This window comes from Gossypium arboreum, chromosome 5 (assembly GCF_025698485.1).
Source record: "Gossypium arboreum isolate Shixiya-1 chromosome 5, ASM2569848v2, whole genome shotgun sequence".
Lineage (NCBI taxonomy): Eukaryota > Viridiplantae > Streptophyta > Magnoliopsida > Malvales > Malvaceae > Gossypium > Gossypium arboreum.
The window spans coordinates 84,970,009-85,042,097 of NC_069074.1; the positions used below are offsets into that span (position 1 = coordinate 84,970,009).

The 72,089-nt window shown below is 32.9% G+C and overlaps 6 protein-coding genes and 1 pseudogene across 12 annotated transcripts; 2 read left to right on the plus strand and 5 right to left on the minus strand.

Moving 5' to 3' along the window:
- Positions 1-3,938: 3,938 nt before the first annotated feature.
- On the minus strand, positions 3,939-7,841 carry LOC108453361 (uncharacterized). The gene is made up of 7 exons (XM_017751425.2): positions 7,553-7,841; positions 7,356-7,439; positions 7,077-7,217; positions 6,323-6,388; positions 5,803-5,970; positions 5,148-5,471; positions 3,939-4,373 (listed from the first exon to the last, which is right to left on the minus strand). Exons 1-7 carry the CDS (start codon positions 7,805-7,807, stop codon positions 4,266-4,268), a joined length of 1,146 nt encoding a protein of 381 aa, XP_017606914.1. The 5' UTR covers positions 7,808-7,841; the 3' UTR covers positions 3,939-4,265.
- Positions 7,842-8,974: 1,133 nt separating this feature from the next.
- Positions 8,975-11,096, plus strand: LOC108451924 (PRA1 family protein H). 2 transcript variants are annotated; one of them, XR_008283390.1, is made up of 4 exons: positions 8,975-9,469; positions 9,679-10,042; positions 10,118-10,189; positions 10,270-10,313. XR_008283390.1 is itself a non-coding variant. In XM_017749631.2 (4 exons), the coding sequence occupies exons 1-4, from the start codon at positions 9,033-9,035 to the stop codon at positions 10,338-10,340; spliced, it is 717 nt and encodes a 238-aa protein (XP_017605120.1). In that variant the 5' UTR covers positions 8,975-9,032; the 3' UTR covers positions 10,341-11,096. The 2 variants fall into 2 exon arrangements, 1 of the variants encoding a protein (XP_017605120.1); XM_017749631.2 differs by having other exon boundaries at positions 9,679-9,815; positions 10,270-11,096.
- Positions 11,097-12,550: 1,454 nt separating this feature from the next.
- On the minus strand, positions 12,551-24,020 carry LOC108453821 (uncharacterized). Of its 6 annotated transcripts, none has more exons than XM_053028983.1 (21): positions 23,813-24,018; positions 23,132-23,352; positions 21,801-21,857; positions 21,321-21,348; positions 21,111-21,233; positions 19,925-20,036; positions 19,674-19,711; positions 19,510-19,563; positions 18,588-18,656; positions 18,302-18,418; positions 18,111-18,179; positions 17,558-17,637; positions 17,232-17,351; positions 16,911-17,157; positions 15,928-16,020; positions 15,650-15,817; positions 15,143-15,273; positions 14,717-14,849; positions 13,454-13,578; positions 13,169-13,351; positions 12,551-12,703 (listed from the first exon to the last, which is right to left on the minus strand). In XM_053028983.1, the coding sequence occupies exons 2-21, from the start codon at positions 23,224-23,226 to the stop codon at positions 12,685-12,687; spliced, it is 2,061 nt and encodes a 686-aa protein (XP_052884943.1). In that variant the 5' UTR covers positions 23,227-23,352; positions 23,813-24,018; the 3' UTR covers positions 12,551-12,684. The 6 variants fall into 6 exon arrangements, with proteins under 6 accessions (XP_052884943.1, XP_052884942.1, XP_052884944.1 ...); XM_053028982.1 differs by having other exon boundaries at positions 16,911-17,160; XM_053028984.1 differs by lacking the exon at positions 23,813-24,018 and adding an exon at positions 23,500-23,763.
- Positions 24,021-44,932: 20,912 nt separating this feature from the next.
- LOC108450814 (putative pentatricopeptide repeat-containing protein At1g12700, mitochondrial) lies at positions 44,933-47,021 on the minus strand. The gene is made up of 2 exons (XM_053028986.1): positions 45,713-47,021; positions 44,933-45,592 (listed from the first exon to the last, which is right to left on the minus strand). Exons 1-2 carry the CDS (start codon positions 46,914-46,916, stop codon positions 45,153-45,155), a joined length of 1,644 nt encoding a protein of 547 aa, XP_052884946.1. The 5' UTR covers positions 46,917-47,021; the 3' UTR covers positions 44,933-45,152.
- A 15,685-nt stretch (positions 47,022-62,706) lies between these two features.
- On the minus strand, positions 62,707-63,966 carry LOC108451533 (putative pentatricopeptide repeat-containing protein At1g12700, mitochondrial). The gene has a single exon (XM_053028988.1). The coding sequence runs from the start codon at positions 63,575-63,577 to the stop codon at positions 62,984-62,986; it is 594 nt and encodes a 197-aa protein (XP_052884948.1). The 5' UTR covers positions 63,578-63,966; the 3' UTR covers positions 62,707-62,983.
- Positions 63,906-69,242, plus strand: LOC108451534 (serine/threonine-protein kinase Aurora-1-like; annotated as a pseudogene).
- Positions 69,243-70,209: 967 nt separating this feature from the next.
- Positions 70,210-71,892, minus strand: LOC128279343 (pentatricopeptide repeat-containing protein At1g62930, chloroplastic-like). The gene is made up of 2 exons (XM_053027618.1): positions 71,620-71,892; positions 70,210-71,508 (listed from the first exon to the last, which is right to left on the minus strand). Exons 1-2 carry the CDS (start codon positions 71,890-71,892, stop codon positions 70,210-70,212), a joined length of 1,572 nt encoding a protein of 523 aa, XP_052883578.1.
- Between the last annotated feature and the right edge of the window lie 197 nt (positions 71,893-72,089).

Consider the following 72,089-nt stretch of genomic DNA (forward strand, 5'->3'; position numbering starts at 1 on the left):
AATTTACTCTCAATTAGCAAGCTTACCAAGGATGAAAAAGTACTTGTTGAATTTTCTGCTTTAGGTTGTGTGGTTCAGGAACAGGAATTGGGGAAGATGATTGGCACTGCTAAAGTTGATGATGGCTTATATGTTTGGAACAAAAACAGTTCACAAGAAGGGATGGCCTTATCTACATCAAAAGAAGATTCTATCATGCTATGGCACCGTAGACTAGGACACCCAAATTTCATGTACTTGAAGAAATTGTTTCCTCTACTATTTCTAAATAAGAAAATAAGTTCATTGAACTGTGAAGTTTGCCAACTGTCTAAACACACTTGTGTCCCTTATCCTTTGGAACCTTATGTTCAATCTCAACCTTTCTCTTTAATCCACAGTGATCTATGGGGAGCCAATCGAGTAAAAAACATCACAGGGGCTAGGTGGTTCATAACTTTCATTGATGACCACACTAGAGTTTGTTGGATCTACTCCTTAAAGAAAAATCCGAAGTCTCTAGAGTCTTCAAAAATTTTCATTCAATGATTCGAACCCAGTTCAATTCAAATATTCACACCCTTAGAACTGATAATGGGAGAGAGTACTTTAATTCTATCCTAAGTCCTTATCTTTCTGAGCAAGGAATCATACATCAAAGTTCTTGTCCTGACACCCCTCAACAAAATGGGGTTTCTGAGAGGAAAAATAGACACCTTGTAGCTGTGGCTCGTGCTCTTATGTTTACTATGGGTGTACCAAAGTATTTATGGGGAGAAGCTGTCCTCACTGCTTGTTATCTTATAAACCGACTCCCATCTAAGGTATTAAACTTTCAAACACCTTTACATACTCTTCAAAAAATTTTTCTCTTTTTTTGTGTTCCTAATCTCCCAACCAAAACATTTGGTTGCAAAGCATTTGTCCACAACCATCAACCTAACCTATCTAAACTTGATCCTAGAGCCCACACTTGTGTCTTTATTGGTTACTCACCTACACAAAAGGGTACAAGTGCTACTCTCAACCTTACACGGATGTTTGTGTCCCTTGATGTTACTTTCTTCGAAAACGAGCCATATTTTTCAGCCTCTCATCTTCAGGGGGAGATACTTAGTGAAGATGAGACCTTGAGCAATCTTCTCATTATACCTCAAGACTCTATCAGCCCTACCACCACTACAAAACCTGCTGAAAATCCTACAGCCACTGTTTTTCCTGTTTTGGAACTTGTTTTTCCTATCTCCACTGTTCAGCAACAAGAAACAAGGGTGATTAACCATACTAATGAAGAAAAACAGCCCACTCATTCTGAAAAACAAGAAGAAAAAACTCAGGGGCTTCGTGTATACTCTCGGAGACATCAGCTGCCTGAAACAGAAACAGCAGTGCCAATGCCAGCTTTACCCGAGGACTGTCTTGAGGAAGAAGTTTCACCTCCTTCATCTTCCATCTATCTTCCAATTGCAGTAAGAAAGGGCACTAGGAGCTGCACTCAACATCCCATTTCTCGGTTTGTATCCTATGGAAACTTGTCTAAATCCTACAATGCCTTTGTTTCTAATGTTGACTCTATCGAAACTCCAAAAAACATAGAAGAGGCTCTTAAGTCAACCAAATGGAGGCAAGCTGTGTTGGAAGAAATAAAGGCTCTTGAAGACAATGGAGCTTGGGAAATATCTAAACTACCTACTGGGAAGAAGACCGTGGGTTGTAAGTGGATTTTCACCACAAAATTTAAACCAGATGGGAGCATTGATCGATACAAGGCTAGACTTGTGGCCAGGGGTTTCACTCAAACATATGGGTTGGACTATGAGGAAACATTTGCACCGGTAGCCAAATTGAATACTATTCGAGTGCTTCTCTCAATTGCTGTCAACTTAGAATGGCCTTTGATCCAATTGGATGTAAAGAACGCTTTTCTCAATGGAGAATTAAACGAAGAAGTCTACATGGATTTTCCGCCTGGATTCGAAGGAAGCAAGGGCCAAGTATGCAAGTTGAAGAAGTCCTTGTATGGACTAAAGCAATCCCCTAGGGCTTGGTTTAATCGTTTTGCCAAAGCCATGACTAGTAGACATTATACTCAAGGTCAAGCTGATCACACCTTATTCTACAAACACTCGGATAATGGGAAGTGCTGTATTCTCATTGTCTATGTAGATGACATAATATTGACAGGGGATGATTCTATTGAAATTGAAAGACTAAAAGAGTTCTTAAGTCTTGAGTTTCAACTTAAAGACTTGGGGAATCTTCGATATTTTCTAGGAATGGAGATAGCAAGGTCAAAGGCAGGTATTTCAATCTCTCAAAGAAAGTATGTTCTTGATCTACTTTCTAAAGTTGGACTATTGGGTTGCAAACCAGCCGAGACTCCGATGGAACCCAACCTTAAATTAGGAACTGATAAGGATGGAGAAGAGGTAAACAGGGGGAGATATCAACGGTTAGTGGGAAAACTTATCTATCTTTCTCACACTCGTCCGGACATAGCTTTTGGAGTAAGTGTTATAAGTCAATTTATGCATGCTCCTAGGGAGAAACATTTGGAAGCTGCCTACAGGATATTGAGATACTTAAAAGGGACTCCTGGTAAGGGGTTGCATTTCAAGAAAGATGTAAATCGAAGCATAGAAGTCTACACTGATGCAGACTGGGCAGGGGCAGTTAATGACAGGCGCTCCACAAGCGGTTACTGCAGCTATGTTTGGGGTAATCTCGTGACATGGAGGAGTAAAAAGCAATCTGTTGTGGCACGCAGCAGTGCTGAATCTGAATATCGAGCTTTGTCCCACGGTATATGTGAAGGAATGTGGTTACAACGGCTAATGGGAGAACTAAAACTATCCTATACAAAACCTATAACATTATACTGTGACAACCAGGCAGCAGTTAGCATAGCTCATAACCCTGTACACCATGACCGTACCAAGCATGTGGAAATTGATCTCCACTTTATTACGGAGAAAATTAACAAAGGGGAAGTTTGTGTTTCATATCTACCTACAAGACAACAAGTAGCAGACGTGTTAACCAAAAGCTTGAGCAGAAAAATGTTCGAAGAAATTATGGGCAAGCTGGGTTTGATTAACATCTACACTCCAGCTTGACGGGGAGTGTTGGAATTCCTTAAATTAAGCAGATTTTCTACCTTAGTTCTAGGAATTTCCTTGTACAATTAGCCATAATCAAATTACTAATTTTTAGCGATAGGCTAATTTCTAGAGATTATTTCCTTTTTATTTTTCCTGCTATTCTTTAAAAGGCTATAGTCAGATTAGAAAAAATAAGAACAATTCTTCTTCCTAAACTTGTTCAATTTCTTCAATGATTGATTGAATGAAGAGAATCATTCTTGTTTCTTAAAAAATATTTTACTGGTTTTATTTGAACGACTAAAGCTGCCGGCTGATTCTTCTAGCTGTTATAATTTGTGATACTGAAATTTTCGTATTATATCATCATGATCTTTACAAAAGCAATGAATCGCCATGAACCTTCAAAATTTTGTGACATGTTCCTCAAAAAATTCATAATCGGGCTGATGGATGCTTCGAGTTGCTTATTGTATGAGAGTTAATGCTTCAGGGTGAACATAACAGTTGGAGACCTAGAAGAGAGGATGATGATTTCTGGGATGCATACCGTGGCTGATATATTTTGCTGCTGTTGCGGACAAATTGTCGGCTGGAAATATGTAATTTCTGTCCCTCTTGCATGCTTGCGCGCGCACACACACACACTCACCTTTATTCAGCAAAATCGAGTTCCGAAGATTGTGAACCTTTGCTAAATTTTCCATCTTTGTCTGGCAGGAGGCAGCATGCGAGAAGAGTCAAAAGTACAAAGAAGGAAAGTTTGTTCTTGAGAGGTAAAACTTTTACCTTTGCCTTTTTCAAATTTAGTTCTCGACAATGGAAAACATCATATATGTTCATTTGCTCTTTACACGGGACAGGGGAAGGATTGTTGATGAAATCGACTTTTCATCAGAAGTATACATTGATACCCGTCCTAGTATGAGTGACAGCGAAGATGCTTAGAGTGTTGCAACTTGTGATCACTGTATCTGAAGCAAAGATCCAATAAGAGCAGCAGTAAATTTTGTAGATTACATAAGAAATAATGTAATAAATTGCCATGGAAGATTAGGTACTGTAACTTGATTCCGATGAAAAAAAATGTACTGCATTTATGATATAAGTTACATATTTTCTCAAAAAATCGAATACCAATTTAAACCATCTCTAGTTCTATGTGACTGAATGGTAAAATGTTCTTCAGTTGCCAGTCAGTTTCTTTGTACCACTTAAACAAGCCCAATCATCAATCTCTGATACAGATATGTTGTCTAGCAATGGAGAATATCGATCTATAATGCAAGGAACCTGCATAAAACATATAAAATGAGGTTCAAGAAACTATGGATGAAATAAGATTCTGGTCTTAAGAGCTTGCAGAAACAAATGAAAAGGAAAATTATGGTGATCTCATGATGTGGACTAATTTTGACTAGATTTAATCCAATTAGTTCATATACTCATCTTTAAGAAATAGTCTCAAAAATTTTTGATAAACCTAACATCAAATCCAATTGGTTTAAATAGGGTAAAAGTATTATGAAAATCTTTGTATTAAAAGTCAAATTATATTTTACTCTTTTTACTAAAAAAATGAACAAATTAGTCCCTCTTGTGCATTAAATAAAAAATAAATTGGTCATTATATTAAAAAGTTTCTATTTCTATTGTTAAAAACTAGTTCTTATATGTTAGAACAAGTTACACATGCTCGTGCAATTGTCTGGTTATTCTGTCAACCACACCGATTTTTAACAATAAAAATGGATAAAATTTTCGAAAGACTAATTTGCTCTTTGATCTAATGTATATAGTCCAATTTGCTCATTTTTTGAATAAGAGGGTAAAATGCAATCTAATTCCTAGTACAAGGACCTTCATAATATTTTTACTGTTCATATAGCCATCTTTTAAGAGTCTCTAATAAGAATTGGTTCATATGTACGAATGTGTGTAAATATATATATATATATATATAGGCAACAATTCAGATCAAATATCTAGTTTCCTAACACACTAAAACAATCACTTAAGCTGGTAGAACTGTTATGGGGCTAGAACGGACGGCCCGTGCAGAAGTACCTGCTCAGATAGAATACCCGAAAGGCCAATCCCTGCACCAGGCCTAGCATGAGAGACAATATCATCGGCCAGTTCTAACAAAGGATTTAGAAGTATATTTGCAACGATCACGTCGTATGTTTCATGTTCGGATTCAGCCACTGCTTCAAATGAAGTCTGTTTTTGAATATCTTTATGTTCATCGGTGGAGGGTGAGGAAGTGTTGCTGGAAACCAGGCGTAATTGAAAATTTTCAAGACCTATGTCATTCAGAGCAGCGTTGTGATGTGCAGATGTTATTGCTAGGGGATCTATATCAATTCCAACAGAGAAAGAAGCACCAAACTGCAGGTCGTTATTGAGAAATTAGTATGTATGTGTTAGCTGGCACCTATGTTATTCAGACTCGGGTTAGTGTTGGATACAGACATATATCCAACATGGGTATCTTCAATCTTTTTAAGTTTTTCCCTGTCTTTGGAGGACCCTTGGAGGGTCATATTCCATACCATATCAGGATATGTCTCAAAAACGAGTTCGACATGAATATGGCAATACAACTCTCCAATACATGAAAACACTTGAAAAAAATTGGACATACTTGGATCTAGTATTCACACCCGAGTCTGAGTAACATAGATTAACAATCCAATCATATAATTAAGAATTAAATTACCTTAAGTGCTGCAATTGCCAAAATGCCAGAACCTGTGCCATAATCCAAGAAACGTTCTCCTCCTTTGATCAATCTCTGTAGCAGCAATAAACACAATCTAGTGGTTGGATGCTCCCCAGTTCCAAATGCCAATCCAGGATTCAGAATAATATTTGTTGCTTTAACATCCTAATGCAGTGAAAGCAAACACCTTTTACATGTTCAAATCACCAATAATACTAAAAAATATATAAAAAATAAAATAGAATTCTTCTATGTACATACTACAGCACAATGCCCACTAGTTTATAGAAGATGGCAAAGAAGAGAGTCGCATATTATGTTATCAGGACTCGAGGATGAGTGTCGGAGTATGTTCTTAACACGGACATGCTTAAAATTTTTTCTCTGAATCTGTGTCATAGTGTTGGACAGAGTACTTTAGCAAAAAATGAGGAGTCTGGATAACATAGATTTGGTATATATAATAAACAAAGATTGCAACAAAACCTTAAGAGAAGTTAATTGGAGATAACCATACTGGGGGAGTCTTCCACTCAGGAACAATCCAAAGTCCTTCAGTCACTTCAACTGGATCAAATGATTCCTATCTCAAACAGAAAACAAGGGTTCAAATTATATTATCAATGAAATTATATATTAATTGTAGAGCTATAAACCAATTATAAAATAAGATCCAACAATGAATCCTCCCAAAAGTAGTTATAGAATACATTACAATTTCCAAACAAAGGTATGTCACTTGTAAATAAATCAATTGCCTGTTTCCTGCCTTTTTTTCTCCATATTAGTATTAATCATAAGTCATTATTTATAAAACTTAATTAAAACTTTTCTCCATAATTAAAACTTAATTAATAATAAAACTTTTCTCAATTACATAGGTGCTTTGAAGCTAAATTATACCATAACAAAACCCAAGGTTTAGCTGAGATTTGAATATCAATGGTAAAAGTATCATGGAGGCCCCTATACTGGAAGTCAGATTGCATTTTAACCCCTTGATTCAAAAAATGGGCAAATTAGTCCATATACTTTAGATTAAAGCACAAACCGGTCCTTTTCATTAAAAGTTTCATACATTTCTTCTACTAAAACTGGTGTAGTTGACAGACAATTTCACATAACGTGTCACATATACCTCCTGCAGACAGTTTCACATAATGTGTCTCATATAACTAAAGGACCAGTTTGCTCTTTGAAATGCAATTTGGCTCCTAGTTCATAAGAGAAATTGCAGCACAACATATAGAGAATGAGAAAAGTGAACTAACCTGAGTTTTCTTTATCCAATCATAGTGTTCACCCGTTTTAACTTCATAACTAGGTATCATTTTTAAGCCTACAGAATCAGCAGCCTGTGAGATGCATACATCCACATCTTCAGATTCTGGAAATATAGACTCAATGCATATCTGCATAAGAAATACAAATATCATTCAAAAACTATACTTAAGAAGCCATTTCACAAGCTCTGCTCACCCATTTCTTCTCGCACAATAACCTTAAAAACAATCCCAAAACATCAACAACAACAAAAAGAAAGGGTTAACCTCATTAGAAGTGTCACAATTATCATCTTCATCCACAGTAGTCGAAGTTGCACCAAAGCACATAAGAGCTTCAGAAAACACATCCTAAACAACGCCAACAAAAAAAAAAAAAAAGGGAGGGGGCGGGGGTTAAATTTACATTTCCTTTCAATCCATAAGACAAAACCCAAAATTTGAATCATTGAATTAAAGCTTACAGCAATGTCTTTTGGACATCGAATACGAACAGAGAGATAAGGAGATAATAAGGTAGAAGTGGAAGGGTGAGAGACTGAGGTGTAACAATGAGACAAAGGAAGAGAAAACTTTGTGGGAATCAATGGTTGGGTTTTGGGATTGATGTTATTGAATAGGGTAGTGAGAGATGGGTGAATGAAACGGCTTGAGAGAGTGCAGAAACCATAGCTGGAAGTTAAGATGGTAAGGTGTTTGAAGAAATGTCTCAATGCCATATTTTTCCCAATGGTGCAGATATGAACGTTTGGTTGGAATTCATGGCGGTAAATGGCCCTATAAAAAGGGGGAAAATAGAATAAAAATTTGGTCAAATTATGGTTTAGTACCTCTATTGTATTGTAATTTAAGATTTAATCTTTTTATTTTAATTTAGTTTAATTTAATCCTCTATGTTTTTAAAAAGTTCAAATTAATATGAATTTCTTATTGTTATTCAATCGGGATCACATGATAATCTAGTCAATAAATTCACCTATTAGTCGAATGCTTAAAATTATTTTTTCTTTAAAAAATTCCCATCACACCTTAATAATAAGAATAAAATCGAGATGCTATCTATTCGGATTTATTGATAACATTATACAAAACATCAAATTATTGATTCGATTTTAAATCAGTTAGTAGCTTTATTATTGTAACATTTAGGAGGATATGAGTTCGAACGCAGAATTTAGGGCTAAAGTGTAAATTTACTACTATATTATAAATGACTATTGAAATTTGACCTTATATTTTATTTTAATTGGTTTTTGCCATTATATCTTGTGAATATGTGTAAATTTACCATTCAACTATTATGTGATTGAATTTTGTCATTAAACTTTCCATTTTACATAATTTTGCCACTAATTTTGATTTATTTAATTAAATTTTATCACTCAATATTGATTTTGGTGATGAAACAAATTCATGAGGAAATATTATTTTAAATATTTTATTTTAATTTTAAATAATAAATTCATTTATAAAATATTAAAAATTAGCTTAGAATTTTAGTGGAAAAAACATTTGAATTTTAAAAATAAAAATAAAAAATTAATTTTTTATAAAATAATTTTAATTTTTATATTATATTATATTACTTAATTTAGTATTTTAGCTATTAAAATAAAATATTTAAAATATTTTTAAATTTAATTTTGTCTTCAAATCATTTTAAATTGAAATTGAAAAGCAATTTTAAAAAAATACAAAATTTAATATATAGTAAAAGTGTTGTGCTAAATTTAGATGTCAATTAATGCAAAATATAGTGTTAAATTTTAATTTTCATTTGCACATTAACCCAATATTCTATAAAAATAGAGAATATAGATATTAAATTTTAAATTTTAAATTAATAAAGGGACTAAATCAAAATTAAACCTAAAATTCCTGAACTTAAGAATCAAGGAGGAAAAGAAAAAAAAATGGAAAATCTCAAAAAAGAATTAAAGAAAAATGGTGTTTTCCTCTAATCCATTATCTCTCAGCGTCCCAGACCCTACCTTCGAATCGTGGCTCCGAGACTCCGGCTACCTAGACGTCATCGACAACCAACAGACCGCCGCTGCTGCTGCCGCCACCACCGGTACTTCCACGATTAGCGACCCAACAATAACCATCCCAATCAGCAGCTTCCTTTTCCGATATTTGGTCTCTTTTTTCTCTCATTTATGGACGCTACTCTCTCTACTCACGTTCAATCCATTCGCCAAGCTCACCACCAACGATTTCTCCGGCGAAACTCCGTCGTGGACTAAAGGGTTCTTCGCGGATTTCGGGTCCTATTCGTTTCCAGCTTCGGCTTCTCAAGCAAGGCTCAGGGTTCAAGAGAATGTTAAGCGTTATGCTCGGAATTATGCTTCACTTTTTATCCTCTTCTTCGCTTGTTCTCTGTAAGCAAAAAAACACTCTTCTTTCTTTGCATTAATCTTTGGTATTTTGTTGTTAGTTTTGAGGATTGTTCTGGTTCTTTCCAAGGATGAGGTAAATTGGGTTTCTTGTTTGTTTCCTGAGGAACTTGTGGGAAAAGAGAAAAAGAAACTTAACATAGGTTATAAACTCAGCTTGGTTAATCACTAGGTTTTCTGTTATTGTTTCATAGGTATCAGCTGCCACTTGCACTTGTTGGGTTGATATCAAGTTTGGCACTTTGGGATTCATTCAGGTTCTTCAGTGATAAATGGGGTTTGGATCGATTCCCTGTCACTGAAATGATCTTGGTTCGCTTTGTGCAATGCGGTGAGTTCTTGAATTTCAGCACTATATAATCTTCATTAGAGGAATATTGAAGTGAAGTCTTAAGAAGAATAGTCAAATATTGCTAGTAGAAATTACATGTGAAGCTGACTTGATGACACTTGATCCCTCGATGCCTCTTTTATTTTGTATCTGCGAAAGATGACCCTTGCTTCAAGCAAACTTCAAAATATTAAAATTTCCTGGGATTCTTAGGCAAAAGATTTATGGTTTGTATGAACATATACAGATAGAAGCTATTTTCTTTTGGTTTTATAATACCAACTTTATTTCTTCTTTTGCAGTTACTGCAATTATTTTGTTGTGGTTGAATGTTCAAATGGCCTTGTGTTGTACCCTTGTTGTCAGTTATATAGGTAAATATTGCATTTTCTTTTGAAACTTCTGTTGATGTTTGCGTAATTTGTTTGAACATACAATTATATTTTTCATATAGTTATGCTTTTGCATGCCGCATTCCGGAAGCTGACACCAGTAAAGCAACCTTCTCATGGTAGACGGAAATAGGAGATCACCCCGAACCAAACACAAATATGGCCAGCTTCGGTTTGCAGTTTTGTTTTGCAGCAAGAGATCAGCAAGTTCTCTTCAGTGAGCTACGAAAACCACCTCTTTATAGTATAACGGCTTATTATCCGGTGGATGATTTTTTTGTAGTTGATCTTGCTCGGTACATGTCAAATGACAAAAAGAAATTGCATTATTGCAATGAACATTTGATAGATCTTGTTTTGCTTTCTATCAATCATAGGCAGTTGAGTTTTCTAACCTGTAATGGAGTTTTGCTGGTATTAACTTTGTATATTCCCTCATGCACCCTCTTCCTGCTTAAAAGTTGACTAATTCATTCACAGCTCGCAGTTAAATGGTGCTTGGCATTCATTTCTGTAAACCTTGCTACACGAAGAACTGAAATAGAATTCGAAGAGGTGAATACCAATTCCTAATTTTTGTTTTGTCTGCAATCTTAGGGTAGCAAATCTATTGGTCACAAATTTATAACCAAATCTTTATGGATGGTCGTTATCCAGAGTGGTAATTTAGAAAGTGTTGTGTAGTGATTTGTTATATTTGTTGATTAAAAGCACTCTCCATTTAAGCTTGAGAAGTTAGGTTCAACCCAGTTTGTGCTGCCATGCTGCTATGTGTAAAACTTGCCATAATTGAATGTTGGTCATGGCTGAAAATCACTGATATTATGTTACTCCGGTTTAACACTGAATAACATAGCTATGATATTCTTAAATTGATGTTACCTGGAAATGAATGGAGATTGCATTGGTGTGTTTTTTTTTGATTGATTTAAATAACATATCTGTGTTTGGCATAATGTTTACTAGATTATGTGAAGCAGGTGAAAGAAAAAAAAAATATATTAATCTTTAAAATTGAAATTGTCAATGCCTCTTTGGAGTATTTGTTGACACTTTTTTAAGGTTCGAGGTTCAAGCTTGGTATTGTGTTTAGTTTCTTTTAAGGATTTGATATAGAAGATATAAATATCCTTGTAATCATATTTGTTTGTAAAAGACAAGGTCTTTTAGATTTTGTTTTTCGACCAAGTTTCTGGTTAGCTCGTAACACCAGTTTAATTAAAGTCTGGTATAGATACATGCAAGAACTCATTTAAAATTCATAGCAGCTGTGGCTCTAATTCTTGTGTTTTATCGATCTCTGGGAGTCTACAGTGCTGAAACTGGAAGTATTGCAACAATGACACATTTTTTACCTAACATATGGAAAGCTTGGAATTTGGATCATTTAAAGTAGTTGAATTTCAGCTGGTAAATACATAACATTTTTCCGATGGTCTTGAGACCTCCAATTCATGAAAATGATCAGATATCAAGAAGAAAAAAAACAGAGAAATAATAAAAACATCAATATCTGCATTCATTCTGATTTTATTGTTCTTGAACATTTTTCTTAAAGTAGTTGAATTTGAGATTCAAATTTTCAGACATAAATAAGAAAAAAACTATCTTTAACCTACAAACATATTGGCAATTAAACTATACTAATTTTTCTAAACTTTTTCTGGCTCTTAAGCTACTCTTTTATTACTCAATCTTATCTCCATTAAAATATTTCAGCTAACTTATTCCTTTTTTTACGTTGTTTCATTTATTCTATTTTCCCACTTTTCTCTCTCTTCTTCCCATCAATTCCAGAAGAAAATCGTGTTACATGGTATTGTTATGATGAAATTCAGGGATGCAATTATTTAACTATCAACTTGAAACATCAATAATCACTTAATTATGGTTTTTTTTTCCTTTTTAGTTATTCAATTATAAAATATTATAAAATATCATCTAATTATTAATAAATTTTTGTATTACCCAATTGTATAAAATTACAAAATGATCACCCAACTAAATTTTACATTAACCATATGATGAAAGACAATTAATTAAATTATCATTTTGTAATTTTTCATAATTGAGTAACTAAAACCATAATTGAGTGGTCATTTTATAATAAAAATTTTTATTGTAATTTACCCTAAAAAAGTAATTTAAGTACGTTAAGCCATGAAAAGATGACATCCAAAAACACTAAAATGGATTAATTTTTTAAAAAAATTGAATATAATCAAATCGAGCAAAAAATAAATTTTAATAAATGATTAAATATTGTTGAGATTACATGTTGTAAAGCAAAATAAAGTATACATGAAAATTGGCACCTCAAGAAACAAAAATGTAGAAAGAGAATTTAATCAAAAGGGATAACAAATACACAATTTGTTAAAAAGGTTATGTACAATCAAAATCATAACAAATGCATGAAAGAAAATAACACGCTACAAAACAGAGATATAATCAAATCTTGGGTTGATATCTCCACCTCATGTTTGGCTTTGCCATCTGCATTATCACATCACAAAAACAGTTTACTTAGACATGGCTGCGGATTAGATCTGTAACTTTCAAAACATATGAAAACGAACCATTCTGGTATTCAACATTATCCTAAGTCCAAACCATATTCAAAGCCGATTCAGATATTGGAGATCTGAAGGTTTCTGTCTGAATCGTTTTGAATCCACTATGGATACCAAATCTAATCAGTAGAAATAGGATCGGGTAGTGCTAGATATCGAATTGTTTACCATCAATTATTCCTACAGTTTAGTGCCAATGTTGCTCCAACTTTTTGTTTTTCTTCAAAGACCCATGTTCAACATTGCTGCCGAACACATTTTTTTGACAAGGATTGAGGATATGATCCTCCAAAAACTCTCAAAGAAAAAATTGAACATACCCATATCCAACACTTAAGACTATCATAGAAAATCATTTGTCTAGTCAAGGAGTAATATTTCAACAAACCTAGAAAGTAGAAATCTAGCAAGTGGGCTCAAGTTGGAATTTGAAGGAAGCTCTTTATGCTGCTGCCTTTTTCGACTCTCAGTTTCTGGGTTTGCATTTTGCGCATCTTCAGGAGTTGTTTTTCCCTTATTGAACTTGCGAGCAGCCAGCTCCTGCATATCTTTCATGGAAGATTCCTTTGAGCTGCAAAATTTTACCTCTGCTTGAGTTCCATCGTGTTAAAAGACAGTGCAATACATATAAAGGGAACAATACCATGGGAATAGAAAATAAAAAGTTTATAACCTTGCCAATCGCTCGAGCAACTTGCGAACAAGAGCTTCACAAGATCCAGGCTTTGCTCGCTCCATGTTTATGAGGGAATTCGTAACTGCACGCACAACTGACCCTTCTGAATCATCAGCAATGACCTACATTATGTGCATTGACAAAACTATTAAGATATAACAAATCTAATTCAGACTTAACAAATGTTGATAGCTGATACAGTAATAGAGGAAATTGAAGTATACTGTTATGTGTCTTGGTGTAGGATCTAGTCACAGGTCGAGAAAATAAGTAAAACTAAAACTCTTAATAAAACCTGATATAATAAATAAATAAAACTAAATCTCCTATTGCAATAAAAGCATCCATATCATATACATCATAGAATCATGTTCCCAAAGAAGTTCTTAATATGAATTAATGGCTTTGAACACACACATATACTCACAGGTTGCTCTTTGAATCACCTGTTTTAGACTTCCTCACGAGTTTACTCATATTAAGTTGCTCACCTTAGATTAATATTCCACGAGTCAAAACTATTTCAAACATCCTATCTCACAGTCTGAAATTTTACTCGCACCTTAAGACAATTTTCATGATTACCCACTGACAGAAGCAGGTCTGGAGTCTTGTTTCACTTCAGTTACTATTATAAGGCTACTTTGATCCAGATGAATTAGAGTTATTACCAAGACTTAAAGGTGTGCTTGGTTGGGAGGAAAAGTTGAGGGATGGATAGAGGGAGTGGAAAAGTGGGAAAAAAATAAATTTCAAGTGTGCTTGGTACGGAAAAGAAGTAAAGAGGAAAGAAGATAGGACAGAGAATCATTTTCCATCCTAATGCATAGAACCCAACCCTTCCTAATTGGAAGAATGAGAGGGGAGAAAATGAGAGAGGTCCATGTTATTCAAAATTATGCATTTTTCAAATGTTCTATTTCATTTCCTTCCATTTTTCAATTCTATCAAGCAATGGATGGAAAGAAAATTACATTATCTTTCAAATTTTCCATCTTTCCTACCAAGCACAACCATGGAACGAACAATTTATATTTCCATCTTTCTATTTTTCCACCTCTTTAATTTTTCATCTTTCTAATTTTATTTCCTCTCTACCAAGCACAGCCTAAGTTATACATATTGCATACTTGATAATTGATAAGCATCTTAATGCACCCTCTGGGTTAAAGATTACTTAAATTGGAAGAATATTTGGATGTTACCTCTATCACACTAATTGGTAAGGAAAAACTAAAAAAACATGTATATCGTACGCACCTCTTTTAGAGAAGGAATAAGTAACATTGATAGTGGTACAGATGCTGATGCTATCTTAGCATTTTCTTCATCATTACTAGCTTGGCTTGATCTCGAAAGTAATTTGGGTGCATCAAAATATTCACGAGAACCGCTGGAATTGAAATGCAATACTTCAGAGAAAATGACACAACCAAATACCAAAGATATATAAAATTCTGCATTTGTGTAAAAAGTTAATTTCTTTATTAGGTTGCTCAAACTCATCATCTTTCTTGAAGTACCCATGTTAAACATATTTTTGGACATGCATACGGAGATATGATCATTCAGGGACCCTCCACATACATGAAAAAAGAAATGAAAAATTAAACATATATATGTCGGGCACATACCCATATCTCACAATCACAATCGAGTCCAAGTAACATAGTTTATCAGGCTTACCTAGACGAATCAGAACAGTTACTTGTTAGGTCTTTTCTTCTGTTTTCATGGCCAGGACTATTAAGCTTGCTCCTTGAAGACCTGTCCCTAGCATTTGCTTTCCTCAACCCTGCTTGAATTGCAGCCTTTGCCTGAATTGACATTACAAGATGAGTTTCGATAGAAAGCATGATGATACACTCTCAATCTGGAAGCTAATAATAAATTCAAGTTCAATGCTAAACTCAGATTCTACAAGAGGAATTTGCATATCAAATAATAAGAACATTATACAGTGAAAGGCTTCAGGAGAAATCCAGCTAAAGAATGATTTTGAGTATTTCTTGTAAGACAGAATTAAGAACAATAAGTAAAGTATCAAACAAGTGCATGTTAGAGATATACAATAGCAAAACTGCAACATCATAAAACATATCAGTATCAATTATTAATTAATGATGCAGATTCTATAACATTATAATTCACAACCAAACAAGGAATATCAAAACGTTTACGGTTAAAAACCACCTCTGCAAGATTTGATGCGCTATCTTCAACTGATGCACTCGAAGTTCTATCTTGAATTCCTTGCCTGGATCTTGGGGTTCGTGGAGAATCAGGATCATCAGTTTGGCCACGTAACACAATAGTTCCACTGGTAGAAGCATCTTCAAAAGATTCATATGTGCTGCTAGACTACACAACACATTAAAATTAATAAAATCAATGGTCAAGACAAGAAAGCAATACAAACTTTATCTCCTTAATACTTTTGTGAAGACAACTTTGAAGTGAAGGAAGCTTACAAGGGAGCTTGAGTCACGAAACAATGCAGATGATTGAGATCCTCTAGGAGATTTTATGACAATGGTTCCCGACCCACTGACAGACATTTCATCCTGGGAATAGAGCAACAAAAACAATGTAACAAGATCTGAGGTAAAAGTTTCTTATAGTCTGTGTAAAGGCAGATGGCTAGACGCTAAAGTGAAACACTATAAAACTTGCCTCAGACTCTTTCAGGCAAGGCACATGCTTGGTGCACCTAATTGCATTTTTCTACAAGGTGATAGGCGCAAAAGAAAAGCCAGCCTGACTGAAGATCTTGCATTTCTTTAAATTTTATGTCTTATCATTAACTGTACCTATAATAGTAAAAGATAAAAGGTACACTATTGCACTCTCTATTTCTAAGTATTTGAGCATTCAATAAGTACACTATCGAACTCTCTATTTCTAAGTATTTGAGCATTCAATAACAAACTTGGGATTATAAACAAATCATGCATATTGGCCAAAAGAATAAGGCAAATGTCTCATGTTTTGTAGGATAAAAGTGGACCACTCTTCTGAGTTTATGAATATAGTTATAAATCTTAAAGCTTATTTTGTATATATAAAAACATATAAATATTACACCCTGCTTCCCTCAGGAAGCAATATCAGCTTCTCTCACCTAGGTTTGCCTTGTGCCTTTGACAACAATGCATATAGTGAACTTAATTTCTAGCCACATTAATGTCAAACAAGAAAAGAATTCTCAAAAAAAAAATAAAAAATAAAAAAGTCAATCATACATTAAAACATAATCAAGCCTAAGTCCATCTAGTCAATGTTAGAAGAATGGGCTTTGAAGCCGCTAGATCATCCCATAAAACACATCTTTTTATTAAGGGCATAGAACAAAAAGGAAAAACTTATGATGTCAAAAGCAATGACGCAATGCAAAGTTGGAATTACTTCACGTTGTGTGTGTGTGTGTGGGACAGAAAGAGAAAGAGAACCTTACATCATGGTCATTATCCTGATGTTCATTGTGATATGATTCCCTAGCACCTTTTCCAAAGGAAGCTTCCCTAGATTCACTAAGAGCATTACCACTTTCTGGAGTCCTCGGTCTTGCTTGATTATATGAAGCTTCTAGTTTCCTCTCTCTAATCTGAGGAGGTTTTGCAGCAGTTCGGACAGTACCTGTACTATTTGATCCACCAATGCTGAAGTCCCACCCAGCACTTTTAAATGTTTTCCCCAGATTACTGCTGATCAAACAAGTCAGTAAGAATCCCACCGAGATACAAAGAAGCGCTGTTAATCAACAAAATAAACTCACCTAGCTCGAACAGTTCCGTCACCTCCTATATCTCTCGTCACCTTCAAAGTGTCGGTTGATTCTCCTACAGCCATGGGGCCATTTTCTCCATCTTCCTTTAATTGGTACTTTGGGCGCTCTCTATTGAGAACACGAAACACAAGCATCTTTACTACAATAAACAATGCAAGATTGATACACTGGACTTAACATCCTCTTGTCATGGCATGTCAGAAACATTACTAATGCCATAAGCATAGTGTTCCAAGGTGCTTTGACATCTCAAAACTGTCAGATACAGATTCCATTCATATGTAGGTTATGAAACCCTAAGTTCAAGAGGGTACCTAATTCTCTCCAGAAGCTTCTGACTCTTCCTAGCATTCCTGATAAAACGATGCTTGAGAAGTTCCTTGGCACTAGGCCTCTGATATTAAACATATTAAAGAAAAGCATAAGACAATTTAGAGCATTCAGAAATAATTAAGCCGATAAAACCATGATCGCCTATAGACATCAGAATAGTTTTAGACACCAAAACACCAACAGTAATGTTGCATTTTAATTGGTGGCTGATAGAGTTTGGGGGGAAACTAGATACCAAAACAGTCCATTTTCTAACCTTATCTATACTCAATTACTTACACCTTACCCTACTAATTGGGGTCAAACACAAAATATGTTTCCTCTTACGACATGTCGAAAAAGAAAAGTTCTCCAAACACAAAGGGAATTTGTTGAGTGCCCCAGAAGAAAAGAATACCATTTAAAAACATAATTTACCATGAATAGACAATCACATCTCTAACATTGTAAAATGGAAAGGACTCTGTTCCCATTACAAAAGAGTGATAAGCGAAAGGAAACAGGGATAAGCAACATGAAAGCATAATTACTTACCTCAGCAGGTACTTTCTTCAAACATAAGGAAACAAATTCCTTCATAGGGCGGGAAAAATGCTCTTCCAACTGTGGGATAGAAATTTTGATTACATTGAAACCATAAATGTGATCATTCCATAATGAGAATGGGAACATAAGAATAAATCATTTGATATAAACTTCATGACAACAAAAGCTATTGAAATTACCTGAGGTGGATTTTCTCGCGGAATAATAAAAAGAACTCTCATAGGGTGAAGGTCTGCAAGTGGAGGTTCTCCTTTGGCCATCTCAATCACAGTTATGCCCAAAGACCATATATCAGCCTGTATCAGAAAAGAGCCCCAGTGATGGAATGCTCATTATTTAACAAGGCTTAGCATACAATATATTGAAGGCCATGCATATGTACCTAAGAGGGAGAGGATAAGCAAATGGATGGCAGGTAATAGGAGCAACTTGAGAAAAATTCCAAAGCACAGTTTTTAGAAGTACCTTTTCGTTGTATCCATCTGAATTCTGAATCACTTCTGGTGCCATCCAGAAAGGTGTTCCTACAAAAGTCTGAACATTGTTAACCATATTAGTTCATTGATGATGATATGACAATCAGAGACCACCTGTAACACTGCACTAAGAAATTATCACTAGTGGGGTAAATAGAACTCAGGCTGATTTTAATCCTTCAATAAATATCATTTCAAATTTCTTTCTAAGACAACCAGCCCTAGCAACACTGAATAAACTGTAGGTAAAAATCAAATGGATGGCAAATGGCAATAGTACAATTACCATGCTAAAACAGCCATTAGATAAAATAGTTTGCATAGAGAATACAATTCCAGATTTAATGATAGAAAGATGCAGATAATAGTTAGAAATGGAGTGTACAAAAAAAAAAAAAAAGAACTAAAAACAAAGAGGTTGTTATCCAGAATCACTTGCATTCACTACAAAATTGAACCCTGCCATTTCCAATTCCATGTCAAGCTTTAAGTTCCAGAAAATATTCTTTTTCCATTCTTGACCACCAAAACCTTACCTTTCATTTTATTAGAAGCTATTTATTTTCAATTTTCTAGTTCATGGAGTAAAAACCATGGAATAGCTATTAAGAAACTAAATTCTAGTTTAAAACCTTAAGGTGAAAGCTTTTTTCAGAAACTAGATGAGTCAGATCAAATGTGAACCTTCAATTCAAAATGGAAAGATACAAACAAAAAATTCTAGTAAATTAAAACCTATCAAAAAGGGTTTTATATTAGCATCATAAGATCATGTATAGAGAGATGTGGAGAGAGAGAAATCACAAAGTTACTAAAGCCATAGAAATATTTAAAAAAAAGCAGCAGTAAAGCCTAAAAAAGGGCATTCTGGCTAATTGGAGAAATGATGCATCTTAAACAAAATACTGCACCTTTCTCCGTGATATCGTCCTTGTTAATTGTGCTGAAACACCAAAATCTGCAACCTGTTACAAGGCCATAAAATTAACTTGCAACCTTCATCCACTTAAACATACACTCATATCCACTCAATGCAAAGTAGTCATACTAACATGAGTCCATTTAAGACAAGTACCTTAACATCACCATTCTCGGACAATAAAATGTTTGCCGCTGCCAATAGGGATAACAAAAATTTTGTCAGTTAACAAAGGGTAAAGCAATAAATCCATACAACATTTAAAGAAATTAAAAGAAGGCTGAAAATAAATGAGAAATAATTTAACACAGGACACATGCCTATAGTCTAAAACCAAATGTTCTAAAATTTTCTTCTTATCTTTGTGAAAACTATATTTATTGTTAAGAACAAGTGAAGAAAACAACCTTTGATATCTCTATGAATCTTTCCTTCATTATGTAGATATTCAATTGCATGCAGCAAATCCCGTGAAATACACGCAATTGACATTTCATCTAGCGGAGGGCCTGACTGGAGCTGCATATAAAGAGTCACCGTAAGCATTCCATAACAAATAAACGTTATTCGGGAATCATAGCCCATGAAATCAGATAACTAGCAAGTGCACAACACAATACAAGTGAAGACAAAGATTAGTACCAAAGAAGTATGAGAAGATTGGTGGTTGTACTGTACCCCGGAAAAAAATCAAATCAGAGATTGTATGCATAGAACAGAATTAAACAAAAAGACTGCCAAGATCTGCAAAGAAAATGCCTTGAAATTGGAGCTAAAAGCACAAAAGAGAATTTTCAGCTACTAAAAGGAAAGATGGTAGTGACGCCTTCAAAGTTATCACCTACTTCAGTTGACATTTAGCACTTAAAGGTAGTTCTAAAGAATTTTTTATCATGTTATCGATAATGTTGACTGTCGACAGCCTTAATAGGCTGATTTTTAGGGATTGTATTTTGCTAATTATTAAGGATTCTATCTATTGTATAGATTATTATTTCCTTAGTTAGGTCTACATAATTTGTATATATACCTTTGTATTCTTAGTTGAAATACAAGTGAATCATTTACAAAACCCTCAAAAGCATCTTTTTCGTCACTATCTCCAAATAATTTTTAAATAGAAAGAACACTATTTTAACCACTCTTGTCCCCTGCAACAATCACCCCCCCCCCAAAAAAAAAAAAAGGAAGAAAAAGAAGAATAAAACAGGAAGAGTAAAATCAAAAGCAAAGCAAAACAATAGCAGTTCATGTTCAAGAGACTTTGATCCATATGGCAAATATAGATAGAAAAAAGAAAAGAAAAAGGCCACCAAATCAAGTCCTTAGGTTCACTAAGAAAACAGCAAGCAATAACAAATCAATCCATTATTATTTATTGCATGATCTTTATCAATGACACTTGGTAATTTATTTCTTAATGGAATATTTGCAATGATCTTTGTTATGGCCGCTTTCATCTTTATCAAAATCTTGGTCAAAAACAGAGTGAAAAAGAGGTATCATATCTATTTGGAAGCAAAACTTCCTCATTAATCTTCAATTAGATATCATGCACCAAACGTGTAGAAGCAAATGATAGAAGTAACTTACTAGGTCAGCAACTGAACCACCAGCCATGTATTCCATTATTATCCATAGTTTAGTTTGGTGAAGATAGGAACCATAATACTCTGTGATGTATGGACAACGACATTGTGACAGAACAGAAATTTCCTGGAGCCAAAAGAACACATATGAAAGACCTAGTAACCTATTTGTTAAAAACTTCGGATACTAGCTCGTAAGAAAGTAAGGCAATACCTTCTGGATGTCCTCAATTTCATCCTCACTGCAAAATGCAAAATAAAATAAAAATAAAGCATGCATAAGAAAGAGTTGAAATATGAAGAGCAAAATAAACAGTTAGCAATTGGAAGTTGTTACATTCCAAGTCTACTTGAAGTAAATAAATGCATCAGCAAACTCCCATGCAAGTCGATGATATATATAATGGGACTTCTACGGATGAATGGGAAGATAAATTTGCTTTGCTAACACACACAAACTACTGATGCTTATTTACCAAGAAAAGGTGGTTTTCTCACCAGAAAAACTCACTAGTCTACATAGAGACTGTCAGTAAGAGGGAGATGAGGGAAAGAGAGCAAGTTAATATTTAAACAAATGGAAAATGAATGGAAGATCGTAAACAAGACTTTCTTGCACACAGCAACCACCTGCCTTTAAAACTCGAATATATGAGGAATAAATTAAACAAAAATAGCAAAGCTATCAACTTACGATTCCTCTAAATCGATAACCTTAATAGCAACTTCTTTCTTCAGTTCCTTATCGAACCTGAACATCAAGCAAGGCATCAGCTATCCTTCTCATTTTCATCAATCATGATTCATGATTTAAACAGCCATAGCATATCTAACATGATTATGGGTAAGAACCTGTCATAAAGGTCTTGCAGTATAACTAGCAGTTACATTACATAGTCAAATAAGATAAGGTGCCATATATGCCTGGAACATCAAATAGAATGTCCGTTCTCTAACTCATTTAGAAAGAATCAACGTCAGTCCTATAACAATTACCAACAGACCAGGAGAGTAATAGTTACAAATATAGATTTCATAACTGATATGCAAGCCCTCAAATTATGTGTTCTCATATAATTAAGGTTACCTTAACACACCATTAAATAAATAGACAAGTAAACAAATAACTAAGAGGGAAAATGGTTGACTACAGCATCCTCTTTCTGAAGTGTCAGCCTAATCTATTTGAGCAAAACTCAAGAAAAGGAGACCAAAAAACAGTTTTCCTTGATAAGCAAAAACAGATATGAGTTATTAAATAAAGGGCTCTATTCCAACAGAGCTTCAAATGAGAACACTTTGCAATGGTTTTAAACACCACAACTAAAACTCAGTTTCTTGAGGACACTCAATATTTGCAACCTTGCAATTCATTCCAATAGTTCATAAAAAATTCACAATGTTCCTAGACAGTACACAAGTTTTTCCTTTTGCATCAGACATTTTCTAAGCCTAATCTATTATTAACATAGACTAATTAATGTGCCTACCTAGGATAATCCAAGAGTTTAAACATTACAGAACTCATTCAGTATAAAAAAGAACAAACTTAATTGAATAAACCTATTCTAGGGATCATAAAGTTAGCAGGGGTCTTCATAAACTCCTCCCTGAAGTGTATAAGATCTAATGGTCAATTTATAGCTCAGTAATTCAGCACCCAATTGCCCTTGAGGCTCCTTTCTCCCCACACTTATGGGAAGATCTTTTTCATTTATATTTAAATTAAAAGTACAAATTCAAATCTTAGGAGCACGATGTATTTTCAACTTAGTTAGACTCTAAAAGATTTAATTTCAACAGTACCATTGGTAATATTTACCATCAAACAGCTAATTTACCCCTAGCAAACACCAAGCAACTCCTAAATTAAACACCAGCAATAAAGTTAAAATGCATGCAAATACATCAATCCAGAGTAACACTATTACATTCGTCTGAAGTTCTTTTCTTATAACAAAATGTAAATAAAAATGCAAAAGTACTGGAGCAGAATGATAACAAAAGAAATTGAGATAGACTTACGCTTTATAGACATCACCAAAAGATCCTCTGCCAATCAACTCCACTTCACTAAATCTAGACCCCGCTGCTTCTCGTAAACCTGCTATGTCAGCCATTTGTACGCACAAACCCCTTTGACACCAAAGATCAAAACCAACCCAAAATTCACAGTCTACCCATTCTTCAATTACAGTTCAATACCCAGTTCCATATTGCCAAAACCAGCCTCGAGAATCCAATCCCTGAAACAGAAATTTAAAACAAAACCCATTAATATCCTCAAAACGTCTACAAAAAGCAAAAGCATACCCCAAAAGAATCCCACATTTCAAGATCTAAAAATCCAATTAAAAAGAAATTAAAATCAGAAAATATCCAGAAGCTCTTACAGTGAAAGCAAAGCATACCCAGAGAGACACCGAAAAAAACACACACAACAAATAGAAGATTTCCTTTTCTATTTAGGTGAAAAAAGAGGATGTATTAAAGTGACATACGAACAGAAAAAAAACCCAACAAGAATCCTTAGAAAACAAATTTTAACTACTACCCATTACAAAATACACTCTCTTTCGATAATGAAACCACAACATCCCCATGTCTCTTACAAAAAAACACCACAACAACTTGGTCTTTTTCTTTCCTTTCATTACATGAATGATGAATCAATTGGAGAAACGTTATTTTCTATGAAAATTTTACCTCTTCGATTTGGGGAAGATCTTTTCTCTTTCGTTACTCTTTCGATGTTTGTCTCTCCCTGTTTTTCATCAATAGAGAGAGTGAGAGAAAGAATGGATTTATTTTTATTTTTGTTTTTATTTTTATTTTTTCAAAGCTTTCAAAGAGATCGAGGAATAAAACAGAAGATGTTCGTTAATGGAGGACTTTGCTTTGTAATTTTTCCTTTTTTTACGGGTAAATTTAATTTCTTGATGAATTAAAAACGCATCGTTTTTTATCAGCTTTCATTTTCAGGCTCTAATGAGCCGAGCCAGAGCGGCCCACTTCGGTCAACGACATGGCTCAACAAAGCCGGCCGAGCCCGTTATTGACTCTTTGTTTTTTTTTTCTTTTTCCTTTTTTTCTATTATTCTTTTCGAAGAAAATTAGTAAAATAAAAATAATTATTCTAAAATATAATTACAAGAGATATTTAATATTACATCATATCTCATTATTTATTATATTTATTTATTAATTTTATAAATAAATTATAATTATGTATGTGAAAATTTATTACGAAATATTAAATAACTTTTCATATAATAAAATTTGGGTTTATATCAACGAAGTTACGACTTTTTAAGGGTTAAAATTAAATTATATATTTTATAAGGATTAAAATATAATTAAATAAAACTTTTATTAATTTTTAGAGCAAAGTATAATTTTCTGTTTACTAATTTAAAATTTTATCAAACATACTTTTTTTCTAGTTTTGGGGAGGGGGCTAAGTTCGTACTCGCCCTTTCCCTTTACCTTTGAATTATACCATGTCACAATTTGAAATTAAAAAAATTATTTCTAAACTCGAATCAAGCTTAGGTCACTATGTTAGAATTAAGTGACCCAAATTCTTATTTAAATAAAATACGATGGAAAATAAAATAAAAGTAAAATCCATATAGAACTAGACTTCTTTTATTTTATTTTAGAATAAGGTTTTAAACCTTATTAAACTCCATCTATTTTATATTGATTAGATAAGGTGTTTCAATCCTACTAGAATATGGCTTTGCAAGCCTATAAATAGACATAGTCTATTCCTCTTGTATTTGAGTAAAAATTTTCGACATAGTGAATTTTCTTCTCCTCTGCCTGGTGGTTTTTTTCTCGAAAGGGTTTCCACGTAAAATTTATGTGTTCTTTATTTTTATTTATTTTATTCTATTTTATTTTCACAAATTGGTATCGAGCTTAGGGTTATTCATCTCGATCACGGTAATGGCATCTTTGAAGTATGAAATTCATTGTTGGATCGCAACACCAGTTTGCGTTGTGGCAAATTAAGATGCAAGCGTTCTTGCAGATGGATCTAGAGGATGCCCTGCTAGGATAGATAAGATGCCTTCGACATTAACGATGAAGAGAAGAAGCGTAAGGATCGAAAGGCATTAACACAATTACATCTGCATTTGTCCAACGAAATTTTGCAGGATGTGATGAAAGAAAAGCTGCATTGCATTATGGAAGAGGCTAGAACAAATATGTATGTCGAAAACTCTAACAAGCAAGTTGCATATGAAGCGGCGTCTTTATGCTCATCGTTTGGAGGAAGGTGCGTCGTACACGAACACTTAACGGTGTTTAAAGAAATTCTCTCAAACTTGGAGGCCATGGAGGTTCAAGATGATAAGAAAGATCTAGGGTTGATTCTACTTTGTTCGTTGCCCCGTCTTATTCAACCTTTAGAGACACGATTTTATATAGCGCGAGTCTCTCACAGTTGATGAGGTTTATGATTCTTTAACCTCGTATGATAAGATGAAGCATCTTGTGGTTAAACCCAACTCTCGGGAGAGGGTCTCATTGTTCGTGGGAGACAAGACCGGAATGTTGATGATGATCGTGGTAGAACACGAGAACGGAATCCTCGTGGTAAATCTAAGGGTAGATCGAAATCTTCAAGCAGAGGTAAAACTTGTAACTTCTACAAGAAGAAAGGGCACATTAAATCTGAGTGCTATAAGCTACAAAATAAGATTAAAAGGGAGGTCTGCGAATCAAAAGGAAAACAACTAGAAAATTTGGTGAAGGCGATGTTGTAGAAGACTACAATGATGGTGAACTTCTAGTTGCTTCATCAATGATTCTAAAGTAAGCGAGGAATGGATACTTGATTCAGTGCACCTTCCACATGAGTCCCAATCGGGATTGGTTTACAACTTATGAAACGATGATCTCAAGGTGTTGTTTTGATGGGAAATAATGCTTCATGTAAAATCGCGGTGTTGGAACAATTAAAGTTAAGATGTTTGATGGAGTTGTCGAACACTTAGTGACGTCGGCATGTTCGAATTGAAAAGAAATTTAATTTCGTTGAGTACTCTTGATTCAAAAGGGCATGATACACACAATGAAAGTGGGGTTTTAAAGATTTCAAAAAGTCCTTGTTGTGATGAAAGGGCAAAGAAAGATTGCCAAGTTATATGTTTCTGAGGTTCTCTCATATCGGTGATGCATTTGTCGCTTCCTCTTCCTTGTCGGATGATGATATTACTAAACTTTGGCATATGCGCCTAGGGCATATGAGTGAGAATGGCATGGCGAATTAAGCAAAGAGGACTTCTTAATGGGCAAGGAATTTGCAAACCTGAATTTCGTGAGTCTTGTGTTTTTGGGAAGCAAAGAGAGTTCGATTCACTAGAGGAATCCATAACACGAAGGAAACGTTGGAGTATATCCATTCGATCTGTGGGGCCCCGAGTGCCTTCGAGAGGTGGAGCTAATTATATGCTAACCTTTATTGATGATTTTTCCGAGAAAAGTTTGGGCGTTCTTCCGAAGCGAAAAGCGATGTGTTTTCCACATTTAAGTCTTGAAAAATTATGATTGAAAAATAGACGGAAAACAGATAAAATACCTCCGCATGCACAATGGCTTAGAGTTACGCTCGATGAGTTTAATAGATTGTGCAAGTCGAAGGATCATGAGACACTTGACGATTCGTCATACTCCACAACAAAAGCGGCGTTGCGAGCGAATGAACGAACGATCATGGAGAAGGTTCGATGTATGTTGTCAAATGCCAACTTACCAAAGTCATTTTGGGCGAAGCGACCTCTCTGCATGTTTTTTATCAACCGATCTCCATCCGCTGCCATTGAGAAAAAGACTCCACAAGAGGTATGGTCCGTAATCCTGCTAATTATTCGATTTAAAGATTTTTGGGTGTCCTGCGTATGCTCATGTTGATAATGGAAAATTGGAACCGAGATCCATTAAATGCGTTTTCTTGGTTATAAAGTGGTGTAAAAGGCTATAAGTTATGGTGTCTGAAAATAGAAAAGTTGTGATTAGCGGAGATGTTGTTTTGATGAAACGCTATGCTACCTAACTTATCTCTTAAAGACTCTTCCAATAAAGAAAACCAAAAGCGGTGGAGCATCGATTAATACGAAATCAACTCCTCAAGCCAAGACAAAATTGAGAATAGAGTTGCTTCTTCACCGCAATACTCTATCGCCAAAAACAGGACAAGAAGAGAAATTAAACCTCCAAAGAAGTATGCCGAGGTTGATCTAGTTGCTTATGCTTTAAATGTGGTGAAGATATAGATGCGAATCAAGAGCCATTTAATTATTACGAGGCGATTAGTGTGAAGACTCGAAAAGTGGATGTTTGCTATGCAAGAGGAGATGGAATCACTCCACAAAAAGCGAACATGGGATCTTGTAAAACTTCCTAAAGGTAAAAAGGCATTCGTTGTAAATGGGTGTTTAAAAGAAAGAAGGGACTCAAGAGTTGAAGAACCGGATATAAAGCAAGGCTTGTTGCAAAGGGTTACAGATCAAATTCGAGTGGACTTCACGATGTGTTCTCTCCGGTTGTTAAGCATAGTTCGATTCGAGCTTTGCTTGGTATTGTTGCCATGCATGATTTGGAGCTTGAGCGGTTAGATGTAAAACCGCATTTTTGCATGGAGAACTTGAGGAAGATATTTACATGCAACAACCGGAGGGTTTTATAGTCTCGAAAAAGAGGACTATGTTTGCTTGTTGAAAAAGTCCCTTTACGGTTTGAAACAAATCACCAAGACAAAGGGTACAAGAGGTTTGATTCCTTTATGACTTCTTATGATTTCAAAAGAAGTAGTTTTGACAGTTGTGTCTACTTTAAGAAAAAGCAGTGATGGTTCTTTTGTGTATCTACTTCTTTATGTTGATGACATGTTGATAGCGACAAAAGATAAAGAGAGATAAGAAAGGTTAAAGCCCAACTAAGTGAAGAATTTGAGATGAAAGATTTAGGACCAGCAAAGAAGATACTTGGTATGGAGATTCTCGGAGATAGAAAAGCAAGTAAATTGTACCTAAGTCGGAAGGGTACATTGAGAAAGTTCTTTGCAGTTTCAATATGCAGAGTGCTAAGCTTCATTAGTACTCCTTTAGCGACCATTTCAGACTTTCATCGGCCTTATCTCCTCAATCGATAATGAGATTGAGTACATGTCACATGTTCCATACTCTAGTGCAGAGGGATCTCTCATGTATGCTATGGTTTGTTCACGTCCGATTTATCATATGCGATCGGTCAGATTAGCGATACATGGCGAATCTGGTAAAGAACACCGAAAGCGATTCGATGGATTTTAAGATACTTACGAGGCACTACTAATGTTTGCTTACAGTTTGGAAGAACTAAAGATGGAGTTATAGGGTATGTTGATGCTGATTTTGCTGGAGACCTTGATAGAAGAAGATCTCTCACGAGTTACGTCTTTACAAGCGGAGGTTGTGCAATTAGTTGGAAAGCCACTTTGCAAACTACGATCGCTTTGTCTACCAATCGAAGCTGAGTACATGGCGATTCTTGAGGCTTGTAAAGAAGCTATTTGGTTGAAGGGACTATTTAGTGAACTCAATGAAGACCTTCAAATCAGCACGATATTTTGTGACAATCAGTGCCATCTTTCTTACAAAAGATCAAATGTTTCATGAGAGAACAAAACACATTGATATTCGGTATCATTTTGTTCGTGATATTATTGCTCGTGGTGATATTGTTGTGAGCAAAATTAGCACTCATGAAAATCCTGCAGATATGATGACTAAGTCACTTCCTATAACCAAGTTTGAGCATTGCTTAGACTTGGTTGGTGTTCATTGTTGAAGTTAAACCCTTAAGGGGTTTTTGGAAGAGGTGAAGAACTTGTTTATTGAAAGTTCGCGATGAAGAACTTGTTCATTGAGAATTTGTGTCAAGGTGGAGATTGTTAGAATTAAGTGACCCAAATTCTTATTTAAATAAAATACGATGGAAAATAAAATAAAAGTAAAATCCATATAGAACTAGACTTCTTTTATTTTATTTTAGAATAAGGTTTTAAACCTTATTAAACTCCATCTATTTTATATTGATTAGGATAAGGTGTTTCAATCCTACTAGAATATGGCTTTGCAAGCCTATAAATAGACATAGTCTATTCCTCTTGTATTTGAGTAAAATTTTTCGACATAGTGAATTTTCTTCTCCTCTTGCCGTGGTTTTTTTTCCGAAAGGGTTTCCACGTAAAATTTATGTGTTCTTTATTTTTATTTATTTTATTCTATTTTATTTTTCACACACTATCTCGTTTTACTATTTAAATAATAATAATAATAATATTTAAAATAATGTTGTAATAATATTTAAAACTCGACCTGTAAATAGATTTAATGTGGAGTATACCATTAACACAATTCATCAACTAATGCCCTAATAAATAGCATATAAATGGTGAAGTTGAGTGAAGAAGTTGGCATTAAAGGGATTTTTGGGGTCATAAAATCAACACCTTTCACTTTCTCATGTTAAAAACATGGTGCAAAGGAGCAATTCAAGACATAAACTTTAATTAGGGGTTAAATGTTATAATCAATTATTTGGGGTACAATATGGTTTTTCTCATAAATTAGGGTAAAGAAAGACAAAGGAGGTACTTTAGGATTGAAAACACTTTGCAACCTAAATTTGGTGAGGTCATTAAAGTGTTGCAGCAAAAGTTTGATATTGAAACTCATTAGTTAGCATTAGAGGTGTGTATGGGTCGGGCTACTCAGGTGATCTGAAGGTCTGCCTGAAAATTGAGAGGGTTCGGGTAAAAAATATAGGTCCGAAATATGGGTTTGGGCAAAAAAATTGGGCCTGTTTAGAAAACGGGTCGGGCCTCGGGTAAAATTTTTTTGGCCTGGGCTCGACCCGACCTGAATTATATATTAAATATATATATATATATATTATTTTTAATCATATTTACATTTTACTTTCAATTTTAATATAACCACTTTTTATTGTATTTTCAATTTGTGTATTATTTTAAGAATTGTTTTAGTCTCATTTTTATTTGTTTCTTGTTTTAATATTTGTTTTAATATTTTTAAATGTATTTGATTTATTATATTTTAAAATTTTTATTTAATGAAATAGGCTAAAAAATTTAATATGGGTAGGGCAGGGTTAGGCTCGGGCTTAATAATTTTATTTTGGGCCCGGCTTGGATAAATTTTTAGGCCTATATTTCGGTCCAGGCCGGGTCCATACCTAGAAAACGGGCCTAAAATTTTGTATGGGCCCAGCCCGAATCCCGCCCGGCCCGGCCCAAGCACACCTCTAGTTAGCATTTTGAGATTAAAATATAATTTTACCGTTATAAAAATACTATAATTTTATGGTATAATGGGAAGTTTAGTCCTTAATGTTTTAATTTTTTTTGTTAATTTGGCTCTCTTTTTTTTGAGCTAAATTTGACCCTCAATTTTTGAAAAAGAGTCATTTGACCATCAATATTTCAAAAAGAGTTGAATTATTATTTTTAATAGAAATATTTGCTAAAACATTAAATTTTTAAACATAGCAACTTGCATGAGAATTTGCATTTTTAAAAATTTTTAAAATATTTTAGAAAATTTAAATAATTTGTTGATATGACATATAAGATAAATAATTCTATGTCAACTTGTAGTACGAGTGAATTTCCATGCGAGTTGCTCCGAATATTGCTAAAAATTAATGTTTTAGTCAACATTTACATTAAAAAGTATTGTCTCTTTTGAAAAGTTAAATACTAAATTTAACTCAAAAAGAATAAAGGTCAAATTGACAAAAATGTAAACGTTGAGGGTTAAATTTATCATTATTCGTAATTTTTTATCATTAATTTTTAATTTAGATTCATAACTTTTTTTGTTATATGGGTACCAAGTGAATATTTTTTTAATTTCAAAATATCACACCAATGAATTTAACAAAAGAATTTTAATAATATTAACAATTGAACCTAATTTTGAAGAAATTTAAAAGTAAGAAACTAAAATTCTGAAATTTAGAGTGGACTAAATTCCAAATGCATGAAAAATATAGAAGTTTAAAGCATATTTTAAGAATTTGGATGTGGCATAAATAAAATATGAAAAAAATAAACATATAATACAAAATCGCTTATAATATAAAAAATAATACGAAATTATAAATATATTAAATATATAATATAATATATTCAGTGGCAAATCTAGAGGGGGGCTGGCATTGGCCCGACTCCCTTATAATATAAAACTACTATTTAAGCCCTTAAATTTTAAAAAAAAATTTAAATTAGTAAAGATAAAATTGTACTTTGGCCCCCTTAAAATTATAAAAATTTGATTTAATTATTTAAAAATTATAAAGATATAGACTATAAAAAATTAAAATTTCATTCGGCCCCTTAAAAAGATTAAATTAAAATTTCATTCGGCCCCTCAAAAAGATTGTTCTGACTTAGCCCCTGAATATATTAATATATAAAAAAATAATATCATATATCATATATATATATATATATATATATATTATATTAGGAGATATACTTGCATATATGGTAAGTTTCTAATCTGGGTATTTTTATAATGTGACATTTGTCACAATATTTGCGTGACATGTGTCATTTATAAATATTAAATTTATTTAGCTATTTATTTTACCAAAATCAATTAAAATCTTGGCTACAAATAAATTATTCAAGGTATTTACCTTTAATTATGATTTATTAACAAACTCAATTAGTTAAGGTTGATTTTTTCGTTCCCCTTTCTTGAGAGCCATTCTTCTGTATTTGTAAGGCAGGGTTCTTTAATGTGACGCATTAGGGAATAACTAGGTGACATGCATATGACATGTTCCACCTTTTAGGCTCGGAGCGTACCCTTAGATGTGTCTCTTTGGTAGAAAGGTATAATCGTAGGGAGTGAGCAATGCTTGCACATCCCTTGCGAGGCGGCGAAGCATGATGGGATCAATTCGAGTATAGACCACTTCGCAAGATATCAAAGGAGTAGAGAGTGCTCACACGTGATATCCTTTGTATTTACTTGGAGAGGTGGTGAGATGATCACACCTCGCATGGTGCTAGTGATAGACGATTTGTGACCTAAAGAGGTGGTGAGAGTAGCATCCCAATCATTTGGCTGATCAACCAACCAAACCAGAATTGCTACGATCATACTAATTTCTAGTTTGGGACACTAACATGCGAATCAATGATGATTAACAATAATAACTTCTTTAAATTGTAACAATCAACCTATGTTGGAATAACTACAATGTTGTTCAAACTCAGTTACAAGAATTTTTTATCCTAAGGCTCAACCTACAGGTCGCCCCTATTATATGCATATTCCAGTTGAGGGGATCAAGCTTACACAGGCTCGATGGATTCTATCTTAGTCCCTCTCCAGGGTCTCGTATAGCCCATTTTACCTAAAAAGCATAACAAGAAGCTACATAAGTTCGAATGGACTTAGTGAATTTTTAATATAACAATCCCGATCATGATATTATCATATGACATGACTTTAAAGGCTTGGTCTCATGTTTGACATCACTTGTATGAGGGCAGATCGTGGTGAACTCTTATCATTCGCATTGGCACAACTTACAAATTAGCCCATTTTACATATTGACACGATTTTTCACTTTCATCATTCGTGCACTACTATATCTTGTAGGATGATTCCACTTGTGCATATGCATTGATTTCATACATGCAGATTCATAGATACAAATTCATACATGTGGAATCATAGATACGAATTCATACATGTGGATTTATATATGCGAATTCGTGCATGTGAACTCATTCTTGGCAGACTTATGTTTGTAGAAATATACCTTGGAGACCTTAGACTTGAGAATTCATAATCAATAGTCAGTTCCTACAGACTTTTGCTTGAAAGATAGTCCATGCAGACTCTTGCTTGAAAGATAGTCCAAGCGAACTCCTACTTGAAAGATAGTTCATATGGACTCCTACTTGAAAGATAGTTCATGTGGACTCCTACTTGAAAGATAGTCGATGTGGACATTTGCTTCATACTTTTGCCCATAGCTATAAGACTTGCATACAAACGTGAGGCTTAGAGCCTTGGACTCCACAGAGTCACATTCTTGAGAAGAACCCTTATAGGTTTATCACATACTTGTGCACATAAATCTCCATATAGTCTAATAGAATCTACACAAAGCCAAATAGCATGTGGCACAATGTGCCAAACATGACATTTCCTTATTCATTCATCCATCATTACATCCCTCCATACTCCCATACTTCGTATATAATTTATTTTCATCAAAATATCACATATCAAGCATTCAAAAATATATCGTAATCAATAGTGATTTTCTTAGAAACTATTCATCAATACAACAAACTTATGCTTACATCTAGGCACACTTTTGTACACCAACTTAACATACATCAATATTACAATAGAAATCTCACCCAAAACATTAGATATTCAGAGTAACTGACGGACAAATTAGAAATCTTCATACACATAACATTGTACCCATCAAACAAATCATTAATTCCATGAATTGAGTTCACAACCAATATGTACCTTATCTTGTAACATACATCTGCAATTGTGGCAACTTTTCCAAGACAAGGTAACACTTTTTTATAAGCATAATACACAACCTAAACATCACAGTATAAAGACATATAAGACAAACGGTGAAGATTTGTGTTTAGGAGCTCACCGACAAAACACCTCAAGGACGTATCACCTACTAGCTTGACTTTCCCCTTGTTGTTTGTTCCCTCTTTGTCTTCGTCGACTAAAAAGTAATGACCATATAGAACAGACTGTGAGACATTTATGAGTAAGACAATCGAATTCTAACAACATGTAGAGTATACTCTCTACTTAACATGCTTATTTTCCTTACAATCCACAACCAACATTTAGTCAGATATCCGTAGTTCACTACTTTCTTTCAAAATCAAAAGACACAGAAAAGTATAATAATGTTACCGGTTTTCAAATTTGACCTTTGATTAAGCTACTTTGTTACATATATATTTTTTTCCAACATGGAGCTTGACTCCCTCACTTCTCATGCAGAAGCCGATTGTCGAAGCTCAAAAATAGTTTTTCAATTTTTCTCTTCTGTGTTTCGGTTGAAGAAAGAAAGATGATGACCCCCTTTTTTTTTCTTTCCTTCCTTATATAGTCATTCTCTTATTGACTGTTCAACCATTTCCATACAAGCACTAACCCAAATTAAAACAAAATATTAGAAACAAGCCATTATTTCTCAACAGACCCCTTAGAAAAATTTGAAATCATCATTAATGCCCAATTCATCCCCAAAAATGTTTTCAATTCGATACACATAGGATATCATAGGATCTAATTAAAACATATAAAATAATTTAGGGTTCGTCGTTCCATATTGCCAAGTTTTTGCTCAAAAATTTGGGTGTGACAACTCTTCCACCCTGAAGAGAAATTTTGTCCACGAAATTTTCTTACCAATTAAACAAATGAGGGATTTGATCCATCAAAGAACTTTCACTACCATTGTTAACTTATTCTACCCTGTGACATATACATTTTGAAGATCGTGAAATAATAGATTTGTCATAGTGGAGGATCTAGAATTAATCCACACTATCTCATCTGTAATCTAGCTAACTTGTTTACCTACCTTCTAGCGGTGAATGTGAGTGCTAGGCACCGTTCTCAATAGGCAATCTTGCTTAATCATGTAGCACACATGGATACAGCGTACACATTGGCGTAAACCGCACTTTGTGTAATACATGCATTAGCCTCATCCGCCCAATAGCGTACCTCTTACATTAGAACAACTCGCAAGGAATTTTACTTGTACTCAGGGTCAGCTCACTGGCATATGATTTGCATAAACAGTTTGTAACACCCTTTACCGGACCCGAATCACCAAGTCCGGATATTGGATGTTACAACACATAAACACTTAACAAAATTTTTAAAACAGTTGACGTATAACCCTTTTTCAACATACTTCTTATTATTTTATTAAATGTCTTCAGAACAAAAGAAATAAAGAAAATATCTAAGAATACATCAGACTTTTAAAAGTAATATATGACATTACAACTTAAAAGTTTGATAAAGACAAGACTCTACATGGTGTAGAGTACTAAACGCCATGCCCCTATAGTGCCCTCCATATGCATAAAATTGCAACTCAAACAGATAACTTGGCACAATCCTGGTTTGGTCCCTCCCGATCAAATCAAAACCTACAGCAAGATAAACACTTGTAAGTTCAAATAAACTTAGTGAGTTTTGATTAGAATACCTTAAAACATTTGTTGTTGATTTCCTTATTCTAAATATTCTGGATTTCCTTTCTGTCTTTGGCGGATGCCTTTCCAATGTCGACACATACTTATACGCCAACTTCATACTTGATCATCTTACACACAATACACTTTATAGGTAGGTTACAGAATTCACTACTCATTACGGATTTTATAAAACATACTTTTTTCTAGTTTTGGGGAGGGGGACTAAGGTCGTACTCGCCTACTCCCTTCACCTTTGAATTATACCATGTCACAATTTGAAATTAAAAAAAAATTATTTCTAAACTCGAATAAAGCTTAGGTCACTATCTCGTTTTACCATTTAAATAATAAAATATTTTTATAATAATATTTAAAATAGTGTTATAATAATATTTAAAACTTGACCTGTAAATAGATTTAATGTGGAGTATACCATTAACACAATTCATCAACTATTGCCCTAATAAATAGCATATAAATGGTGAAGTTATGTGAAGAAGTTGGCATTAAAGGGATTTTTGAGGTCATAAAATCAACACCTTTCACTTTCTCATGTTAAAAACATGGTGCAAAGGAGCAATTCAAGACATAGACTTTATTAGGGGTTAAATGTTACAATCAATTAGTTGGGGTACAATATGGTTTTCTCATAAACTAGGGCAAAGAAAGACAAAGAAGGTAGTCTAGGATTGAAAACACTTTGCAACCTAAATTTGGTGAGGTCATTAAAGTGTTGCAGCAAAAGCTTGATATTGAAATTCATTAGTTAGCATTTTGAGATCAAAATATAATTTTACCCTTATAAAAATATTATAATTTTACGGTATAATGGGAAGTTTAGTCCTTAATGTTTAAATTTTTTTGTTAATTTGGCTCTTTTTTTTGAGTTAAATTTGACCCTCAACTTTTGAAAAAGTCATTTGACCATTAATATTTCAAAACGAGTTGAATTATTGTTTTTAAAAGAAATATTAACTAAAATATTAAATTTTAAACATAACAACTTACATGACAATCCACCTTTTTTTAATTTTTAAATATTTTATAAAATTTAAATCATTTGTTGACGTGACATATAAGATAAATAATTCTATGTCAACTTGAAGTGCAAGTGAATTACCATGCGAGTTGCCACGGAATATTGTTAAAAATTAATGTTTAGTCAACATTTATATTAAAAAGTATTGACTCTTTTGAAAAGTTAAATATTAAATTTAACTCAAAAAGAATAAATATCAAATTGACAAAAATGTAAACGTTGATGGTTAAATTTATCATTATTCGTAATTTTATTATTTATCATTACATTTTTCTTGTTAAATTTAGATTCATAACTTTTTTTTGTTATATGAGTACCAAATGAATATTTTTTTTATTTCAAAATATCACACCAATGAATTTAACAAAAGAATTTTAATAATATTAACAAATTAAACCTAATTTTGAAATTTAAAAATAAGAAAGTAAAATTCTGAAACTTATAATAGACTAAATTCCAAATGCACGAAAAGTATAAAAGTTTAGAGTATATTTTAAGAATTTGGATATGGCATAAATAAAATATGAAAAAATAATCATATAATACAAAATCGCTTATAACATAAAAAAATTTAAGAAATTATAAATATATTAAAATATATAATATAATATATTAATATATATAAAAAATCAATCATATATCATATATATATATATATATTATATTAGAAGGTGTACTTGCATGTATGGTAAGTTTCTAATCTAGATTTTTTATAATGTGACATTTGTCATAATATCTGCGTGACATGTGTTATTTATAAATATTAAATCACATATATTATAGACTACAAGATATAGTTTCATATATTGTAAGTTTCTAATGTGAACAACTTAATACATCCATGACACATGTAATTTATAAATATTAAAGTATATTCATCCTTAATCACATTATATAATAAATTCATTTATAAATATTAAATTTGTTTAACTATTTATTTTACCAAAATAAATTAAAATCTTGGCTATGATAATGCACTAAACAAATAAATTATTCAAGGTATTTACCTTTAATTATGATTTATTAACAAATTCAATTATCTTGAGGTTGATTTTTTCGGTCCTCTTTCTTGAAAGCCATTATTCCGTATTTGTAAGGCAAGATTCCTTAATGTGACGCATTAGGGGATAACTAGATGCCATACATACTACATGTTTCACCTTTTAGGCTTGAAACGTACCTTTAGATGTGTCCCTTTGGTAGAAAGTTATCACCGTAGGGAGTGAGCAATATTTGCACATCCCTCGCAATGTGGTGCGGCATGATGGGATCAACTCGCGCATGGACCACTTTGCAAGATATCGAAAGTGTGGAGAATGCTCACACGTGATCTCCCTCGTATTTACTTGAAGAGGTGGTGAGATGATCACACCATGGTCCTAGTGATAGATAATTTGTGACCTAACGAGGTAGTAAGAGTAGCATCCCAATCGTTAGACCGATCAACCAACCAAATCGGAAATGCTACAACCATACTAATTTCTAGTTTGGGATACTAACATGTGAATTAATAATGATTAACAATAATAACTTTGTTAAATTGAAACAATCAACCTATGTTGGAATAACTACAATTTTGTTCAAACTCAGTTACAAGAATTTCTGATCTTGAGGCTCAGCCCAGAGGTCGCCCCCATTATATGCATGTTCCAGTTGAGAGGACCAAGCTTACACATGCAGGCTCGACGGATTCTAGCTTAGTCCCTCTCCAGGGTCTCGTATAGCCCATTTTGCCTAAAAAACATAACGAGAAACTACGTAAGTTCGAATAGACTTAGTGAATTTTTAATATAACATACCCGATCATGATATTATCATATGATATGACTTCAAAGGCCTGGTCTCATGTTTGACATCACTTGCATGAGGCCAGATCGCACGTCTTCATGGTGAACTCTTATCATCATTCGCGTTGGTACAACTTGCAAATTGGCCCATTTTACACGTTGACATGATTCTTCACTTTCATCATTCGTGCACTAGTATATCTTGTAGGATAATTCCACTTGTACATATTCATTGATTTCTGTTAGAATTAAGTGACCTGAATCATTATTTAAATAAAATACAGTGGTAAAATAAAATAAAAGAAGAATCCGTATAGAATTATACTTCTTTTATTTTATTTTAGAATAAGGTTTTTTAAACCTTATTAAATTTCATCTATTTGATATTCATTAGAATAAGGTGTATCACTCTTACTAGAATATGGCTTTACAAGCCTATAAATAGACATAGTCGATTCCTCTTGTATTCATTCGAATTTGACATAGTGAATTTTCGTCTCCTTTACCCGTGGTTTTTTCCCGAAAGGGTTTCTACATAAAAAATCTGTGTGTTCTTTATTTTTTATTTTATTTTATTTTTTCACAATTTCATACGTGCAGATTTATAGATACAAATTCATACATGTGGAATCATAGATATGGATTCATACATGCAGATTCATAGATGCAAATTCGTGCATGCGAACTCATTCTTGGTGGACTTATGTTTGCAGAAATATACCTTGGCGACCTTAGACTTGAGAATTCATACTCATTAGCCGGTTCCTACAGACTTTTGCTTGAAAGATAGTCCATGCAAACTTTTGCTTGAAAGATAGTCCATGTGGACTCGTACTTGAAAGATAGTCCAGACGGACTCTTACTTGAAAGATAGTTCATACGAACTTCTACTTGAAAGATAGTCCATATGGATTTTTGCTTCTTACATAAGCCCATAGCCATAAGACTTGCATACATACGTGAGGCTTAGAGCCTTAGACTACATAGAGTCTCATTCTTGAGAAGAACCCTCGTAGGTTTATCACATACTTGTGCACATAAATCTTCGTACAGTCCAACCAAATCTCCATAAAGCCAAACAACATGTAGCATAATGTGCTCAATATGAAATCTCCTTATTCATTCATCCATCATTATATCCCTCCATACTCACATACTTCGCATATAATTTATTTTTATCAAAATATCACATATCAAGCATTCAACGATGTAATCAATAGTGGTTTTCCCAGAAACTATTCATCAATACAACAAGCTTATGCTTACATCTAGGCACAGTTTTGTACACCAACTTAACATGCATTAACATTATATCAAAAATCTCATCTAAAACATCATATATGCAGAGCAACTGGCAGAAAAATTAAAAATCTTCATACACATAACATTGTACCCATCAAACATATCATTAATTCCATAAATTGAGTTCACAACCAACATGCACCTTATCTTGTAACACACATCTGCGACTGTGGCAACTTTTCCAAGAAAGGTAACGCTTCCTTATAAGCATAATACACAACCTAAACATCACAGTATAAAGACATGTAAGACAAACACTGAAGATTTGACTTTTGGAGTTCACCGACAAAACACTTCAAGGACGTATCACCTACTAGCTTGACTTTCCCCTTGTTGTTTGGTCCCTCTCCATCTTTGCCGACTGAAAAGTAACAACCATATGGAACCGCCCGTAAGATATTTATGAGTGAGACAATCAAATTCTAACAACGTGTAGAGTATGCTCTCTACTTAACATGCTTATTTTCCTTACAATCCACAACTAACATTTAGTCGGATATCTGTAGTTCATTACTTTATTTCAAAATCAAAAGACACAAAAAAGTATAAAAATGTTACTAGTTCTCAAATTTTGCCTTTGATTAAGCTACTTTGCTATATATTTATTTTTTTCCAACATGCAGCTCGACTCCCTCACTTCCCATGCAAAGACCGATTGTTGAAGCTCATAAATGGTTTCTCTATTTTTCTCTTTTGTGCTTCAGTTGAAGAAAGAAAGATGATGAACCCCTTTTCTTTCTTTTCCCCCTTATATAGTCATTCTCTTATTGACCGTTCAACCCTTTCCATACAAGCACTAGGCATTATTTCTCAACAAACCCCTCAGAAAAAATTGAAATAATCATTAATGCCCAATTCATCCCCAAAAATGTTGTCAATTTGATACACACAGGATGCCGTAGGATCTAATTAAAACATATAAAATAATTCAAGGTTCGCCGTTCCATATGGCCAAGTTTTTGCTCAAAAATTCATGTGTGACAACTTTCCCACCCTAAAGAGAAATTTCATTTACTAATTAAACAAATGAGAGATTTGATCCATCAAAGAACTTTCACTACCATTAGTAACTTATTCCACCTCGTGACATGTACATTTTGAAGATCGTGAAATAATATATTTGTCATAGTGGAGGATCTAGAATTAATCCACACTATCTCATCTTTAATCTAGCTAACTTGTTTACTTACCTTCCAACGGCGAATGTAAGGGCTAGGCACCGTTCTCATATAGGCAATCTTGCGTAATCATGTAGCACACATGGATACAACGTACACATTGGTGTGAACCGTGCTTCGCTGTAATACATGCATTAGCCCCATCCGCACAATGGCGTACCTCTTACATTAGAACAACTTGCAAGGAATTTTACCTGTACTCAGGGTAAGCTCACTGGCATATGATTTGCGTAAACAGTTTGTAACACCTTCTACCCGACTCGAACCACCAAGTCTGGTTATTGGATGTTACAACAAATAAACACTTAACAAAAATTTAAAACAACTGGCGAATTACCCTTTTTCAACATACTTATTATTTTATTAAGTGTCTTTAGAACAAAAGAAATAAAGAAAATATCTAAGAATACATTATATTTTTAAAAGTAATATAATACATTACAACTTAAAAGTTTGATAAAGACGGACTCTACATGGCGTAGAGTACTAAATGCCAAGCCCCTATAGTGCCCTGTATATGTATAAAATCACAACTCAAACAAATAACTTGGTACAATCCTGGTTTGGTCCGTCCTGTTCAAGTCAGAACCTGCAGCAAGATAAACAATTGTAAGTTCAAATGAACTTAATGAGTTTGGATTAGATTACCTTAAAGCATTTGTTGTTGATTTCCTTATTCTGAATATTCTGGATTTCCTTTCTGTCTTCGGCGGATACCTTTCCAATGTTGGCGCATACTTATACGCCAACTTCATACTTGATCATCTTACATACAATACACTTTATAGGCGGATTACAAAATTCACTACTCATTACGGATTTTATGTCCTTTACAGTAAACAAATGCATTTATCATAGAATACCCATACAAAACTTACCTTCTGCTGATTTTCACTCTAACGCATTGAATATTTAATCCAAAATGATGTACTTACATATATATCTCTTGGTAGATACTCATACTAGTAGATCTTTAAGATGAACTTTATATGAATTCTACCTTTGGCGGATTCTCCTAGTGAAGTGACAACTACCAGATTATTTAGGCAGATCAAGACTTAAATTAACCCAGGAAACCTTATTACATACCATGAGAACGCTCTATCTTGACAAACAACTTATACTTTAGTTAACCTTTTCAATATAGTGTGAAACACTCAAATTTGACGGATACTATAGAATTTAAACATATTTCATACATAGCATTGATAACTCGGTCTGATGAACACTTACTACTCATAATTACGAATAAGCTAGATTTCCTGTACTAATTGACTAATATGGCAGATTCACCCTTTAGATAACACTACTGGAAACTCTTTCAGGAAACAAGGGCCGTTTTCATTTTCATTTTCTTGGAAAATGGTAAAGAAAACATGTTGGGATGAAAAAATTGAAAATAATTTTTGAAAAATGAAAAAAAAAAAATGTGAAAATTAGAGAATCAAAAAACATGTCTTTATTATTTTTGATAAAAATGGTTTAGAAAAATAGACTAGCACGACTCAAACTTAAACCACACCTGAGACGATAAACATCCTTAACCATCATGCAATCATATGGGTTGACATTTTTTCCTTACTTTCAACGTCTTTAAAAAACACAATTTGATTCCCATTAAAATCATCATTCAACTTGGTAAGGTTGAAAGAGTTATGCTAGTATTGGTCACATGGGCTTGAACTGCTTAGGCTCCACTCATTTCTCATTAGACATACATATATATTGCCACAACATTTGCTTTGATTATTTAGTTTAAGATTAACTTAAAAGTTTTTCTTTGGTTGCCAAAGACACTCATAAGAATCTAAGCACCAGAATCACTGTAGTTCTCTACACATCTAGAAACCGACCCTTTATCCATCTGCACAAGACTAGCAGTAGCATTAGGCAGATTTTCAAAGAGACTCAACACCATTTCTAAATTTCTTCCAATCCTAGCCATAGAGTTTGCAACTTTGTCATGTAGTTATATTTATTTTGTTCAACCTGTAGTTGTAATTTTGTATCTAGTAGAACAAAATAATATAAAATTCACATGGTGTTCAATGCTGGTATTGATTGGTTAGCAAAATCAGCTCTATGTAGGAAAAATTATGGTATTGTGCGGCACTTTTAGCTGATTTTGATTTTGTATATGGTATTTTATCAAGCACAGGCATCAGTCAAGAGGGAAAGAACAATTATTTAATGAGGTATTCTTTTGGTGGCGATTTCAATTATCTAATGAGGTATTCTTTTGGTGGCGATTTCATCAAGAGAAGGGATTTTATCCGTAAGGAGGCTGAGGAAACTTGGAGAGTCAGTAGATTAATCGGGATGACAACTAAAGTGGATGATGATTTAGTCATGAAAAAGTTAGTAGGCTTGAGGTGCGACTTCTCTCTTATTTCTTATTCTTGTTGAGGTGCTCTTTATCTGCGACTAAATGAAGTCGGTTTACTCAAAAGAGGTTTGGTGAAGAAATTAGTGGTTAATTCGAAACTTGATCTTATCATGTTACTTGAAACAAAACTAGCAAAGGTGGAAGATGGTCAAATGATTTGGAAGGATTCTAATCATTGGTGTGATTTGGGAGCCCTTAAAGATCGTTATCCTGGAGTTTTTGCTTTGGCTATGGATATGGTTGCCAAAGCTAAGGATTATTCACAAAATGGCAGCTTTTACCATCAGTTGTGGAAATCGTTTTCATTTGGGAGTTGAAGTCATTGAGCAATTTGCATCGTGATACAATGTTTTGTCCTTCAATTATAAAATGTTATGGAACCTGAACATTTCGCCTAAGATGCACTGTTTTGCATGGTTGGTGATTTTGGAAAGGATTCGTACGATATCTTTCCTTAAGGATAGAGGCATTTCGATCTCGGATGAGCATTTTGTTTGTCATTGGTGCAAAGTAGAATCTAAGGATGTTAGTCACATTTTGCTGAACTGTGCCCGAGTTAACAAATTCTGAGGTATTTTATCCTTCTTTCGTTATGCTTTGATAAGTTGCTGTCTAAACCTCTGTTTAATTGGTGGTTGATGTCTATTATGGTTGCCTTGTGGACCATCTAGAGTGCAAGAAATGATTCTATCTTTAGAGGAAAAGATTTTAATTTGGAGTACATTATTTTTCTGGTTAAATTAAGATCTTTGTATTGGATAAAAGTCTTGCCAGAATATATGAATTTTGTTGAGTCAATGTGGGGGGTGTGTCCGCGAGATTGTGAAAGGAGTATGCGTAACCATCATACCGAGAGTGTGACACATTGGGAACCTTCAAATGAAGGCTGGTTAAAGTTTAACGATGATGGTTCAACATTAGGTAAATTTGGCCCAAACGGGGTGTGGAGTGATTTTTAGAAATTATGGCCATTAAGTTAGCTCTTCGTTTCTTCTTAGACTCCTAGTGAATTAAAGGCTAAAAGCTTATGGTTGAATCCAACTCCATAATTACGGTTACTTGGTGTATCAAAGAGAAATCTAGGCCTTGGAAATATTGTCACATTTTTGCAGGCATCGATGAGATTAAGATGTCCATTCGTGAGGAATTATTTAGAATAATTGGAAGAGATGCTAATGGTATGGCAGATTCATTGGCAAAGTCGGGGTGCTTTCCATCCCAAATGTTATTTGCAGATTGGTGATTGATAACTGTTGTTGAAGGCTTTATATTGGAATGGCAGAACATCATTGAGTTCAATTGAGATGATGGTTTCATTATTGTTTCATGATTCACCGAATCATTTGGACCGGTTCTTAAGACTGTCAAGCAACAGTATTTTAAGCTGCTTTAAGCTGAATTGATAAGTGTTGCTGTTTTAAGCTGTGATGCAGTTGCAATGATCATAACAAATAATTCTACAAAAATAATTAAGTTAACTGAGTTTGATTAAAGATAAATATTTTATTATACAATAGTTTTCGTAATTAAATAATAAAAAATATTTCTTCTGTTATGAAAATATTTATGTTATATTTGTTTCCCTTAAAACCATCTTCGAAAAATGAGTTCAAGAAAATTTATCAAATAATGTAAAATGTTTTACATAAAATCATTCAAACACAGAAAAATATTACATTTTTCAGAAAATCATACTATTTTCCAGAAATCATTTTTCACAAAATGTTTTCAATCCAACAAACCCCAAATTTGATTGAATTCTACACTATGAGTTAAAAGTTCTGAGCAGCCGAAAGTTATACGGATGCTATTGTCATTGCAACAGATAGTGGTTTTCCCCTAATTTCTTAATATTACCACCAACAAGAATCTCACTTATTACATAAAGTCAAAACAAAATCAACAATATTGAAAATAGACACTAAAACTCATTCTAGTTTCCAGAATCTTTTATCACTTTACAATGGTTATGCGCAAACTGATTCACATTTGCAAGTGATGATCTTTACACAATTTGTGAAACATTTCAGATTACACAATTTGTGAAACATTTCAGAGCAAGATTGATTTATTAGAGTATACGATAAGTTCCATAAATAAGTTGGCAGTGAATATATCTGCAGAAAAGCCCTTACCAACCATTTCTGTAAGAAGTTGCGTTGCCTTTGAGGTATAGCTGTTGCGAAGGAACCCCCGAATCATTACATTATAACAGCAGCTATCAGGAGAACAGCCATTATCTCCCATGCTCCCAAACAACCTGTATGCTTCATCCGGCAATCCCTCTTTACACAGTCCATTAATCATTATACAATATGTGTAAACATTCGGTTTTAAACCATTGTCAGAGAGTTGATGAAATAATTCCTTTGCAACTTCGATATGCCCAACTTTGCAAAACCCATTAATTAAGATACTATATGGGACAATATCAAATTCCAACCCACTATTTTGCATTGCTTGAAAAAGTTTCAATGCCGCTTCAATATGACCTGTTTTGCATAAACCATTCAGCAAAATCAAACAGGGTGTTATATCTGGAACTTGTCCAGAAGCAAGCATCTTTTGAAAAAGTTCACAAGCAGTTGAAATTCTCCCTAACTGAAACATACTTTGCATAAGGGTGCAGTAAGTAACTATATCAGGTGCACAACCCTTCTCAATCATCAAGTTAAAAACTCTTCTAGCTTTATCCATTTCATTCTGCAAGCAATGACCATTAACTAATGCATTATAGGTAACAACATCAGGCTCAATGCCTTGCTTTATCATTGCATCAACAATATCCTCAGCTTCAGAGACCATCCCTTCCTTGCAATGTGCATCGACCAATGAATTATACGTGAAAACATTGGGCTCAATGCCTTGCTTTCTCATTATGTCAACGGTCTCTACAGCTTTAGGAATCATTCCTTCCTTGCAAAGTGCATCAATCAATATGGTATATGTGACAATATCAAGTGAAATATTGTTATCAACCATTTCATTCAAAAGCCTTATTGCCTCCTCCTGCTGGCCCAAATTACACATGCCATGAATTAAGCAATTATAAGTAATGATACATGGTCTAATGCCCTTAACCTTCAATTCGGAGAAGAGATTGAGAGCCTCCTTTAATAGCTCCTTCTTACAAAGGCAGTCAATGACTGTGTTATACGTTACAATATCGGGCTCAAAACCTCTAGCTTCCATCAGCCTTAGAAACCTAACAGCTCTGTCTGTACTGCCACTCTTACACATCCCCTTAAGTATTACATTATAAACAATCAAAATAGGTTGATACCCTCTTTCAGTCATTTCATCGAACATACAAACGGCCTCAGAAATCTTACTTTGATTACAAAGCCCATTTATCAAAGTTGAAAAAGTTACAGCACTAGGCTCAACGCCTAACTTCAGCATTTTCCCCAAAACAGAAAACCCAAAATTAATTCGACCTAATTGACAAAAGCAATTAATCAAGATGTTAAAAGAATAACCATCCTGGGAAACGCCTAATAATTCCATCTGTCTATACATAGAAACAACAATGGCATAATGTTTCATCCTAACAATGGCTGCTAATAATTTATTGAATTCCACAATGGAAGGCTTTGGGTACTTGTCAATCATCTTATTGAACAAAATCAAAGCATCGTCAACATTATCGAAGCGATCATCTATTTTCCCCTTTCCTCTAACAGACATGGGTTTCTTACTTACGGCTTCGATGTGGGTAGCAATGGTGTTAGAAGAAGAAAAAGAGTGGAAATTAGAAAGATGGCTTCCACCATTAACAAGTGAACGAAGAATGAAAGAAGAAGGAAACTTACCCATATCTTGAAACCAAGCAAAATGGAAAACCTAACAGAGCTGAGCTTGAAAATTTTGGCTTGAGAAGTGCTATTTAGGGAAAGGGTTAGCGTAATTTGGGTAACTTAAATTTTGGTTAATTTTAATTTAAACTGAGTAAAATTAATTTGTTAGTCCTTATGCATAAAATACCAATTTAGTCATTTTAGGGACTAATTTAGTAGCTAATAGAGGTGATCATGGGCCGGGCCGGGCCGGGTTCGGGCCGGGTCCAAATAAAATTTTAAGCCCGTATACTAGGCCCGGGCCCGGCCCGAAATATGGGCCTAAAATTTTACCCAAGCCCGACCCGAAATAAAATTACTAAGCCCGGCCCGACTCGGCCCATATTAATTTTTTTTCTTATTTCATTAAATAAAAAATTTAAAAATATAATAAATCAAATATATTTAAAAACATAAAAATAAATATTAAAACAAATAAAAATAATACTAAAACAATTTTTAAAACAATACACAAATTAACAATATAATAAAAATAGTTATATTAAAAATTTAAAATAATTAAAAATAAAATAAAAAATATATTAATATATAATTGGTAGGTAAGGCCCGGCCAAAAAACTCTTACCGAGGTCTGCCCATTTTTTAAACAGCCTCGTTTTTTTGCCCAAGCCCATTTTTCGGGCCTATATTTTTACCCAAACCTCCCATTTTTCTAAGGGCCTTGGTAGTCAGGCACAAAACCATGATCACTCTAGTAGCTAAGGCTCGTTTGTTTTATTGAAAATTACTTACATAAAATGATTTTCAAAAATAATTTTCTTGAAAAAGTTAATATTTTCTAGTGTTTAAATGAATCTATGTAAAATATTTTCTCTTGTTTGGTAGATTTCTTGAAAATATTTCATAAAAGTTGTTTTCAATGATACAAATATACATTTGAGATTTATGATAAGTAGCGAATTGATTACAAAGTGATATTAAGGTGAAATTATAGTAAATAATGAATCTTCATGATGTTAAGGATTAAATTGTAAACTTTGTGAAATTTATAATTGAAACAAGAGAAGTGATACGCATAATTTTTTATGTGAAATAAGATATTATAATGAATTATTTAATTAAAGTGCTTTTATGGTGAAATATAAATTACATAGCAATAGAGACTAAATTGAAAAATGTACAAAAGCTTAAGTGTGAAACAATTTAATATGTGAATAAAAAATTATGATAAAAGTTTAATGAATGTGTTATGAGATGGTGAAATTGCATAAAGTATTGTAAAAATGAAATTGTGGAAAAATATGGAACTTTATAATGAAAAGGACTAAATTGTTAAAGTTGAGAAAATATGTGGATGAAATAATATAAGTGAAAAACATTAAAATTTGATATATGAAACAAGATATTGAGATAAATTATGTGATAAAGTGTAACAAGAAAGAAAATTGATTTAATATGATTAATTAGTGAATATTAAACTTTTAAGATAAAAAAGGGGTTAAATTGAAAATTTATGAAAGTTTATAAGAAAATATTTGATAAGTGAAGAATATAGTAGAAAATGTAACATCCTGGTACTTTGACCCGATGTTTAGGTTGGGTATCGGGATGTTACTGTGAACAGAGCCTTATCAGTTTGGATAATGTATTACGAAAATTTGGTAAGATATTTTACAGGAATAAAGAGATAATTTTATGTTGACGGGAAAACTTTTTACTTTAACCGTCCTATTTTACATGAAACAAACATCGAAAAAAACTGAAAATATTTTCCTTAAAAGCTTTTAAGTTGAAACAAATGGAGCCTAAGTTTGTTAAGTTCAATTCTCTTACTTCCAAAATCATATAATACTTATAAAAAAATCGTATTTTAATTAAAGGATTTAATGACTATCACAAGACTGAATTTATAAAATATAAAGACTGAAAATAATTAAATTGTACACATAGTATGAGACTAATAATAAAATTTTGTTTGTCAAATCAAACTGTTACAATTTCCGTTAAAACTAAAAATTAAAAATTAAAAAATACATAATTAAAATTGAACAAATTTAAATACATGTACTAAATTCACAACCTAATCATAATACATAATAAAAAGACTAAAGCATGAGGTTGGACATGTTTTTTATATATATATATATATATATATATATATTTTATAATTTACAAAGCAGTGAAGATAACTATTTAAGTATTATATTTTCACCTTTTAAATGATGTTTCAAGTTTTAAAAATAACTCTACATTACTTATCAACAAGCATAAAACATGAAAAACAACAACCTTTCCATTAACCCAAAAAATCAACATAGTTATCAATAAGTGTTGGGTATAATAGTAAAACATATTGCATTTTTAAGGAGAGACGTATGTTCAAATTTTGGAGACAACATTGTCGAGAAGAACAACTATAAACTTCGAATATGAATCGTAAAACAAATATGAAAAATGCTATAAAAATTAACATAATTATAATTTTTGTCAAATCAAATCATCTTATAATATATATGAAAAGTAAATACAGGATTACCTAGATATTAACCCATGAAATTGTGACTGTTGGCTCTTTGAGGGTGTGATTAGAATGTGGGAGGAAAAAAAGAGAGAAGAGATAAAAAAAGGAGGGGAAATAAAAAATAAAAAAAATTGTGTTTTTTTAATTATAAAATTTAAGAACTTTTTTTGAGTTGATAATTTGTTTGATATAAATTTCCATATGCTATGAATATATTATTAAGTGAATGTTCATAAATTCTAACAGTCATTAGAAGTAGATCTCTACTTCATTTATATTTTTATACCTATAAATAGAGACTTTGGATAAATGTAAATATTCGATTGATCAATAAAATACGTTCACTTTTTGCTTTACCATTCTCTTTGTTCTTTATTCTCTATCTATTTATTTTATAATACGTTATCAACACGATTCTCTTTTAATTGTTTTTCTCCATAAGTTACAAATTTTTTCCTCTTTCACCAAGCTTTACCCCTTATAAGCGGCAACCAATGCAATAGTCGATCATTCCAAATTTTCTGCTCAAGTTGTTACCGATTGCCTTCTAGAGTTACTACTATTTTAGTCTTCAATTGGGGCTTGCACACTATGTGTAATCATCATGCAAAGAAATTTATATAATCCTTACGTATGCTCGTGATAATAGCCAGGGTGATAACGATGATGTTAAAGAAACTCAGGTATATTTTACTATAATTTATTTAATATATCCTGTTTATTATAATTAGAGACTAATTAATCATGACAACATGAATAGATAGATTTTGATTTAAAATCCACGCATGTTTGCGATGGTGATTATCAAATAAAGAATCTATTGGGACATTTATAAGTTCGTCTTAGTAAATCTATTACATTCCCCGAAAAAAATAAAAATAAATATTATTCCAATATTTGGTAGTACAAAATTAGCCGAAAGCTCCAGAAGAGCTAATATATTAATGTAACGCCCCAATTTTCGGGAATTCTGTGAATGTTGGCATAGGTTTAATTATGTTAGTGGGCCTCTAGAAGGCCCAAGCTTAAGATAGAACCCGGCAATTTTAGTTAATTTTTGTTCCATAAGAAAAAGCGGGTGAAATTATGAAATAGAACCTATGTGAAAATGTTTGAAAATGCTATAGGCTAAATTGAAGTGGCCAAATAAATAGGAGTGCAAAATAGGAGGATTTGCATGACAAACCTCCCATTTTACATGAAGTGGCCAGCCATCATGTTGTTGTAGATAATATGAGCACTTGATATCCATAATTCATGGTACAAATTGATAATGGGTTAGGTAAATGTTCCATGATAATGGATTAGATAAATATTCCATGATAATGGGTTAGGTAAATGTTCCATGATAATGGTTTAGGTAAATGTTCCATGATGGGCATTTCATGTCTTTTGTATTAAAGAATTAAATGGATGAAATATGAAATTTTATTAAAAGAAAAATGGGTGAAAAGAACAAAGTTTTGTCCATCTTTGTTCATCATAGCTGAAAGTTAGAGAAGAGAAAGGAGAGGAGAAAGCTCTTGAATGTTCGGTCACTTGGGGAAGAAAATTGAATGTAAGTTCATGGTAGTTTGCTTCTATCTTGATGTTCATGAGTTCTTCTTGATTCTACCTTAACTCTTGAAGCATATTTTGGTTTTTAGTTGTGTTGTGAGCATGTAGTCATTAATTAAAATGAAGGAAATGGTTGTTGTTTCATATTCTTTTGATGAAAAATGGAAGATAGGTGAAGTTGAGCCAAACAAATGAGCATGCATGTGCCTTAGATGCTAAGGGGAAAAATTGGCTAACATGTTGTGCTTTAAAATGATGAAATGGAGATTATACTTAAGTAAAATCATAGATATGTGATGATTGATTGGTGATATACATGTTTAAATAACAAGCATGCAAGTTAGGTGTGAAAGAGTGATTTGGTAATAAATCTGCTTGGGATAGCAGCAGTAACGTGACTTTGGAAAATCACCATAAATTGTGGGAGATGAGTTAGAAGCTGCATAAATTATGTAATTAAAGCTTAATGAGTCTAGTTTCAAATGGAATAAACGAGAACATATTTTGAATTCTGTACAATGAGAAATTTGATTCGTAATGAAGAGTGGTCAGATTAGTCAAACAGTGAAGCATGGGAAACTTTAAGAAAAATCTGGTATTGATTGGCCATACCAAAAATTCTGAAAATTTTATGGATAGAAGATATATGAGTCTATTTTCAGGGAAAATTAACGGCACTTGATTTGGAGTTTCGTAGCTCCAGTTATAAATAATTTAGTGACTGTTGTTCAGGAAGACAGCTTGCAGTGAAATTATGATTATGTGGTAAACATTGACAAAAATTTGTTAATGAGTTGCTTATTGTTTTCTTATAAGCTTACTATGATCTGTAGGTATGGTTGGCGAATATTGTAAGGGGTTAATCGTAGTTTGTATTTGAATAGTTAGATTAACATGTTAGTAATCCAATTGTAGGCGGTTCGTGTGTGGATCTCGTCAAGATATCGTCATAAATGTGTGTAACTAACACCCTCTTTCTTAGTCTAGATCGGCAAAAGTCGAAAAGCGAAATGCCGAAAACCGGTATTTTGTAGATTTGCGAGTGTCAAAGCGAATGCTCGTGAGGTAAATCGATTAATGTTTCTGGTAAGCTGCAAAATTTGGACTGCAAAGTGCATCATTTCTGTACCCTCGATATTTTTGGGCTTAATGGGCCAAAATTGGAATGATGGGCCAACGGGCCCAATTCGGTAAGAACCCTCGGTACGTAATTCTGTTAGTACGTGAAAGGTAGGAATATGCATGAAAAACCCTAAAATAGATAAATTACTGAAATACCTTTAAAAGTGGAAAATTTACAGTTTTACCCCTAGGAGATAAATTACCGAAATACCCCTAGGGTTAAATTGACCTAAATGCATGTTTGACTGTTGTTATTTACTGCATGCCATGTTGTTATTATCTGATGCATGGGACTGGGATATTGACGGAAGAAGTACTGAAAGTGGCTTGTCCACGTACTGGAGGCTTTGCCTCAATTCTTCGATAACTGAGCAAAGAAGGTCAAGAATCAGGAGTGTTAAATTTGGGTGGGTTGAGCTATTCCCACATGGAGTGTATGGCTGGTACGGGTGGAGTGTAGTGGTTGGTGGGTTGAGTAGTCTCCCAAATGGGCTTGCATATGTTTACCGATGTTGCATGTATTTTGAAATGGGCCTATGGGCCATCTCATTATCTGAATAAGGGCTAAGGCCCGGTTTATTATGTCTGAAAGGGCTCGCCCAAGACCACTGCACACTGAATGGGCTTAGGCCCAATAGACTTAAGTGACTTGGGCTTTGAATGGGTTTTCCTTACACACTGAGTTTCCCCAAACTCACCCTTCTTTAACCTTGCGGTGAGCCTTGATGTGGGTGACTTGGAGCCGGAGGGATTCAGAGTGGCCACGGTGAATACTTTTGGGTTTGAAAAAGAGACTGGTTTTCTTAAGTTATTTTTAATTACTATTTAATTTTGGGTTGTAAAAGGCCAATTTAACTTTATTTTCTTCTTTGATTTTCTGGGATTATATTATTTTAAACAACTTTAAATTGATGGATACCAATTCAAATGGGCTAGACTTAGGGCGTGATTTCAAAACGATACTTGTTTTTTTTTTAAATAACACGACGTCACGAATATTCGATTTACCAAAGATAATCACTCAAAGAAATTTCAACTTGTTATAACCAAGTGTGGCAATGGATGTGGGCATGTCTAGGATTGGATCCAATCGGAGAGCTTGGTACTTAAGCAGCCTTCATGGCTCACCTCCTCTGTTATGGATACCTACCTGGTGCCCAGCTTCCATTCACTTGGTTAGTTTGACAAAAGTCGGCTTTTAAAACACTGAAAAGGGAACACGGGTTTTTGACTTCAATGTGGCACGTCGGATTTGGGCTTAACGTCTGGGCCGGGTTTGCGGTGCTACAATTAATATCTTGTGATGGTTAATCCATTGGTTTTAAAATATATTCATAATGGATCTCATATTGAGATTGCGAATAAGAAAAAAAATATATTTCATATGAATCAAAAGAGGATTGAGTTATTGATTTATATTTATCACTCTTGTTATAAATTGAATTGATTGTGACTATCTTTGTGATCTTTTGTCATCGTCCTCGTTATAGGGTTGAGAGAAAAATATTAGACGGTAAAAGGTCTACTTAAATTGTGGGATAATTTAAAAGAAAAATGCGAGAAATATAATATGGTAATTCTACCTGAAGCTCATTATGGTTGGATGCACATGAAGTTGCAAGTTTTTTTTTTAAACTGTAAGTATAACTCTACAATATTTAGAATAAGTTCTCAATTAAAATTATGTGGAAAAATATTACTGATGAGAACTTGCAAGAGAGAAAACTTATGTATGAAAATTCATTGGTTATGTACCTTGTAACACCTCAAACCCGGTCTAGATATTACAACCGGATCTGGAGATGTTACTGTATATCTATTGAAAATCCGAAATTCATTTGTTTCTAAAAGTCGTCATAAGTTCCTTTTACACAGAAATCTGATTATTCGAAAACATATCTTACTTCACTGGTTTATTGAAAACGTTGTTTGTTTGCACTTTCAAAATGTATAAATTTGCAGCAGAAATATTTAGAACGTCAAATTTTGGAAAACATAGTTTGTTATTTAGAAATCCATTATTTTGGAAAAAATGAATGTTGTCAATAAAAATGTTTAAACAATTCGTGCGATAAAAAAAAAAAATCCAAAACCAACATAGCCCAAAATGTCCAAATAGTCCAAAAGTTACAACTCTTAAACCCAAATTTAAATAAATTAAATAAATGAATAGATTAATATAATCGAGCTTCCGTTCAAAAAGTGAGTTTTTGAAACTCAGTGTGTAACATATAAGTTAAACAACAGAAATTAATTAGACAAATATAGCAGAAGCTGAACATATTAGAGCAGTACAGATGCAGAAATATAATCTTACCCCAATCCGCTACACACATACTTCGACCATCCTAACACACCATATGGGGTATGAAACACTTATCCAGCCCTACACACCATGTAGTGTCGGTATGACGCTTTTCAGAATATTATTACATCTTAGCTTCCAAACCAATTGGAAAATTATCGTCGTCTATAGAAACATATGTACGACTGATAATGATACATGCATGGATGGGGTAAAATTTATTCAATTCCATTTGTCGAAGCTGTCAATTTTCAAGTTTGAGAAATTAGAAGACTTGCGACGACTTTTTGGAATTGAATAAATTTTACCCCATCCATGCATTTTTAGGTTAAGATGTCATCATGGCATTTGAATATCTGTGACACTCCAAACCCGACCGGGACGGACCAGCCCAAATTTGAAGCGTTACATTAGCCACCTAAGTGACTCTTCGCTAACGACCTCCCAAGACACATCTTGACCTTATAAGACCTCAATCTTATCCATTTATTAGTTATTTACTAATGCGAAAGTAATTTGTGAACCAATTTTAAACTTTTTATAAGTAATTTAACCTAAGGACATTTTTGTCATTTTACCACCTACGATTAAACTAACCCGAATTTAGATCTATACATTTACCAACCCTCTTTTAGTCAATTTATGTAAGCCCTAAAAATTTCAGCTTAATTCGAGTTTATTTTCTATGTCTAATTCAAGTTTTATCATTAAAGACTAAATCTTAACAATTTTTAACTATCAGTACAATACTTGAATATTAAATTGAGTGCGTTTCTAACAAATTTTATCAATTACAAGTCTAATGCTAAAATTTTATCAAGTTTCCTTATCATTTAAGGCTTTAATTAGACTTATCAAGTGACAAGACTAATTTGAAATTTAAACAGACTAGAGAACCAATTTAAAAAGACCAGAATTCAAACCCCCAACAGTCTACTGCAGTTTTTTAGTGCGAAAAATTTGATTTAAACCCGATTTTGAGTATTTTAATGGCCAATTAAACCTGATTTAGCTATAATTAAATATCATACATATTTATATACCTTCAATTGAATTTATTAACACAAATTATGCCCCAATTAGATAGAATTAAACATTCAATTTCATGCATATCATCCACCGGTTGATTCAAACAAGTGGTGTACATTAGTCACTAGTAAACCACTCTATGGAAGCTTCATTTAAAAAATGGTTAGTGTAAACATCATGCCTCACACACCATGTTATCAATCACCATGTTATCAAACAACAATACACCGTAAATTATTCAATAATCAAACTCAAACATGCATATATGATATTATAAAACCATACAAAATTAAAAATGTCCAATGTTCAAGTCCAATTACAACAAAAATTAAACTAAGTCTCAGAAGTTCCACAATGCCCGATTAATATATCTAAAACATGTAATCTAAATCTCTACCAAGCCTTAATCTCTTGGAACTCTCTTGCTCGGCTCCTCAGCTCCTCAATCCCGTTGGTTAACTGCACGAATGTGAGGGTGTGAGCTTCAAAAGCTCAATGAATGTTAATAGAAGAACGAGTAAATTAGCTCCCAAATCATGCTTAAATTGAAACCAATCAAATACAAATTTTCAGTCACAATATCAATTCATAAAAGTTCAATGTCATATGCTCAACCATGTATCAAAAATCATAATTAATCATGGCATATAATCATCAATTTAGCATGTAACATTTCATACATTTATATTGGCATATACAATCATGGCTTAATCGGGTGATCATACATCGGATAAACGGATCTCTTTACTCCCAATCAGAATTAGAATCAGTCTCGGATTGAGTAGGCTGAGGCCACACGCTCCCTTATGTCTCCTCAAATCAGTCCCGTTGAGTGGAGACACAAGCTCAACACTCCCTTATCTACTCCTAATCAGTCCACCTAGAGTCTCATTGCTCACAAATAACTTATCAATTTGGTGAGTACTCACAAATCCTATGGCAAGTCAACTATATCGAATGGATCTACCATGCTATAATTCCAATATAATCAATCAATTATAACATAATTTCAGTCAATAATGTGCTCATTTAAAGTGCCAAAATGCATATGTGAATCATGTAACATAGTTATTTTAACATCAAATTAAATCTAGCATACCAATTACCTATTATCAATGTTCATTTATCAATTGAAATATCAACATACCATGAACCAAAACCCCAAAATACTTGCTTAGTTCACCATTATAATCAACAAAATCAAGCATATAAAATCACTAGATGCTTACTTACCAACACTTAACAAAAATTTCATCACTTAAACATATATCAATAATCTTGCAAAATTAACTAACCAAAACTCAATTAAATATTTTCAATCAGTAATTAATCATCCAAATAAGCATAAGTGAAGGTCAACTTACCAAATCGCCCTTAAATAACACTCACCACACAACTAACTCAACCACAACAAATTGATCAACCAAGCAAATCCAAGCTTCAATTTCGATTAGCTCGATCCTCTTCAAGATTCGGACCTTCAAAAGAGACAAAATAGATATTACCACCTATCAAAAGATATAATAAGTGCAAATTTCATCAACTAGGATACAAGAAATTCTCTCTCAAAGTTACCTTACTGGATTTGTATCATCAAGTCAAAAACTTAATTCCTCACAAAATTGATCACTGCAGCCCTCCTAATCACTTCCAAACATCAATACTAGACCAAATAAACATATATTAAGCATTAATTTCACATTTAAATCAATTTCACAAAAATCCGGAAAATTGGTTGATGATCATGATGAAATTCGATTTTTTTTAAATTACATTACAAAACATGTTTAATCTTGATAAATAAGATCAAAAATATTCTAATAGATTCATTTTGAGTTGGAACATCCATTGATTTGTGGATTTCCTCTCAAAATTCAAAATTCACCATTAAAACACTTTAAGCTTTTAAAGAAGATGACATTGATATAAAATCATGTAATTATCACTCAAATCATGTAAATATGCTTCTAATCATCATAAAAATAAGTTTAGAAATAATAATTATCTTTTATTCGTTCTAAATACTTCGATTGAAAATCTTGATTCAAGAACCTTGAGAAATTTCAGAATATTTTTGGCTACTATTGTGAATAATTTCAGGTGAAAAGAGAGAGTATTTTGAGAAGGAAATTTGTTGAATCTATTCTCTAATGATAGATCTTTAAAAACATGCAAAGAAAACGAATTTTATAGTTCTCTAATCTGATATAAATGGTGTGAAAATTAGGCTAGATGCATTGAGTTTAAAATTGAAACAACCCACCAGAAATTTAAAATTTGGGAAATTTGACTAATAGCCCCTCTTACATTTCCCTTACTTTACCAATTGATCCTTTCCCTCCAAAATTCCGAATTTAAAGGTTTATTTGCCAAATAAATACTCCAAAATTTCTCTTATTTTACAATTAAATCTAATTTAATTAATATTTAAATTTAACTCATTAACCCCCAATAAAATTATTTTAAAATTCTTTTTCAACCCAAATTAATTATTTTCACTAATAATTATTTAATTGCTTTTAAATTAATTTTCCAAAAATATTTTTATTTTTCCAGATTATTGTTTAATCCATTTTAGATGAAATTGACATCCTAAGTTAAATTAAAAATTACTATTAACTTGATAAGTTCCTAAATTCACACTCGGAACCCAAAAAATATACCCGAAACTACTAGACCCGATTTAGGGATATTACAATATCTATCTCTCAGCTTCAAAGCGCACTTTGAATCGCTCGATTTCGAGTTTGGGAGCTCAAGTTATGACCGTTTTAATAAGAACTACGCGAACAGAATTTCCAGACGTGATTATGATAGGAATTACAAGTTTTGAGCTTTTAATTCGAGTTTAAATCATATTAGGTTTAAGTTTTGGGATTAATTTTTATTATATATGAGCACAATATTGTATTTATCAGCTCTTATTGTTTTATTATTTTATTATTCCGAATTTTTACTAATTACTAAGTAGTTTAAGTTATTTAAGAGTATTATGTCAACAAGAAAATTTAGTTTAAAACTACTTCTTGTTTAGATTAAATTAGAGTTTTAGTTATTTAGCTAGCCTATATATAGACCTTTGCATTGTACACAAATCACACAATTCATTATTATTCCATTTCTCTTTTGAGTTAATAAATTATCATTTTCTTTTCAAGAATTTCTCTTTAGTTATTTTTAGAAGAGTTCATCAATCTTTTCAGATTGTGGGGATTATTTTCAAACTTTTTATTGCCAAAGTTTTTATCATAGAGGGGGAAATTAGGGTCGCTTGAAGGGGGTTATGGATTCTTTGTGTTTCTGAGGCTTCTTAGGACTTTTACACGCCACGTTCTATCTTCTTTATTTTTCTTCTTTATTATTTTAATCTTTGATCTTATTATTCTACTTTATTCATATTGATTATTTGTTTTTAATTGTCTTCTTTATTTTTTATCTGACTTGGATTCATTTGTGTTTCAGGTTGTTTCAAATCCAAGTTTCTTTTTGAATTTCTAAAAACCTAAGTCAAATCCACGACTTTAACAAATTTTACGATTCGCTTCCACATTCATCGGCCTCATTCTTTATCATTTGGTATCAGATTTAGGCATTTTAGGTGTTCTTTGTGTTATTATAAAATTGATTTCTAGCAAACAACCTTAAAACAAAATTTTTTGTACCGAGAGAATTTTCAAAAAAAGAAATTCAGTGGGTAAACGATTTTCAAATGATCTGAAATTTTACATAAAAAATATTTCTCACAAAAAAAAGATTGAAAAAGTGCAGAAAAAAGAAAATATAAAAAAAAAAGAAAAAGTAAGAAAATATTCTGTGGGTTGAATTTTGTGCCAAACCTTTCCAGATAAAATCTACATTATTTGAGGAAGCTTCACTTTAAATTTCGTAATTTTTGGATATCGAGAACACCTCGAACGAAGTTTTTCAAGTTGCTTTGTAATTTTTCAGGTTTTTGGGTTTCAACAGGTTTTCAGGTTTTCAGGTTTCAACAAGTGATTGAACAAGTTTGTCAAGTTCCTCTGTGCAACATAATTCTTTGGTGTCTAGCCGATTTTGGACTCCTAGTGCTACTAGGTTTGCTTTGTTAGTTTGATTCTAATACATTTTAATTGATTGATATAAACACTTTTTTTAAAAACTCACAAGATTAATTATTGCCTTATTAAGAATTTTATTTTTATTTCTGAGTGCATAACAGTGAAGTTTGTTTAATTTTTCTTTTCTTGAGTGCAAAAGATGGAGAGAATGAATGGAAAAAACTGAAGCCCCACATGAAAAACCCTTCGAAACAAAGAATAGAATTCTCTCAATCTAAATGTTTCTGTTGTTATAAAACCTAGTGTAACATCCCCTTTTTAGTGTGTCAGAAACAGTGGTTTCGGGACCACAATTTTGACAAGTAAATTATTATTTTATTACTTATTTAATGTTTACAAGATTATATTAAGGTCTTATTAAAATTTCGTTAAGAAATTTTGATGTTTAAATTGTTAATTAGGTAAAAAGGACTAAATTGTAAAAGGTGAAAAATTTGAGTTCTATTAGTTAAAAGGATCAAATGGCTATGGAAAGGAAAGTTAATGGATTTATATGGTAATTATACCATAAATAATGCTAGTGGATGTGCATGGGCAAGATGTTATGGTAATTTTTAATATGTAATAAGATTAATATGGAAAATTAGTAAATTAGCTTAAAACAAAAGAAATTAAAACAAGTATCATCTTTTACTCTTCTTCCATAACCGATTTTAAGAGAGGAAGTACTCCATTGTTAGTAGCTTGATTCGGCTAAGCTTATATTGGCGCATAGTATGTATTTTTCAACCCGTTTTTAATTATTTTTATGTTTTTTAGTTCGTTTTAGCTTAATCTAGCTAGCCCAGAGGTTAATTTACAAAATTTTTAAGAGTTGAGGGACTTACCATGAATGCTTTTGAGTGGTTTTTTATGTTAATTGATAGACTATGAATTTTTGTTGAAAAAAAAAACAAGTTTTGTTAAGTGATTGTTGATGAATTTTTGAAATAAGGATTAAATTGTTAAAGGTATAAATCCTAGGGTTTTGTTGTGAATTGTTGATAATTATGAGTTTCTTTAAGGTCCCTTTTTTAGGTTGGATTTAAGTTAAAATGGTTAGATTTTAAGTTTTGAGCATAAAGACTAAATTATGAAAAGTTAAAATATTGGGGGTAAATTTGTAATTTTGCATAAATATGAATTATAGATTAAATTGAATTATATAAATACTTAATTGAATGAAAATATTTATTTAGATCAAGATAAACCACATTCTAACTTAGATCGAGGAAAAGCTTAAGCTTCGAACTAGTTCGACTATATTACTACACCCTAATTATCGAGGTAAGATCGTATGAACTATAACTGTTTTAATGTTATCTAAATGGAATGTTTACTATGTTAATTTTAGTATAAATAAATCAATATATGAATGCATATATACTATGATGAATTGACGGATATCAAGTCTCGATTGAACCTTAAGAATTCTTAGGATACAAATGGCATGTCATTAGGAATTTCATGTTTCGGGTGCTAGTCTTGAATGTCCTACCGATGGCTGAGGTCTTGCATTTGTTGTGGGTTCTCCACAGCTCGCGTGAGTAGCATCGTGTAGCTTACATTCTGACCCACAGCTTGTGTGAGTAGGCCCATTTCACAGCTCGTGTGAGCATTGATGTAAAGGAAATGTTATGGTTATATGTAAAGGCACATTATGTGTGAGCTTTCCCGAGTATCTGTTGTAATTCTAGATGGTCCAATGGGTATTAAAAGGGAATGATATGGTAAGTATGCAAATGGATTGAATCATGACCTTATGAAAGGATTAATGAACTAAATGATGTTAGTACATATGGAGATTTACATAATGTTGATTTCATTTATGTCATGGGCAAATATACTAACTTGTGAGTTGGTGATATTGATTTGCCTTTTACTAAGCTTATGGCATTGGCGATGAGTTTTGTTTAATCTTTGAATTGTATAAATGACATGGTAAGTTGTGTTTTAATTTATACGAGCTTATTAAGCACTCGTTGCTTACGTAGTTTCTTTCTATTGTTTTATAGATTATCGAAAGCTCGATCAGTTAGAAGCTCGTCGGAGACCTATTACACTATCCAACGATCATTTTGGTAGTCTTTGAGCATTTTGGCCAAGGTTATTAATGGCATGTATAGGATCTTTATAATTTATGTTTTGGTATGTTAAGCTATTGATGTTGTCTTGGTTTGGTGCACTTTGATGCCTTACCAAATGCTTGTAAACAAGGTACTCTTGGCATGTTGATGATAGTTTGGAAATGGTCATTTATGACATGTTTGACACATATATAGTTCGGAAATGTAATGTTTTGGTATAATTGTAATGCCTTTGAATGGCATATTGGTTAGGTGATTAGGGATGTTTAAAATGACATATTTATGTATGTTTGAATGGTATTTGAACCCCTTAAATGTGTGCCAAATTGGTTTGAAGGGTTTGGTATAAATTAGACTTGTAACCCTGCCTAGCGCGCCGGAAGGGTACAAGTCCAAACCCGATGGGGTTGGGGCACACTCGCACAACGTGAGCGATGCTAAATGTCCGGAACTAGTCAGGCCCAAATGAGTCTGCAGCTATTTTAGCCCAACACGAATTTATTCTTCCTCAGCAGACAAAATCTGCTTATATGTGGAAACTTATCTTATTAATTTGATTCTAAAAAATCTGTTAAAAATTTTTATTTAATGGAAGATTTTAGGGATATTTTTTCCAAAATTACAACACTCTCCATGCCTATAAAAGGCCATGATTCTGAAGGGTTTTTTACACGCTCTCATACTTTCTAAGAATTTCTCTTACAAAAATTCTGTTGTTATAAAAAATCTCCTTTTTCATCTTTCATGTTTTCTAAATATTCCGGTGATAGAAAAAATGTCATTGTCCGTTCGATTTATCGTGGTACAAGTGCTACTACTTCGATCGCTGCTATTGTTGTATCTTGGGAGACTTTTGACCAAAGTTACTCCAAGTATCGTAGGAGTGGTCGAACCTGTCTTAAGGAAACTGTGTTTGACAGGTCTCAACGTTTCGTAAAATCTGGTCATATTTTATTTTATATGTGTTTATTTATAATTAATTATTTTTGTTTGCTAACGGGTTTTGTCTAACAACAATATCCGGGATTGGTCCCTTTCGAGATATTTCATGAAAGAGTTCCACTGCTTCGTCTAGCCTTTTAGCTTTGCAATATCCATTGATCATGGTGTTGTAAGTAACTATATTAGGTGCACAACCCTTCTCAATCATCATCTGCAAAACTATTCTAGCTTTATCCATTTCGTTCCGCAAGCAATAACCATTAACTAATGCACTATAGGTAACGACATTAGGCTCGATTTCTTGCTTTATCATTGCGTCAACAAAATCCTCTGTTTCAGAGACCATCCCTTCCTTGCAATGCGCATAAACCAATGTACTATACGTGGCAACATTGGGCTCAATGTCATGCTTTCTCATCATGTTAATGATCTCTACAGCTTTAGAAATCATTCCTTCATTGCAAATTGCATATTGTTATCAACCATTTCATTCAAAAGCCTTGTTGCCTCCTCTTGCTGTCCCGAATTACACATACCATGAATTAAGGTAATGGTATTTGGTCTAATGCCTTTAACCTTTACTTCAGAGAAGAGATCGAGAGCCTCCTTTAATAGCCCCTTCTTACAAAGGCAGTCAATGACTGTGCTATATGTTACAATATCGGTTTCAAAATCTCTATCTTCCATCAGTCTTAGAAACCTAATAGCTTTATCTGTATTGCCACTCTTACACAACCCCTTAAGTATTATATTGTAAACAATCAAATTAGGTTGATACCCTCTTTTAGTCATTTCATCAAATATACTAACAGCTTCAGAAATCTTACTTCGATTACAAAGTCCATTAATCAAAGTTGAAAAAGTTACAGCACTAGGCTCAACACCTAACTTCAGCATTTTCCCCAAAATAGAAAACCCAAAACCAATTCGACCTAATTGACAATAGCAATTAATCAAGGTGTTCAAAGAATAACCATCCTGGGAAACGCCTAATAATTCCATCTGTCTATACATAGAAACAACAATGGCATAATGTTTCATCCTAACAATGGCTGCTAATAATTTATTGAATTCCACAATGGAAGGCTTTAGTACTTTTCAATCATCTTATTGAACAAAATCAAAGCATCGTCAACATTATCGAAGCCATCATCTATTTTCCCCTTTCCTCTAACAAACATGGGTTTCTTACTTAAGCTTCGATGTGGGTAGCAATGGTGTTAGAAGAAGAAAAAGAGTGGAAATTAGAAAGATGGATTCCCCCATTAACAAGTGAACGAAGAATAAAAGAAGAAGGAAGCTTACCCATATCTTGAAACTAAGCAAAATGAAAAACCAATGAGGGGTGAGCTTGAAAATGAAAGCAGAAATGGCGGCCGCAGTAACAGAAGAAGTGTAAATTTTGGGTTGCGAAGTGGTGTTTAGGGAAAGGGTTGGGAGCCTAATTTGGTTTAATTGGCCATTAAATCCATCCATGTTTTACCTTTCCAAATTAGGGGTGAGTATTCGATCGAGTCGAGTAAAAAAATTTTGAGTTAGTCAAGTTGACAAATCCTATTTTAGCAACCGAACTCAATTTGATTTTTTTCTGAATCGAATTGAATCGAGTCAAAACAAGTCGAGTTAACAAATCCTATTATTTATATCTAATGTTGCGTTTAGATGGACCGATTATTTAACTAGTAGATGAAGTACAAGATTGTTTAACTATATGAATAATATAATAATTTTACCTTTTAACTTAATGAGTAAACATTTATCAAAACGACGCAGTTTTACCTTTTAACTTAATTATTTTAAATTTTAACTTTTAAAAAAGTAAACATTTATCAAAATGACGTAGTTTTGTCTTTTCTTATTTGGATTTTTAGATAACTCGAATTGTATAATTCATATTCGAGTTAAATCAAAAAATTTAATTTTTTATTCGAGTTGATTCGAATAACTTGATTAACTCAAATAATTTAAACTATTTAATCCAAAATTTGAATTTTTTATAGAGTTTTTTGAATCAAATCGGATTTTTCTCGCCCCCTATTTCAAATGTATTTCAACAAATAGTTGTCCATGTCCATTGTATTGTCAAATAATATTTTTAATATTTTTTTATAAATTTATAAATATTTTATATTTTTATGTTTTAAATTTTAAAAAATAATAATATAAAAATCCTACATGTTATAAAAATTTAAAAATATATAAAAATACTAAAATATATGTCTAGAATGAACAATTTGTTCATTCCTATGTGTAAAAATTATATTTCTTTAATAAATTAATATATTTTGTCACATGTCATCATGTTATTAATTTATCATAGTCACATTAGTATATTTTAATGAGAAGAAATTGTATAAAACTATGATTCAAAGTCACCTATATCCCTTTCTAATAGGAGAATGACAAATCATAATTTTCCTTTTAATATTCAGTATTTTTATTTGGATTTGAATTTTTTCAGGAAAAAAAGCTAAAAATTAGGATGAAAAATCTGATTTGTCATTCTCCTATTAGAAAAGGATAGGGATGACGTGGAATAATAATTTCATACAATTCATTCTCTATTTTAATGGTATTAATTAGAACTTTAAAAAAATACAAAGTTAACTTACAGTTTCCAAGTTGAAGTATTACTTAGCTCAAATAAAAAAGGGATAAATCTCAAAATTATACATAAATTTTGATTTATGTGCAATTTGATACACAAACTTTAATTTAATGCAATTATAAACATGAAACTTTGATTGTGGTTCAAATGCATACATGAACTTTAATTTTGATTCAATCATGTACATTTAAAGAAATGTATACATCAATTTAATTTTAGATTGCATTTTACCTCCCTCTACTCAAAAAATAGATAAATTAGTCCCTGTACATTAGATTAAAGAGCAAATCAAATATTCTGTTAAATTACCATTCAATGTATGAATTATACATGTACGTCATGATGCAAAGGTCTGTTATAATTATTTTATTATTTATAGTTTATCCCTTTAATTGTATTCTAATTCTAATTAAGTCCTTTTTTATTTAATTTCAGCTTTTATAAACTATTTTATATGTTATTCGTTTTAAATTTCTTTATATAGTATTCATTTTAAACTGTTCGATACATATTATTCTGAATTATTTTATATATTAATTACTTTACATTGCTTTATTTATTTATTTTAAACTCTTTTATATATTATTTTTAATTGTTCTATTATTATAAATTTATATATACTATTTATTCTTAAACTTCTTTTTATATGGATTATTGATTTTCAAAATTTTATATTGTTTATCTTAAACTCTTTTATACATTATTTATTTTATTTTTAAACTATTTTTTATTTTATGTATATTATTTATTTTAAATTTCTTTTTACTGATTATTTATTTTAGACTTTCTATATGTTATTTTAATTTGTTATATATTATTTATTTTAAGTTGTGTTATTTTATTTTAAATTATTTTGTATATTAATTATTTTAAATTATTTTATACTATTCACTCTAAATTGCTTTTTATAATATTTATTTTAAACTTATTTTTATGTATTAATTATTTTAAAATTGTCTCATTATTTATTTTAAATTGTTTGATGTTATTTATTTCATTCTTTTGATTATTAATGTGGGTATTTAAGTGACATGTTATGTGATTATTGCCATTGTGTGTATTATAATTGTTCATTCGTATTTTCTTATTATTGTCATTCACTTGTATAATATTGTATTCATGTATTATTGTTCCATGCTCATTACTATATTTTATTTCATGTCATCACATCGTGTATTAAGCTCCAATTAATGTATTTATCCAATACAGACTGTTTTGTTTTACTCCAAACAAAATAATGCACATCGTTAATGTTATAGTCGTTATTATTCAAAAGGAAAATTTTCAAAAATAAGGCAGTGTTTCGTGTTTTGGAAATTCGAGAAATCGTACCCTAACTTACGGGGTTTCGATTTTCTTGTTAAACCTAAATAACCAAATATCCTTTTAGATTTCGAAATATATAAAGTTTCGATAAAATAATTTAAAGGCAAACTTGTTCTCGAGGGTTTAAATGTCGCATCCTAACTTATGGGATGTGGCATTTTGTTATTTCGGGACGAGTGGGCCTTTGATGCTCGTTTCGATTTAATTCAAGCTTTTTTCAAAACGAACATTAATAAAAATGGATCGTATTTTAATTCTTTTCAAATTTTCAACATTCGACATTAGGACATTAGTCAATCAATTAGGTATCAATTTTGGGCGTTACGAGGGTGCTAATCCTTCCTCGTACGTAACCGACTCCCGAACCCATTTTTTTGAATTTCGTAGACCAAAATTGCTGTTTTAATAAATTAAAATATTTTATTAAAACGACCAAATTACTAGGTGATCCGATCACACCTCCAAAAAAACGGGTGGCGACTCCATTTTCGTTTTTAAATAAAAGTCGACCCCAATTTTAAAAGAAATGGTTTCGACAACAGTAACAAGTAAAGGTATATGACTTAATTGATCACTCTCACAAGAAATAGAACGTGGGACTGATAAGGAATACCTCTAAGCAGAGTGTTGCTAACAAAATTATAAGAATCCTTTTAGCCAAGTTGGAGCATGAAGATATGTTGGTGTGAAGAGGCGAACCTTCAAGCGTTTTCTTAGTGAGGAGTGCTTATAAGCTGCTCCTTGATGGTTGTTGTGATAATCAATTTACAGGTCTTCAAAATTCCATAAGGGCTTTTACTGGAAATTGTGGAATTTTAAATTAACTACAAAAAAGAAAATTTCAACTTAGAAAATTTCTTGGAATTTTTTTGCCTACACTAGTTAATCTCCATAATAGAAGAATTGGAGTAAACACAACAAGCTCCAAATGTGGAGGGGGTTCAGAGACTATTGACTATGTGTTTAGGTAGTGTCTTGTAACAGTAGAAATGTAAAATAAACTTAATCTCGTGTCAATACTATCTTAACCATTTTTTGGATTTTTCCTGAATTGGACCGCTCAGCTGTTTAGAACTATGTATGTTTTTGCTTGTTTTATTAAGTATAAATAAAATGTCCAGCTCAATAACTTTTTCAAAAAAAAAAAAATGGTGTAACAAAAGGATGGTATATGGCATTCCCAAATACACATTGATGTAAAAAAAAGAAAAATACAAAAATAGCTTCTACGATTTGGATATAATCCATATGAGATATGACAGCCATAGTTCCTATAACTTTAGTTGGTTTCACAAAACTCCCAGATATTCTAAAGCATAATTGAAATTCAAGTTTGTTGACCACATCTTAAATTTTGTTCTAACAAAAATTAAATTTTATAAAAATACCCAAAATTCAAGATTGTTGCCTACATTCCAAATAAGAAACTGCAAGTGTTATATGTATGCAATTAATTACCACATGACTATTTGTGGCAAGATCCTTGTGTATTTTTCCAGTGGAGCAATCATATTGTGGCCCTCAAAGTTCTTTTTAAAAGCCAACTACAACAATCTCAAGTTGAACATCAACTACGTCATCCCAATATTTTGAGGCTTTATGGATATTTCTATGATCAGGTATAAGCCTATATTGATAATTCAACAATGTATGTATGTAATTGAAAATGTTATATATGAATTAACATTTGGTTTTCTGAATACAACCTTTTTGCAGAAACGTGTTTATCTGATTCTGGAATATGCAGCCAAAGGTTAACTTTACAAAGAACTGCAAAAATGTAAATGCTTTAGCGAAAGACGCGTTGCTACCGTGAGTTTCTTCTTGGTACTGTGTTTCGATGGATTCATATGTTGTATGCTTATGTTATTTGTTGCAGTATGTTGCCTTTTTAGCTCGAGCACTTAAATGTCATGGAAAGCATGTCATACAGAGAGATATCAAACCTGGGAACCTGTTAATTGGTGCACAGGTGATTCCTAACCCATGGCTAGTACTCGTTTGGTTATTCAATGAAAGCCTCATTGTGCTTATCTAGTCAATTTGGATTCCTTGTCTGGGTGAACTAAAGATTGCGGATTTTGGACGGTCAGTGCATACATTTAATTGCAGGCGGACTATGTGTGGTGCACTATGTAGTAAACCATAAAACTAACTGGTACACTGTAATGTTGAACTGTTTGTCATCTCATCGAACTAAGTTTCACCGTATATTTTATGTTCTCCACAGTTGAAAGTGTAGAGCATGATGCCAGTGTAGATATCTAGAGCCTTGGTGTGTTGTGCTATGAGTTTCTTTATGGAGTCCTGCCTTTTGAGGCCAAACAATATTCAGACACTTAGAGAAGGTATGCCCGAGCTGCGGACACTAGAGAACATGCTTAAAGCTCCGAAACAAAGAGAACATGATGGAAACTTAAGTTTCCTTTTTATAGCTTTTCCACTAGGGTACCTCTTTTGAGTACCTGTCCCAACTTGTTCACTCTTTTCCCCACTCATACGATTGTGCAAGTGGATTTGAAGTTCTCTCCAAAACTAATAGTTTCATCTTCAGCCAAGGACCTCATTAGTCAGGTTTCTTTAGTTGCCTCTATTACTTGCAATTATATAAATATAACGACAATGCTCCATCATTGGCATATACTGAACACGCTTCAACATTATTTACAGATGCTTGTCAAAGATTCTTCCCAGCGCCTCCCACTATATAAGCTTCTTGACCATCCATGGATTGTTCAGAATGCTGATCCATCTAGCATATATAAAGCTTAAGATACGTTTGTTCCTCTATATTCTTCTCTCGATGAATATGATAATGCAAAGAATGTTCTGTTACTTAAACCCCATGAATCTGTTACTTTGCTTGTGTCTCCAAGCTTTGTAGGAATAACATATATTTGTATCAGTGGCCTATCTTACAGCACAAAGGAACGTCCAAAGTTATCTGTATTTAGGTATCTTTTTTTTTTTCCTTTGACAAATATTTACTTGTAAAGGAAATTTAATATATATACACAATAGCAAAGTTATGATTAGTAGATGTGGATAGACATCCTTGGACATCTGTTATCCAAATGCGCAGTACTGCAAATGTAGAAATATCCATTAATATTCGATATAAATCTATTGGTTACAAAAATACTTTTAATAAAATTTGAACTCAAGATAATTTTTTTTACTCATAAAAATAGTTATATTGATAGGTATTAAATTTAAAGTTCTATTAATTAAGTTCCAAGTTTCATTGAAAATGAATACTTTATTTTACAATAGTTTTGTGATAAAATAATGAAAACATTAAAATAATTTTCGGAAAATAAGTTCAGAAAAAATTATCAAATAATGTAAAATGTTTTAATTAAAATCATTAGAGCAAAAGAATATATTACATTTTTCAAAAAATCATATTGTTTTCCAAAAATCAATTTTCGGAAAATGTGTTTTCAATTAATCAAATAGACCCTAAATTTGATTGAATTCTTCTACACTTTTAAGAAGTTAAAAGTTCTGAGCAGTTAGAAACCAATGCTATTGTCATTGCAACAGATATTGGTTTTCCCCTAATTTCTCAACATTATCACCAACAAGATTCTCACTTACTACCACAAGTCAAAACAAAATCAACAAATTTGAAAATAGACAATTAACCTCATTCAAGTTTCCAGAATCTATCACTGTACAATAGTCACAAACCGTTTCACATTGCAAGTGATGATCTTTACACAATTTATGAAACATTTCAGAGCAAGATTGATTTATTTGAGTGTACAATGAGATCCATAAATAAGGTGGCAGTGAATATATCTGCAGAAAAGCCCTTCCCAACCATTTCTGTAAGAAGTTGCGTTGCTTTTGAGGCATAACTATTGCAAAGGAACCCCCGAATCATTACATTATAACAGCAGCTATTAGGCAAACAGTCATTATCTCCCATGCTCCCAAACAACCTGTATGCTTCATCTGGCAATCCCTCTTTACACAGTCCATTAATCATTACACAATATGTGTAAACATTTGGTTTTAAACCATTGTCTGATAGTTGATGAAATAATTCCTTTGCAACTTCGATATGCTCAGCTTTGCACAACCCATCAATTAGGATATTATATGGGACAATATCAAGCTCCAACCCACTGTTTCGCATTGCCTGAAACAGATTCAATGCCTCTTCAATATGACCTGTTTTGCATAAACCATCTAGCAAAATCAAACAGGTCACTCTATCTGGAACTTGTCCAGAAGCAAGCATCCTTCTAAAAAGTTCACAAGCAGTTGAAACTTTACCTAACTGAAACATACTTTGCACAAGAGTGTTGCATGTGACAGTATCCAGGATTGGTCCCTTTCGAGATATTTCATGAAAGAGTTCCATTGCTTCGTCTAACCTTTTACCTTTGCAATATCCATTTATCATGGTGTTGTAAGTAACTATATCACGTGCAAAACCCTTCTCAATCATCAAGTTGAAAAGTCTTCTAGCTTTATCCATTTTGTTCTGCAAGCAATGGCCGTTGATTAATGCATTAAGGGTAACAACATTAGGCTCAATGCCTCGCTTTATCATTGCGACAACGATATCCTCAGCTTCAGAGACCATCCCTTCCTTGCAATGCGCATCAACCAATGTACTATACGTGACAACATTAGGTTCAATGCCTTGCTTTCTCATTGTGTCAACGGTCTCTACAGTGCTGTATGTGACAGTATTCGGGATTGGTCCCTTTTGAGATATTTCATGAAAGAGTTCCATTGCTTCGTCTAACCTCTTCGCTTTGTAATATCCATTGATCATGGTGCTGTAAGTAACTATATTAGGTGCACAACCCTTCTCAATCATCAAGTTGAAAAGTCTTCCAGCTTTATCCATTTCGTTCTGCAAGCAATGGCCGTTGATTAATGCATTATGGGTAACAACATTAGGCTCAATGCCTCGCTTTATCATTGCGTCAACGATATCCTCAGCTTCAGAGACCATCCCTTCCTTGCAATGTGCATCAACCAATTTATTATACGTGGCAACATTAGGTTCAATGCCTTGCTTTCTCATTGTGTCAACAGTCTCTACAGCTTTAGAAATCGTTCCTTCCTTGCAAAGTGCATCAATCAATATATTATATGTGACAATATCAAGTGAAATATTGTTATCAACCATTTCATTCAAAAGCCTTGTTGCCTCCTCCTGCTGGCCGAAATTACACATACCATGAATTAAGCAATTGTAAGTAAAGATATCTGGTCTAATGCCTTTATCCTTCACTTCGGAGAAGACATCGAGAGCCTCCTTGAACAACCCGTTCTTACAAAGACAGTCAAGGATGGTATTATATGCTACAATATTAGGTTCAAAACCTCTGTCTTCCATCAGCCTTAGAAACCTAACAGCTCTACCAGTATTACCGGTCTTACACAACCCCTTAAGCATTGTACTGTAAACAATCAAATCAGGTTTGATACCCTCTTTCAGTCATTTCATCGAATGCTGATCCATCTAGCATATATATAGATGCTGATCCTCTATATTCTTCTCTCGATGAATATGATAATGCAAAGAATGTTCTGTTACTTAAACCCCATGAATCTGTTACTTTGCTTGTGTCTCCAAGCTTTGTAGGAATAACA

What these genes read in the sequence shown, in the direction of transcription:
- LOC108450814 (XM_053028986.1), bottom strand. Translation starts at nt 46,916, where the DNA reads ATGGGTAAGTTTCCTTCTTCTTTCATTCTTCGTTCACTTGTTAATGGT. An exon ending in TTACTGCACCCTTATGCAAA is followed by an intron (nt 45,593 to 45,712) that starts GTATGTTTCAGT and finishes TATGCAAAACAG; the next exon opens with GTCATATTGAAGCGGCATTG.
- LOC108453361 (XM_017751425.2), bottom strand. Translation starts at nt 7,807, where the DNA reads ATGGCATTGAGACATTTCTTCAAACACCTTACCATCTTAACTTCCAGC. An exon ending in GATGTCCAAAAGACATTGCT is followed by an intron (nt 7,440 to 7,552) that starts GTAAGCTTTAAT and finishes GGCGTTGTTTAG; the next exon opens with GATGTGTTTTCTGAAGCTCT. An exon ending in CTGAGTGGAAGACTCCCCCA is followed by an intron (nt 5,971 to 6,322) that starts GTATGGTTATCT and finishes TCACTGCATTAG; the next exon opens with GATGTTAAAGCAACAAATAT.
- LOC108451533 (XM_053028988.1), bottom strand. Translation starts at nt 63,577, where the DNA reads ATGAAACATTATGCCATTGTTGTTTCTATGTATAGACAGATGGAATTA.
- LOC108451924 (XM_017749631.2), top strand. Translation starts at nt 9,033, where the DNA reads ATGGTGTTTTCCTCTAATCCATTATCTCTCAGCGTCCCAGACCCTACC. An exon ending in GGTTCGCTTTGTGCAATGCG is followed by an intron (nt 9,816 to 10,117) that starts GTGAGTTCTTGA and finishes CTTCTTTTGCAG; the next exon opens with TTACTGCAATTATTTTGTTG. An exon ending in CCTTGTTGTCAGTTATATAG is followed by an intron (nt 10,190 to 10,269) that starts GTAAATATTGCA and finishes TTTTTCATATAG; the next exon opens with TTATGCTTTTGCATGCCGCA.
- LOC128279343 (XM_053027618.1), bottom strand. Translation starts at nt 71,892, where the DNA reads ATGCTTAAGGGGTTGTGTAAGACCGGTAATACTGGTAGAGCTGTTAGG. An exon ending in CAAGGCTTTTGAATGAAATG is followed by an intron (nt 71,509 to 71,619) that starts GTTGATAACAAT and finishes ACAATGAGAAAG; the next exon opens with CAAGGCATTGAACCTAATGT.
- LOC108453821 (XM_053028980.1), bottom strand. Translation starts at nt 23,226, where the DNA reads ATGGCTGACATAGCAGGTTTACGAGAAGCAGCGGGGTCTAGATTTAGT. An exon ending in GCGCATCAAATCTTGCAGAG is followed by an intron (nt 15,274 to 15,649) that starts GTGGTTTTTAAC and finishes ATGTCAATTCAG; the next exon opens with GCAAAGGCTGCAATTCAAGC. An exon ending in AACTGTTCTGATTCGTCTAG is followed by an intron (nt 14,850 to 15,142) that starts GTAAGCCTGATA and finishes TTTCAATTCCAG; the next exon opens with CGGTTCTCGTGAATATTTTG.